This window comes from Chenopodium album, chromosome 11 (genome assembly GCF_948465745.1).
Source record: "Chenopodium album chromosome 11, dcCheAlbu1.1, whole genome shotgun sequence".
Lineage (NCBI taxonomy): Eukaryota > Viridiplantae > Streptophyta > Magnoliopsida > Caryophyllales > Amaranthaceae > Chenopodium > Chenopodium album.
The window spans coordinates 20,972,732-21,044,820 of record NC_137844.1 but is presented as its reverse complement, the minus strand read 5'-3'; the positions used below and the strand labels follow the sequence as shown (position 1 = coordinate 21,044,820).

Here is a 72,089-nt window from a genome sequence, read left to right as displayed (position 1 = left end):
TTTTTTATTATTTTCAGACTTTATTATTTTCTTTTTATTTTCTTTTTTTTTATTATTTTCATACTTTCTTATTTTCTTTTTATTTTTTTTATTATTATTTTCCTACTTTCTTATTTTCTTTTTTATTATTTTCCTACTTCCTTATTTTCTTTTTTATTATTTTCTTATTTTCTTTTTTCTCTTTTTTCTTCTTTTTTGTTTTCTTTTCGCCTTCCTTTTTTCAAGTTTTGGTTATTTTTTCGAGGGGGGTAAGTCGGGAACCCTTTCCATCCCTCGAAAATTTTTTGCTTTTAATAATAAAAATAATAATAATGTACAACAATGGAAACAAAAAACATAATATTGATGACATATATACAAATGTGTCATATGTACAACAATGCGAAAAAAATATATATATATCTGTTTCCTAAAATAAATAACAAATATGTGTACAAAAGGAATCAGGGTGCTCGGCGACTACTAGACGGTTGCTGCACATCCTGCAAAATCCAAAACGAAGATTAATACATGAAATGTAATAACTTCGTTTAAAAGAAAAGAAATAAAACTTACCGCGATCATCCGATGATCACGGCATGATAAAGTCACGAGGGCTCTCCGATAAGCAGCTCGAAAAGCACGTAAAGTCCTCACCATGCCGTTCGCGGTTTCCCACGGAACCTGTTCCAAGAATACAAGGACAGTTAGTAAACAAATGTATATGAAACAAAAAGAAATAGAAACGTTTAAGTACATATACACAAAAGACATACCGACTCAACCGTCTCAGGTACAAACGGTATCCTCTCATCATCCTCCGCTGCTGGAAGGGTCTCACGAATTACTGATCCGACAGCATCGGTATACGTGATCTCCGGTGTAGGAGGCATCCAACCACCTAGCTCGACCCGCTAAAATATACATGACAAAAAACAATAAAAGGGTCAAAGTTCCGAAATATAAATAGAAACAAGGAAAAGATAGAGTTAGAGTGCTAACCGGAACAAAAGCCGAAAAAGGAGTCAGCCTGGATGCTATAAGAGCCAGAAAAAAAACCTCCGGCAGCACCAGCTGCTCCGCTGGATAACCAAGGATTGCCCGAGCTCGATCCTTTGTAGATAGTAAGTCCGGACGTAACATCTGGATCGGAGGATCCACAGGAACCAAAGGCTCCTCGGACGAAAGCTGCCAGAGAACACGCTCGCCTAAAAACCAAGCGTCTGTCCTCTGGAGCATCGAGAGTCCCGGATAGAGGGCCCGGAAACGGCAACGAACCATGCCAGACCGGATAGCCTCAGGGACTCCGACGATCAAACTCCAAGGACGGAGATCGATCTATAAAACACAACCACATAATAAAATCAAAGAATGCACATGTAGTTGGAATACTCACCGACGCACGAGTCGCCGAAAGGATCCTCTGGCGAAAGTCGCCAGCAGAAGTGGCTCGTCTCTTCTTAATCGCGACCAATCGATGGCCAATAGGAAAACGAGCAACCCCAAGCACCCTGGGGGCTAAGAAAGGCAGGTAAGAGTATCCCCAAGCCTGAAACTGAGAAAAGATAAGCCTAAAGGAAAAAAAGCGAAAGTAATAACCGAAAGAAGCTTAAAACTCGTACCTCAAGGATACGACCATGCCACGTAAGGGAGATCCGAGGCACCTCAGTAGCTGCCGTGGAATCCATCACCCGGGTCGCCTTGCCCATAGCTGTAAGCATACGGGCATACGACACCTCCGCCCAACTCTAGTAACCTACTTGCCCCAAATCGCTGAGGAAAATAAGTAACCCAATAGCGAAACGCTCTCCTCGATCACTCAAGATGGTGACGGAAAGAACATGAGCAATGTATATCCGAGCCAGCTGCTTAGGTGTACACTGCCGATTAAGCTCGTCAGCCGACAACTCGTCGGCAAGAACCGAGTACGGGCAAGACTGAGCGTACACGTGAAGGGCCAACGCAAGACGGTCCCCCACAAGGTCGCGCAGTCTCTCGTCTGACCCCTTAACGAACTCTATAACTACAGGCTCGCCTCCGAAAGGAAAACCTGTAATCATAGAGAAATCAAAAGGGGTAACCGTCATCTCTCCCCATGGAAAATGAAAAGTGTTGGTGGAATCCCACCAAAACTCTAGCAATCCACAGAGGAAAGCTGATGATGCAGGCTAACTCGATAAATCTCGAAGAGCCGCCAGCTGGGAGTCAATCTCGGAAAGTGCTACAATCTCCTTTGCCACCTCGGGCAAACTCCCAAAACGGGCTCCAGGTCACCAGAGCCGTATAAACGCATGTTAGGCTCATTCTAAATAAAAGAATAAAGAAAAAAAAACGGTTATGGTTCAAAAAGGAGAAAAAAAGGAAAAGAGAAAGAAACAAAGGCACAAAAAACTCACGATGCCTCGCCACCCTCTAATCGAAACATGATGGTCTGGGTCCCACTTTAAGACCCTAGGGTCCCAGTTGGGAGGAGCCTCCCAAACCACATCCTCCTGGCGACGTCGATTGGCTGTGACGCGTCCCTCTCGAACCTCCTCTCGAGGACGGGTCACCCTCTTCCGAGGGCGAACCGCCTCGTCCGGACCACCTAGGATCTCCTCAGCATCGATAAATGGAGGCGAGTCCATGCTATGATGGATAAAGTTTCTTTAATTAGTTTACTTTATTTCCTAAACTAAACAAATATACGTATTCTAGACCCATTTCGGCAGCATAACGGCTGCCGATAGGGCAAAACACGAAAATCAAATGCCACCCATACTTGGGGGCTACGATACCTGCAGTTAAACTCAGTAAATGGGGGCTTCTAACACTCACAAAGGCCATCCTATACCAATTTCAACTAAGTATTCAAGGGATTGTATTCCAAAATCTCAAAGAATCAACTACTTCTAGACGAATAACAGTAATATAAACACAATTATCATCTACCAAACAATCTTGAATTCGAATATGGCAAAAATAGGCTAAGTATACACTTCACGCTAATTTTTCGGATTCAAAATTTTCAAAATATTAATTATGGAAGCAAAACTAGTTCCAAAACTACAATTGCTGCAAAATTGACAAGTATAACCAAAATGAGCAAACAAAATAACAGAAAATCAAACCAAATTCGAGTAGAATTGCAAAAAAACGCACTCACACGAAAAAATACTCATACAAGGTTCAATACTTTACCATTTTTCATGAAATTTGTTGCAAAACACTCCTCAAACATAGTATAACAACATGGAACAAACAATTTCAAGAATAATGAATCGAATCGAAAACCCCCAAATTTGAAATTTAGGGTTCAACGGTTCAAAAATCGTCCCAATTAAGCATAAATCAAACGAAAAATAACAGAAAACTTACATTGGATTATGGCAAATATGAATTAAGGACGAAATTTGCTTCCTTTAGCTTCGAAAATCGCAAGAAACCGAGCTCTTTAGAGAGAGAAAGAGGCGCAAATAGATGAAGGAAGGAGAGAGAAAGCGAAATGAAAAATCGCGTTTTGCGATTTTCTTTTTGCTGAACTGAGTGTCGCGCGCAACTGAATCAGTTGCGCTTGACAGACCAGCGCAACTCAAAAAGACGCGCGCGCCTGGCTAGCGCGACCCACTAAGTTGCTCGATACTGGTCACTAAAATGACCGGAATCTTGATTTTGATCCGTTTCATCATTTTTTAACGATTTTTGCTCGTTATTAGACGTAATGGCGCGCAAATTATCAAAATCTTTTTAAATTGCTTTGCATATTGTAGTCCGTTTTCTTCTATGTTAATTTTTTGCATCATTCTTGCATGCACACCGTGCTTTGTGCCTTCCCCAAGCATACGTTTTGAACGTTTTTCGTAAGAGTGCCTTAAGACGTTCTGTGGTGGTGCTTTATGTAAAAGCACCCATAGATAGGTTTGTCACTTTACTGTACTGACGTAACAAATTTCCAGGTTTTCTTCTTTTTTCACGTCCGAAGCAAAAAGGAAGGCGTTTTCATGCAGCGTAAAAATGCAAATGGCGTATCGCACGGCGTAAAATTGTACGGCGTAGGTGTTATGTAAAATTTCACTTCAGCCCAAGCTTTGCGAGATCTACCTCTCGAAACTAAAAGGTAGAGAATTACTGTATGCGTTAGCTCACGAGTCGACAGGCGCGCCGAACCATCAGGAACAGGCACTTCTTGAATGGGAGCAAATACGGTAGTTAGTGCGCTTACTAACTTACCGGACAGTTAGAGTGTCGAATCACCCCCTGTATAAAGAAGCGACGAGACGATGTTTCGCCTATGTAGTCACGTGCCCCCCAGTCCTGAGACACATGTACTCATCTTGTGGACAAAACTGCTGAGAGAGTTGCTGACTTTCTTCCCTCTCACTGGATTTGGATATATGACTCCAGTCCTGAGACATGTATTTCTATCTTGTGGACATCCGGCTCGAATACCGAAAACCCCTTTTCATCTTTTTTACTTTGTTAAAGTCAGGCTAAAGTTTCAATGACATATCGACGGACTTTAGACCAACGACGACACGATTGAGAGGAAATCTTCCCCTTTTATCCTTTTAAAACCGATCTCTTCTCATAACTTGACATCACCCAGAACACCTTTACTTGTAAAAACGTTCTACAATTGCAAAGGATCAATCTAGATTCTTTAGCGCATTAAGACTAGGGAAAACCTTTTTCTAGCCTTAATAGCTACTTGTTTCAAACACTTAGCGAACCAAGGATTGTTTCGACATCCTTAAACATTACTAAAAGATTCTCTATCCTTAGAGAACTTCACAGAATGAGTCTCGGATTTATTTCCTTCACTACTTTGATCATCGTCTATTCTAGACTCGATCAAAGTGGGGGCTAACTGTAGACATCTACTTTTGGCCTCCTGTCCCGACAGGAAGTGCAATGACGATAAATAAAACCATCTTCGTGTTGGATCAAAGTGAAGAATACTTATGGAGAACTGGTTAAGCCACAAAACACAAAAGACTAGCCAAAATTAAAGATAAAAGCAAAAACAAAGGTCCAATTAACTAAACCCGATCATAATTAATCTTAAGCCCGTGCTTAAAACCCAATAATGACGGATTTAGGAGCGCCTAGGTTAAATTTTAGTGCTGCCGCAGAAAAAAGCCGCACGCATCTCAAACAGTCGCGCTGGGCTGCCGCGTGCAGTTAATTCAGTTGCGCGACACCCAGCGCAACCTCCAGAGATGCGCTGCGAAAGATTCAGAATTATACGGAAAATATAAAATCGAATCTTACCATAAAGCCGCGCGCAAGACAATTAGTTGCGCTGCCCATAGCAGCGCAACCTAATCACTTGCGCTGGGATGCCGCGCGCAACTAATCCTATTGCGCGCGACACCTGCTTCGGCAGAATGCTCGTAACCCTAAACCTAATCATTCCCTATAAATAAGAGCTTAAACTGAGGCTTAAACAGACAGAAAATAACCTAAAAAAAACTCTGACGAAATACTTGTGAACTTGTGCAACCTAGCCCCTCTTGTCCTAAACACTCACCCCTTTTGATATTTTGTTACTACGGTGGAGGTTCCCCAACAAGAAGGAGTCCATAAGAGAAGTGGTAAATTCCCGAGCACTTAGTTAAATCACATTTATTTTCTTGTTTAAAATAACCTTAATTAATTAATTAGTGTTGTTCGATCACCTTTAAAATAATTAATTAATCAATTCCACATAGTATCTTGCGTTAAATAAAGATTAGAATTGAATTAAATAACTGTTGGTTGATCACTTAAGCCAAGGCGAATATTGTTTATTTTCTTGTCCTTTTCACGAATTTGATTAAATAAAGAATAACGACATTACGATGTAATTCTTACGTGAATTGGTACGTGTAAATAAAATCAACTAACATAGTTTTAGGTATCGCGTTGCATATATTGTTTGTTGATGAAATTGTAAAAAAGGAAGAGCTAGTAGAGGCCGCACTAGGGCTAGGATAACGATTCCCCTCTTAAGGGAACGTTATTTTAGTACCCTCGCTCCCGAACTTATTTCTGGTTTATAGACCAATTTGGGCATGGGTAAAATTTTGATTCGTGCTAATTATTCCATGAACTCCACATGGAAGAAAGGCATGAACGAGGTTTATGAGTTTTTCCTAAAACTCATTGGCGACTCCCTACTTGTTTCTTACAAAAAAGCGTAATGTTAGAATCAATTCTAATTCAAGGTCCCCCAAACAGTCAGGAATTTAAATCCTATTGCACCCTAACAAGTGTAAAGTCCTAGGCTTTTAAAGGGCCATGGGCATTTAAGGAGAGGACCCCTTACGATGGGAACCACCTCCTTACACCACCAAAATGGGAGATTCTCTCTGCGATGAATTTACCCTGATAGGCGTCGCCGGACACTATACTCATGTTGTAGCAGACGGATTTATAAATTTAATATCATCCGGACATTGGCCTCATGTTGTCTTTTAAAGACGGTCTTTTAGCCACTTAGTTTTTAAACGTAGCTTATATTTTACATAAGAGTAGGCCGTTTGCACATTGCACAGGCAGCACTTGAGACATAATACACATGTATATAAAGCAATAAATAACCAAATTGAAAATAAAAAGCAACTTTTCATTGATAGGCTTTTTATTTACAAAAATTTACAAATTTTAGAAGTAGTACTTTTTGAGGTTGTCTACATTCCAAATTCTAGGCAGCCGCCTGCCGTCTGGAGTTTCAAGGCGGTAGGTGCCGCCTCTTACTTCTTCACAGATCCGACAGGGGCCTTCCCAATTAGAAATCAGCTTGCCTTGCTCATTGGCCCTACCAGTTGCCTCAATTTTCCGTAACACAAAGTCCTCCACTTTCAGAGGCGGTTTATGTACTTTCTTGTTGTAGGCTCTTATCATTCTCAGACGGTAAATCTCATGACGCAAGGCGGCATTTCCCCTGCGTTTCTTGAGTGAGTCCAATGACCTCTTCATTGTATAGCATGACTTGGAGAGTCGGCTCATAATGCTCGATGGGCAAGACGGCTTCAGCACTGTATACCATGAGAAACGGGGTTTCACCAGTTATCCCTTTTTCAGTTGTTCTGATGGCCCACAAGACAAGAATTAATTCTTCCACCCATAAGCCACCAGCCCTTTCTATTTTCTTTTTTATGCCATCTGAGATGAGTTTGTTGAAGGCTTTAACTTGGCCGTTTTCTAGGGGTCGGCCGACTGATGCAAAATTATTTGAGATCCCTTAATCTACCAACCAATTCTTGAGTTGAGGCGTTTCAAACGGAGGGCCATTGTAAAAAAACCATAGACACAGGTACCCCAAACCGGGTGATGATATTCTTCCAAATGAAAGAGATGACATCCTTTGTCTTGATGTTTTTGACCGCCTCTGCCTCCACCCACTTGGTGAAGTAATCAACAGCCACGAGGATACATCTTTTCCCACCTGGTGCAGGTGTTATATGACGTAGGGAAAATGTAGGTCGTTATCTAATCTTCCCTAGAGCTAAACAAATTTATAAACACTTAAAAAACCTAAATACGAGTATAGAGGTAAGTCAAGGGTCGAACCCAAAGAAACGGTAATGTTCAAGCACTCTCAATTATGCGCTTAAGCTAGGTAGAAATCGAAGATAAGAGGTAACACTAACAACTAACAAAACGAACAATTAAACAAATAAAACACTAGGAATGGGGATCAACAAGTAATCATGACAATTGCAACAACTTGAGAAGATCATGCCAATCAAACGTTGTGAAGACTAATGATAAGAGCTATCAATTGGAATTTAAGAGCTATCTCCTAATTGTTAAGCTAGGGTTCACTATGAATAACAAACTAAGAGAATCACAATCTAAACCAATCGATAATTGCAATTCCTAAATCAATTGGTCGTGTCATTAGCAATTACAATGCAATCTAGCATAATTCTCAAGGCCTAATCGAATTACACACATGCAAACCTTCATTAATCACTTTAATCTCAACAATCAATCAACACAATTACCAAATTAATCACAATCAATCAATCATACAAGTTTCACCCAATTCCTAGCCAAACAACTACTCAAGAATCATTATCTCTCAACAAACAACTAAGAAATCAAGAATCCACAAAATATCAAGAACAATTCCATTATCAAGGATCAAACATTAAAATTAAACCAAACAAACATGAAATTAAACAAAGCAATAAGATGAGATAGGGTGAGAATTGCCCATTGATTGATTAAGAAGATCTTCAATACAATTGTCACTATTGAATCTTCAATCTCTCAAACCACCATTGAAATCCCTCACTTTCTCTCTCTAAAACTACTCCTAATCCCTAAAACTAGAGAGAGAAGCTCTCAACCTAAGCTAAGATATGAGAGAGAAAGTCTAAGCTAGTCTAAAGTTTCTCCTCTAAAATAAAAAGGTCAAGGCTATTTTATAATAAAACGAGCGAAGGGAAGCAGAGCAGGTCGTGTGCACGCACCACCTCCTTGTGCGCACGCACAGCAAGGCACTGAATTTTTGATGTTTCCGTGCGCACGCACCAGCCACCCCGTGCGCACGCACAGCAGGGTCTACGCGCACGCACAGAAGGGTCTGCGCGCACGCACCCCTGCTGTGATGCACGAGGCTTAGCTCCCCTTGCTTGCTCGATCGATCTTCGCGCTCCCGAGCATCCCTATCATCGGTGCACTCGAGGCGATGCCCGTGAGGAGGGCAGCCTTTTATTCTTTAAAAACTTGTACACTCCGAACCAAAACATTGCTTCCATGGTGCTTGTGCTTGTGGAGCTAGCTTGGTTTGCTTGAGTTGCATGCTTGGATTCCCGAACTTAGCTCCATTGACTTCCTTGAATGCGCTCGAGCTTCCTCCTCGATAATTAAATCCCAGGAAACTCGGCACACCTACAAAATAAGTAAAAGAAACGAAGAAACGAGAGAAATACCTGAGAAATGAATAAAATAATAAGAAAACCATCAAAAGCACACATTTCTCTAAACTTATACACAAACACGCAAAACAAGCATTATTATGTAAAAAGACGACATAAAAGACTAAAAACGATCATAAAACTACGAAGAAAACCTGCCTTAAGAGTGTCATAGATGGCACGTATCAAATTCCCCCAAGCTAAACTTTTGCTCATCCTCGAGCAAAACAAAAACAAGGGAAAGAAAATGACGAGCTTATTCAAACAAACAAAAGAAGAGAGAAGACAAGAATATACACTAACTCACTTTCGTAGGAATCACGGTCAATTTTAGCAACAATCGATAAGACATTTCAATCCCTAGATCGCCCTAGAGGACGAGTGATGCTCTCGTAAGGGTTTCCTATGAGATTGACCCATAACTCTCACAAACCAAACAAACAAGGCAAAGCACGAAAAAGAAGCAAAAAGAAAAGAAAAGATCACAAATGTTCATGAATGGACTTTTGCAAATGTACAAGCATAAATGAATACAAATCTTTCTAAACAAGTTGGAGTGCACGTTCTAAGATATATAAGGTTGATTGAAACATAGGATATGCTAAGTATAGAGAACTATCAAGACTCTATTCACCTACATCTCAAAACACTTTTAGCACATTCTCCCAATTGGCTTCAAATCTTCTTTTAGCAAGCATCTCTATAGTTACTCGAAGGAACCGCAAAAACAAATAGATTTGAGGTTTCTCGACATCTTCACTTTGCATCCCCTCTCCTTAGGCTTTAACTCATAATGCCCTCCCCCGAAATGTGACTCAACCTCTAGGGCAAAAGGGCTTTCCCAAAGGTTGTAACGTAAGGGCAAAAAGGTGAAGGTAGGCTTAAAATTTAGAATTTGGTGGTATTCCTAATTAGTGAAGCAAAAGGGTGATCAAACCTTCTCCTCATAACCAAGTAATCACCAAACAAAAACAAACTAACACCCCCAAGCTTATTCAAAGCTATAACCACAATCATATATACAAAAAGCGTAAGAACGCTTCCCCCCAAGCTTGAACAAAGCATTGTCCTCAATGCTTAAAATAGGAAGAAACATTTACATCAAAATGTTTTCGAACTTTTTCATTTTTTACTCTTTTTTCAATTTTTACCAAAGCTTTTTGAATCTGCTTTGCTATTTCTCATTTCTCTTTCTTTTTTTTTTTTTTTTTTCATTTTTCACTTTATTCATTGTCCTCGCCTCTTTTAACTATGGACGACTTTTTCATTTATTCACTTGCCATTATTTACAAGATATACAATACACAAGCTTGCTTACAAATAAGAACTAATATCCAAACTCATATACCACAATCTCCAAGAACATGATCATTTGCTTCACAAAAACCAAAATTGGAACAAAAAGAAACAAAAGGCTCAAAGTTCTAAAGATGTGGCTTGAAAAGAAGGGAAAAAGCTCAAATGGTTAGCAAGTAGGCAAATGTGAACCCAGGAACTAAAAATAAAGAAGATTAACCTAGAAAAGAAAAATTACCACCCAAAAAGATGCCTTTGTCCTCCCTAGATGGTTCGGTCTCGTGTTTGAGAATTATGAGTCAAGATTCAAGATTAGGTCCGCAATAGTCAAGGATCCATGCCGCTCATGCAAGATATGGAGAAGGCTATAAAATCATGAAACCTCACAAGGTTGTGGCAAAAACTCACTAAAAGCTTCAAATTCACCAAAAGGGAGAAATTGCAAATTTTTAAAAACAAATAGAATCCGGCTTCAAGGTCCCAATAGTTCTAAACGACTACCTTAGCATACTCTATCCTAGAATTAACCAAATATACTCTCAAACCCTGCACACCATTACCATTTAAGAAGAAAAGCATTCAACTATACAAGTCCGAAAGTATTATGTCCAAAGCAAGAACAAAATAAAACACAATGCAAATTTGCCTTGATAAAAACAAAAATCTTTTTGGAGTTTTTCAAAATAAAGAACATGGAAATGCATATACAATTGTGCATGGCATATATGAATCAACATCCCACCAAACATGATAGAATACCCTCCCCTAAGCTTGAATGAGACAACATGCTCAAACATAAATCATAGATAACATGGGAGGGGAAAACAAAGAGATCAATCCAACAATACCAACACATGTCCAACAAAGCATCAACCATTAGCGAAAGAGCAAGGAAAGATATTACCGGATGTTAGGTGGGTGTAACTACCCGCAAATGACCCAATTTAACCTTTCAAAGCTAAGTTCATCTAGAATTGAATCTTGCTTTCCATATGCTAGCAAATGTTGAATCATACTTCTTTGAATGTCGATTCAAACCAATGCACCAAAGTATATCAAGTCATGTACCTAGCAAAAGGCACACAAACATTTCCATGAGAGAAAATCTATTCTAAAAAGAAAAGAAAATGAAAGCAATAAAGTACGGGTTACTTCCCGAGAAAGGCTTGCTTAAGGTCCAAGCTTGACCGCTCTAGAAAATAATAATTCAACACACGCAAGAGCTTATCAAATGCACCACTACATATTTCATAAGAAGGAATGTAGGCAAATGACGGGAAGAGGATGTGCAACAAGCTTAGTGCACACCCATAAGGAGAGAGATGCCAAGAAAAGGAAGAAAAATCAAAAGCAAATTCAACAAAATCAGAAGAAGAAGAAGAAGAAGAAAAAGAAAAAGAAGAATAAGGCAAACTCTCCTCAAAATGTTTTTGGGTGGCATAATCACCCTTTTCCTCAGAAGAAGACGAATGAGGGACATGTAAATCATCATAGACAAGAGGATCCCTAATAGGCTTATTGACAAAAAAAGGGAGGGATATAGGAGTGTAAGGGATATGGTTAAATCTTCTTGAAAAAGGGGTATGAGAAAAGGGAAAAGGGGTAGCTACTCCCTCACCATAAGGTCTCACATCACCAATGAGGGCATAAAAATAAATCATAGAATCCTCAAAAGAAGAAGACTCATGATCTCCATCTCCCTCAAACATCCAACTTTCAAAAGGAACTACATAATCCCCTCCATCACAACTATGAACAACAACTCCCTCAATATCCTCAAAGCCTAAAGTCTCAAAACCATGCATGAATGGATGCAAATTCATTTCAAACTCATCTCTCTCCCATGAAGCATCCTCAATGAACTCATTCAAAAGGCTATGGGTTTTCTTTTGATTCTCAAAGAACTTATGGGATATAACCTCAAACGAGTCCAAGTACTCATGGATAGAAGAATCACAATCATGCATAAGAGACTCATCAAGATGGGAAGGAGGGTTGGGGTTTTCGAAGTTGACAATCTCTTCATTGTCAACTCCTTCATCATCACTCAAATGCTCACCAAAGGGATCCTCACCCTCTCTTGGTTGCTCAAAATCATCATCATCATCCTCAACACACACATTGGATAGGGATTTTTCACAAACAAGCATCAAGGATGACAATTGGCTTTCTAACTCATCACCTCTCCTTCTTTCCTCCTCAATACGCTCCTCATTCTTTTTCATTATCTCTAATTGACCTCTCATAGATGTAAGAATCATCTCCTTACTAGGCCCAAGATCATTATCAAGCTCAATGTGCCTAATTTGATACTCAAGTATATCAACAAGAGATTCAAAAGGTGTAGAAGGTTGAGGTTCAACAAAAGAAGAAGATGTACAATCAAGATTGGAAGAATCAACATGAAAATCATGAGCATATACATCACATTGGGGAGTGGGGGCACAATTAAGCATATGAGATTCATTATCAAGGGAACAAAGCACATCACAAGAAGGCATGGTAAATAATGAAGAATATTGAAACACACCATTAGCATCAACTTGAGTATGTACCTCATCATCATGAGCAAAAGAGGGAATAGAGTTGAAATCATTTGTTCTAGGTTCACTAATGGGATCATGTGACAAATCATGGGAATTCATGCTAATATTAGAAGAATCAACACATTGCACATCAATATTAGAAACATGATTACCCCTATTATAGACATCCCAAGCAAACTAAACATAGAACTCCCAAGCATCATCAATTGACAATGCTCTAAATTCACCATTGTGCATGCATTCAACTTCATTCCTAGTTTGCTCATTCAAACAAAAATAACAAATCTCACAAGCTTCCCAGACATCAAAACAATTGTAATCCAAAAATCCCTCAAGTCTATTGAAATATTCACAAAAAGGCTTATTGTCATATTGAGGAAATGATAGTCATGCCATTTTTTTTTAACAAAACAAACAAAAATCAAATAAAAGAAAAAAAATTATATACAAAGACCCAGACTCAAGCAATCAAAAACACTCAAACATAGACACCGCTCCCCGGCAACGGCGCCATTTTGACGTAGGGAAAATGTAGATCGTTATCTAATCTTTCCTAGAGCCAAACAAATTTATAAACACTTAACAAACCTAAATACGAGTATAGAGGTAAGTCAAGGGTCGAACCCAAAGGAACGGTAATGTTCAAGCACTCTCAATTATGCGCTTAATCTAGGTCAAAATCGAAGGTAAGAGGTAACACTAACAACTAACAAAACGAACAATTAAACAAATAAAACACTAGGAATGGGGATCAACAAGTAATCATGACAATTGCAACAACTTGAGAAGATCATGCCAATCAAACGTTGTGAAGACTAATGATAAGAGCTATCAATTGGAATTTAAGAGCTATCTCCTAATTGTTAAGCTAGGGTTCACTATGAATAACAAACTAAGAGAATCACAATCTAAACCAATCGATAATTGCAATTCCTAAATCAATTGGCCGTGTCATTAGCAATTACAATGCAATCTAGCATAATTCTCAAGGCCTAATCGAATTACACACATGCAAACCTTCATTAATCACTTTAATCTCAACAATCAATCAACACAATTACCAAATTAATCACAATCAATCAATCATACAAGTTTCACCCAATTCCTAGCCAAACAACTACTCAAGAATCATTATCTCTCAACAAACAACTAAGAAATCAAGAATCCACAAAATATCAAGAACAATTCCACTATCAAGAATCAAACATTAAAATTAAACCAAACAAACATGAAATTAAACAAAGCAATAAGATGAGATAGGGTGAGAATTGCCCATTGATTGATTAAGAAGATCTTCAATACAATTGTCACTATTGAATCTTCAATCTCTCAAACCACCATTGAAATCCCTCACTTTCTCTCTCTAAAACTACTCCTAATCCCTAAAACTAGAGAGAGAAGCTCTCAACCTAAGCTAAGATATGAGAGAGAAAGTCTAAGCTAGTCTAAAGTTTCTCCTCTAAAATAAAAAGGTCAAGGCTATTTTATAATAAAACGAGCGAAGGGAAGCAGAGCAGGCCGTGTGCACGCACCACCTCCCTGTGCGCACGCAAAGCAAGGCACTGAATTTTTGATGTTTACGTGCACACGCACCAGCCACCCCGTGCGCACGCGTAGCAGGGTCTGCGCGCACGCACCCCTGCTGTGATGCACGAGGCTTAGCTCCCCTTGCTTGCTCGATCGATCTTCGCGCTCCCGAGCATCCCTATCATCGGTGCACTCGAGGCTATGCCCGTGTGGAGGGAAGCCGTTTATTCTTCAAAAACTTGTACACTCCGAACCAAAACATTGCTTCCATGGTGCTTGTGCTTACGGAGCTAGCTTGGTTTGCTTGAGTTGCATGCTTGGATTCCCGAACTTAGCTTCATTAACTTCCTTGAATGTGCTCGAGCTTCCTCCTCGATAATTAAATCCCGGGAAACTCGGCACACCTACAAAAAAAGTCAAAGAAACGGAGAAGCGAGAGAAATACCCGAGAAATGAATAAAATAATAAGAAAACCATCAAAAGCACAAATTTCTCTAAACTTATACACAAACACGCAAACAATTATTATTATGTAAAAAGACGACATAAAAGAATAAAAACGATTATAAAACTACGAAGAAAACCTGCCTTAAGAGTGCCATAAATCGCACGCATCAATATAGACCCAGAATGTCCATGCCCCATTTTGCAAACGAAACCGGGCTGTAGATTGCCGTCAGGTCAGTGGCCGAAAGATGGATTAGCTTGTCAAAGCTTTGGCGCTTGTCATATTTTTTAACCATCTCCATGGTGTCTGACTCAAGAGTGGGCCAGAAATACCTTTACCTCCTGGCCCTGACTGTGAGTGATCTACCGCCCATATGGAAGGTGTAGTATCCGCATGCAATTCTTCGAGAACTTTTTGCCCCTTCTTTACGGTAACACACTTCAATAAAGGCGCAGTATCCGCATGCAGTTCTCCATTTTGCATCTCGAAGTTTGCAACACATTTTTTCATGACAGCCGCTTCCTAGGGTAAATTAGGCAGCGTGCCGTCTTACAAGTATGCCCGGATGCCATCCATCTAGGTAGAGCTTCGGTTAAGTACTCCAATGGGCTCTTCTTCAACAATACTTTATTTTTCCATTACTTCCCAGAAGACCGACCGAGGCGTATCACAGGAGGCGGATAATGCCAATTTGGATAAGGCATCCGCTTGATTGTTTTCAGACTTGGGTACTTGACTTAGATGAAATTCTTCAAGTGTCTCAGCTTCAATTTTGACCGCCTGAAGGTATTTGATCATAGACGGATGGGTGGCCTCAAATTCACCATGGTACTGGCTAACGACCAACTATGAATCAGAGTAGGTGTTAATTTTTGTTGGCCCTGCCGCCTTACACATGTGGATGCCAACTAGTAGGGCTTCGTACTCTGCCTCATTTTTTGAGGCTTGGAACTTGAACCGTAGTGCATATTCATACTTGTCCCCTTCAACAGACTGACATATAATCCCTGCACCACAGCCGTTCATGGTAGAGCTCCCGTCTACATACACTTTCACTAGTAGAAAAATAAAGAAAGGCACCGAGCCATGCCCAGTGGTTTTTAAAAATCGGTGGGGAAAAATGGGCGGGTTAATGCTTTTTTTAATTACCACCGGTTTCAAACTAAACCGGTGGCATATGTTGTAATGGCCACCGGTTCAAGCAAAACCGGTGGCAATAATAAAAAAAATAAAAAATAAAAAAACCCGCCCTTTTCTTTTCCCCTTTCCTTTTCTCCTTCTCTTTCCCCTTTCCTTTTTCATTTTCACTCGACAAATAGCAGCACGCAAAACCCTTCTCACTCTCACTGCAACTCCGTCCTCCACCACTAGCGTCCCCTGCAACGCCGGCCACCACAGCTGCTGCCTCCTCCACCACTATTGTCACCTGCAACTCCCTCCACCACTAACGCCATCTCTCTTCACTCTCACTGCATTCCTCACTATGAAACCCCCTTCCATCACTAACGCGACGCCTCCTCTGACTGGTACCCCCTGCACCAGGGACGCCACCATAGTCGCGGCACCGCCGCTTTACCGTCGAGGTTAGCCACAGCCCGTTTTCCTTCTCTTTCCCCTATTTTTTTTTACTTATACCGAATGTTCTAACGGCAGCCAAGGAGATTGGAGTTCCTCAATATCTTCTATTGTGCCTAGCCCTAAGTGTGCCTAGCTGATGTTCCCAAATCAGAAGAATGCTGGACTGATGAGGATTATTGTAGAAAGAATAAGGTAAGTTTTTAATTTTTATTTTATTTTTTTTATTACTCAAATTAATTTTATTATTAAACTGTGAATTGTTTGATAAAGATATAGATTACTGATATAATAATTTAAATCTGAAGTTAACTCCATTTTAATTCAGGAATTAAATTGGGGAATGTTAGTAATCATTACTTTGGAAATTTAGATTGAAATATAATTACAAGTAGCATTTTTGGTTACTCTTATTAGTCTTGTATAAAGATATACTCCATATACAATATCCCTAGTATGTAATGATAAATTGACTCTATTATTTCTTAATTAGTTTAGTTATGTCTTCTTCTCTAGTTCCAACTCCCATTTTTTTGGATTTAACATTTTGTTGTTGGGTTTGCTATTTTTATTGGGAATATGATGTTAAGTTTGTTACTTCTTATTGAATTGATTGAAATGAAATGGTATTTGTTGATTAAATTGATTATTAAAATGAACTGATTTATATTGATTTAGTTGATAAAATCGAAGGTGTACTTATTTTGTTGTTGGGTTTGTGATTTTTATTGGGAATATGATGTTGAGTTTGTTACTTCTTATTGAATTGATTGAAATGAAATGATATTTGTTGATTAAAATTAATTAATAAAATGAACTGATTTATATTGATTTAATTGGTAAAACCGTATTTTTGTAAGTATAATAATGATTAAAGTTGATAGTGTCTGAATGATTTATTTCACAGTTGAGAAGTGAAAACAGCAAGAACCTTAGCTAATTAAGGGGGTGTTCAAAGTTGTTCCCTCATATCGAGCGCCATAGCTGCCCCACCGGAGAACTCCGCGCCTGCCTGTGCTAGTCCTTTGCCCTAATCCTTGCAATTTGTTGCCATTTCTCTGGTTTGTTCTTCTTCTCCCACTTATTTATATATGTTTCTCTTTTCTGTCTTTACTAGTTTAATGTTCATTGAATTTTGTGGCAATTTCTTGGTTTGAATTAAATAATTTTATATATTTATTTAAAAAAAGTTTTTTTCATGACATTACAACTTGTGTATTATTGGTTAATTACAAATAAATACAACAATATATAGAATGCTTGCATCATCATGTGCCTGGATACCCATTCAAGGCTTTCTCATTAGGTGAAAGTCTTGAATAGTCCCCGGTTGGGACTGTTCTTGAATGTTTACCCTCAGTTAGGTGGTGAATGTATGTCTTCTTTTCGATTTTAAGGAACATCTTGGCTTACCATTTCCTGACCATGTTCTCTGGGTACATATGTGGGTAAGTAATTATCTACATCGTGTACTTGGAGAACTAGGGGGAAATGCTGCCGGATTTTCCTTAAAATTGGAAAGTTGACATACATTCGCTAGTGAGAGTAGACATTCAAGGATGGGTTAGGTTGGAGTGATAAGGACACTTTGGAAACATGCATTTTTTCACTATATGAATGGTAAATTCACGATGTGTACTTGAAATTGATTTACATAAAATATGTAGCAATTATACATTATTCATAATATGTTGTTATATATATGTTTAGAGACAATATACTAAATGGAGAAGGATCGGGGTTGGATGTATGGTAGACGTGATACATTGAAATTTTGGAATGGGGTTCAAGAGTTTTGCGAGAGAGCTTTATCTTATCAACGCAAAATGGGTGACGAAGGCCTTTATTGTCCTTGTGTTGATTGTAATAATGTGAAGGTGGTCAACAGTGTTGAAATCATTAGAGATCATGTATTTTGTCGTGGGTTTAGGCTTAAATACCATGTGTGGATTTGGCACGGTGAAGATGGAGAGTAACAGTGGGGATCTTGATGGGAATGATGTGCATGATAGAAGCAACGAAATTCATGTGGACGAGGAATACGAAAATGAGGAATATATTCTTGATAATGGTGAGGATGGAGCTGAGGATGATCAGGTGGATAAGGTCGAGGATGAAGACGTGGATGAGATGTTGCATAGTGTTGAAAGTGACATGTTTGAGTTATTATTGGAGGCTTCCAAAAAGCCTTTATCCTAGGTGCAAAAAATACTCCAAACTATCAGCCTTGCTAACACTTTTTAACATTAAGTCAAAGCATGGTGGATGGACATTAGTTTTACTTCTTTGTTGACCGCATTAAGTGAGATCTTTCCTGATGGGAATGAAATTCCTAAGTCTTACTATTATGCTAAGAAGCTCATGTGTCCATTTGGTTTGGAGTATAAGAAGATACATACATGTCCTAATGATTGTATTCTTTATTGAAATGAGTATGAAGAATTGAAGGAGTGTCCACGATGCAAGCGGTCGCGCTATAAGCGCATGAGTTGCAATCCTAATGCAGAGGGACCTCCTGCTAAGGTGTTGTGGTATCTTCCTATTATTCCAAGGTTTAAGTGTCTATTCTTAACACCAAAAGACGCTAAATACTTGAGGTGGCATGCAGAGGGAAGAAAGAAAAATAGAATGCTAAAGCATCCAGCTAACTCCCCGCATTGAAGTTTGGGAAATTTGGTAACGAAGTAAAAAATTTAAGGCTTGGGTTGTGCACAGATGGGATGAATCCATTTGGCACTCTTAGTACCCAACACAGCACATGGTCAGTACTATTAGTGATCTACAATTCACAAACTCGGATGTACTCGTCGTTGCCAGGAGCGTTCGATTGGGTAGATGGAGCGTGAACCCCCAGAGGGTTATGTCGATATGTAGAACACATATGGGTTTCAGAAAAGAGAGAAAAACTCAATCAGGAAGTAGAATCGAGCCAATAATGCTAGAAATGGTCAAAACAAGAAGGCAGAGTTCTGGCTCGGTATTGGAAGAATTTGGCGCCAGACTACAGGGACTGTCGCCGCAAAAGTACCCCTGTCGCCAAGCGACAGAAGCACTTTACAGGCGACAAGCCCTGTTTTCTAGACGCTAGTTCCTACATGCCTCAGCAGGTATGTACGTTCTTAGAATTTTCCAGATTTCGCAGTATTATTTCAATTCTAGTTGTGAAAGATATTTCTCAAATTTCCTACGTGTAAAAATCCTATGTTTTTGACTCATTTCGGATGGTCTATCCAATGAGGACCTTTTTTATGCATATGACAATAATGTTAATCAAAATTACGCATATGAAATACTTAGAACTTTTCGAGTCTCATCCGCTCATTCTAAACAATTGCCAAAATAAATTTCAGGAATTAAAATAGAAATCCTCCCCAGTGGAGTCGCCAAAAACTGTAGGGAATATTTCAAGCATTACCCCAAACTTGAACCCCACTATGATCATACACTTAAGCATGGTGGCGTCCAAAGGGAAGGAAGCTAGAGCAAAAGAGTCGCCAACAAGTTTTAGGAACTTGTAAACCATTCACAAGGTGAAGATTACACCCCTTAACGATCCAGGAGATCGTCAACTCCAAAAGGTCTTGAACCAAATAGGGTTAGGGGATGAAGGTACAAATCCAACCTAAAAGAGATTGAACCTACTCTAAATAGGCCTCTACTTCGTTCTTCTCGTATTCATGTGCGCTTTCTGACTAACATGCAATCAACAGATTAACCCTAAACCTGTTTATCTATGTTGGTTGAACTTAATGCACAAATAAAACTATTATTGGTGATCACTTGAATTATAATCAAATTATCCCTAAACAAGATTATTAATTATCTTATTAAGCGTGATTACAAGTACAAATTCCCTTTAAACATGCATAAAAGGCGTGATCAAGCAATAACAATAAATAAGCATCAAGCAACATGAATAAAAATAATAATCATAACAATTATAATCATGTTAAAGCATAATATTAATAGCAAGATCCTAGGCATGATACTAACAAGATTAATAACAAACCCTAGCATGTCACTAAACAATAAAAATCAAAGCTTTAGCCCTAACATGGTACTAACATGATATTAGAAAAGAGTAAAAGGCACCTTAAACATGATACTAGAAAGCAATAAAGACATCCTAATATGATACTAGGAATTAAACGAATTTAAGCATGCTTTCTACAAGAATAGAGCAATAAGATTACATAGTTTGATGCCTCGTATCTCTTTCTAATAACAAAATACACGCGTTAGTAACTTCAAGGAAAATATAAAATAAAACAATTAAATTAAATAATTGAAATAGAGATTAGGGACCAAACCCTCAGAAATTATAACCTTTCACGTCTAGGGCGAAGGCAACTTCGAACTTGACTAGGTGTCTCTAGTGCTAATGAATGAGGAATTTTGTGTTGGTAAAAGGCTAGGCTAGAAAGAGAGAGAGAGAGAATATCAAGAATTTCTTGATGAGAGTTGATTGTAGATGATGATTGTTGATTGTAGATTGTAGATGAATAAAAACGGAGGTTCGGGACCCTATTTATAAGAAAACAGTCCAGAAATAGGTAGAATTTGATAAGGAATAAAACTTCAATCTATCGCTGCAAAACCGACCTTGTCGCCAGGCGACAGGGTCTGTCGCGTGGCGACAAGGCTTGTCACGTGGCGACAGGCCTGTCGTTTGGCGACAGCCTGGATTCCTACGCGCTTTCAACACGAAGTCCACATATGAATCAAAATCGATTTGTAAAGTCCGTATGAAAACTGAAATCGTATCTTTCATAAAATAATATTTTATTCCAAATAAAACTTTATCAAAATATAATTATTAATTCTAATTCTATTAGGATTAAAGAGAACCCTCTAGAGAATTCTAGAAGACTATAATTAATTCTAATAACTTTAGGAATAATAATTAACATTGGGCCCTCCCCTAGATCATTGGGCCACATGTAAAGATCAAACCGGGCCCAGTTTAGTATTTTGGCCATAACTTCCTCATTATTCATCGGAATTGGGCTTATAATATATCGTTGGAAAGCTCTTTGCAACTCCCATCCAACTACACTATTATTGGACCCTTGTCGTGGACCAAATTAAACTAGATTGGCTGTTTTCATAAAATAGAGTTGTTTTTCAAAAACAGAAAGAAAGAATTTTAATAAAACTAACCGCAACACTTTCACCTTTCACACTTTCACCTTATTCGATAATCATTCGACGCAAAAGGTATTCATCACTGGGTTTGGTTTTGGGGAGACATATTTGGGTGTCTACAAGAATCAATCTTTTGGAAGCTTCCGTATTGGAAAAAACATGACGTTAGGCATTGTCTTGATGTGATGCATATAGAGAAGAATGTGTGTGATGCACTTGTGGGAACGCTGACGAATATTCAAGGAAAAACAAAGGATGGAAAGGTGTAGGGTTAGATTTGCAAGAGATGGGGGTTTTTCCAGAATTGTGGCCTCGGGATAAGGTTAGAAAAGGAAAGAAACTAGAAAAGGAAAATGTAAATGTTTCAAAAACAAGAAAGGCGAAGAGCAAGGGAAAGGGAAAGGCCACGCATGCGTCAAAGAAGAAAGATGGGGGGTAAAGTCAAGGATGAAAAGACTTATTTACCACCGGCTTGCTACACATTGTCAAGGGTACAAAAACGGATGTTTTGTGCATGTCTGTACGGCATTAAGGTTCCATCAGGGTACGCATCTAACATGAAAATATTTGTATCATTAAATGGAAAATTGAAGCTGACAAGTATGAAATCCCGTGATTGTCACATTATGATGCAAGTATTCCTACCGGTTGTGATACGTGGTATTTTACCTAAGCACGTGAGGGAAGCTATTACAAGCCTTTGTTCGTTTTTCAATACAATATGCAACAAAGTGCTTGATCCTTGTTCACTTGATGCGTTGCAAATGGATGTGGTTATGACTTTGTACAAATTTGAGATGTATTTCCTGCCCTCATTTTTTGACATAATGGTGCATCTAATTCTTCATTTGGTGCGTGAGATTAAGTTGTGCGGTCTAGTGTTCATGAGGTGGTTCTATCCTTTTGAAAGACACATGGGCAGCTTGTAAGATAAACTAAGAAATTCGACTCACCCAAAAGGAAGTATGATTCAAGGGACCGTGAGTGAGGAGATTGGTAATTTTGTGGCCGATTATATAATCGTTGCTAAACCTATTGGTCTTCCTACTTCTCGACATGAAGGGAGACTTGATGGTCATGGCATAATTGGGACGAAACGAATGTCACTTACCGAGATCAGTTCTTACAAGCTCACCTATATGTGTTGCACCATGTTGTAGATGTTCACCCATATTTAGACGAGCACGTGGCTAGTTTGCGTGATGAGTTTCCATCGAAAGGTGAAAGGGCACTGATGCAGTTACATAATAAGAGGTTTGTTAGTTGGTTTCGTGAACGAGTGATGGGTCGATTGGATGATAGTGTCACCGATATAGTAAGGTGGCTTGCTTATGGTCCTAGGGATGATGTTCGCTCATTTGAGGGATATGATATCAATGGGTACACTTTTTGGACAGAGGTCAAGATTTGAAATCTTCCTCGACCCAAAACAGTGGTGTAACACTTGTGGCATCGTCGAGGGAGTTTGCAAGTGCTAAGGATAAATCACCTGTCGATGCAAAATTGTCATACTACGGTCGAATTCAAGAAATATGGGAGCTTGATTATTGTAACTTCACGGTTGCTCTTTTCAAGTGTAAATGGGTTGATAATATCAGGCTTAACGTCAAATATGATAAATTTACTCTTGTAGATCTTGGCCACTTGAATAATAGTGCGGAACCATTCATCCTAGCATCTCAAGCTAAGCAAGTGTTCTTTGTAATTGACCCAGTCGATTCAAAATGGTCTATTGTGCTAGCCGGCAAAAGAAGAATCCTAGGCATTGGAGATGTTGAGGATGAGGACGAATATGATGCTTTTGACGATTCAGCATCTTTCACTGTTCCTAGACCTGTTGTAGAAAATGACATAGACGACCAAGCAAATTATATGCGATCAGACCACAACGAAGGAATATTAGAGTGAGGTACTATTATTGTGAATTTTAGATTGTAAGCATTAAAAGTATCATATCATCACAAGTTAGGTGATTTTATGATTAATTTTGGTGAAAATGAATGAAAGTATTCACTTAGTTGCCAATTAATCACAATTTCTATTTAATGAATGAAGTAAATCTCAAAACATGTTAAATATGATAGCATATAATATTTTAAGTGTTAACAGTATTAGAAAATCATAAGTTAGGTAATTTATGGAGTCCATTTGGTGAAAATGGAATAAAAATGACCTATATTAACTTACTTGCCCATTTTCTATGTTTAGTTGTATTATAATTCATAAATTTATATTTGATTTATAATTTACCTAACTAATTTATTTCTAATACAACTAATAACGTGTTATGTTTGTAATGGCAGCTGTTTATATCTCATGGAGGACGATTATAACCTTCATTGTGTAGAGGATTCGGAGGTGGATGAGGATGAGGACAAGGACGAGCTTTATGATGTCAACAAGGAGAATGATTTGGGTGAGCCAGAAGATCAGGCTTAAGATGAGTTTGAGCATAGGCTTGAAGAATTTGAAATTTCTACTGAACGTGCGCCTCCTATTGAAAATTCAATTTGTGAGATTGTTGGTGAGAATCCTACTCCTCAAACTCAAAGCCAAGGACAAGATCAAATGAACATAAGTGGTGGTGGAGAGGGGTAAAGGCACCAACTAAGAGAAAGGGTAGGGGTCCGATGACAAGTTTTAAGAAACCTACCGGTCCCGTGGTCCTGGACTATGACAACAGAGGCCAACCTGCGGGTAAATGGCGTCAGCAATATGGAAACCAAGTTGGCATGTGTGCGCGCAAAATCCCCATTAAACTTAAATGGGTTCAAGTACCTCAAGGCTTGATTCAAACATTTTGGGATGATACAAGGGTAAGTGTTTTGTTGGCACATTTATCTGATTACAAATACCTTCCTCTTAGGGTTTGTGTAATCTGTAACTGAAAACTAATAATCGCTTTTATTTGTGCTTGCAGAAGCTGTTTAATATTCCTAATGATGACACTAAGAGAAGGGTGTTTGAATCTTTAGTAGCAGAAAGATTCAGAGGCTTCAAGACCGTATTAGTTAATAGATGGATCCATAAGAAGAAGAAAGCTTGCAAGGGAAAAAATAATGAAGGTGGAAATGACGAAGCTGTTGAGGAAGACCAACTCCCGTGGCCAAAATGGCCAAGCGTGATGGAGGATCAGTGGAAAGTTTTTGATTTTCAAAAAAGTTAGCAAGAAGCCATTGTAAGTTTGGGTAAATGTATTGATAATTGTATAATATATTGACTCTTTTTGAAGTAATGATACTAACATTTCTATTTATGTAGGAACTTCGAGAGAAAAATACAAAAAATGCATTGCAGAAGGAGTACACCCATCGTATGGGGTCCAAGGCATTTGGTGAATAAAGGGGAACTTGGGTCAAGGAGGGAGTATACCCCAAATAGCTTCTAGAGTCATCCAAAGAAGCCTCTGACTCCACGATCACTACGTTGGTGAGTCGTGCTAGCGATTTCATTTGTTCTCTCCATGCGTTTGATAAGGAAACTAGAAAATGGGTTATCAAGGGTCTGGAAACTAAAAAAATGGCAGATAAACTTGTAAGCTAACTATGAACTTGTGAACTTTATGAAGCTTTTGCATAATTATCACTAAAAAAAAACATTAGATGTATTCATGTTACCTTTTTCTTTTTGCTACACCTTCAACACACTGCAGAACTTGTTGGAAGGCAAACTGGTCCCAACTGTAGACAAAGACCCTTTCACCTTGACTTTGGGAAAGCCCTACCATCCAGGACGGGTAGTAGGTTCAGGAGGGACATTGCTAGGATGGCCATAGGTGATGGGTTCGGAATACACAAAATCGGGAAGATCTCGGCAAGTGTTAACTCACCGGATGACTTAAATGCCAAGGTGGCAACAATTAAGGAACAAGTACGCAACGAGATAGTAGGTGAATTCAATGCTTGGGCGAAGCAGATGAACTTACCGAGCTTGCCGTTCCCCTCGACTACACCTGTCGACTGACTACCCACAAGGATAAGGGGAACATGAGATACATGGAGAAGATGTGATACATGAGGTAGTTTCAAATCTATTAGTTTTGAAATATTGAGTTACATGAGATCTAAGGTGGAATTATTAATGAACAATTGCAGGTTGCTACTCCTACACATGCGAACTCGAGGGAGCTTGAAAATCAAACACCGCATCAATTTCCAGATTTACAGGTGATTTGTTTGGTTCTAGCGTAATGAATTTTGTTATATTATCAATTGTGTAGGAAAAGACCTCTTTTGATAAGTTATGTTTTTACAAGTGTAGGAAGACACCCGGTGTGCACTTCTAGGCCCGAGGCTATCAAATAGTGGAGAATTGCATTGGTTGGCGTATGATAGTGCCCAAGCGATGACCGGTGATACGGTTAGGCCACAACATTACTCGGTTGGGATCAATTCGGTGACTGCGGGGTTCGAAGACATCCCACTACCGGGGCCCATAGAGAAGAAAGGGATAACTAAGCTTTGGCAAGCTCAAGGTAGCTTTGTGGATTGGCCACGTGCGTGGGTAAGGTTGATCAAAGAGGTAATATATATATTTTTTGTGTTAAATAACCAATCTACACTCTCTAACTTGTTCTCACAAAAAAAAAACGCAAAACATCACTCACTCACGACTCCCCGGCCCCCATCTCCGCTGCCAAGGCTACTGCGGCCTCGGCAGCAGCTGCCGAGGCTGCTGCAGCCCCTGGGCAGTTGCTGCCTGGGCTGCTTCGGCCTGGGCAGTTGCTGCCTGGGCTGCTTCGGCCTGGGCAGCTACTGCCTGGGATGCTTCGGCCTGGGCAGCTACTGCCTGGCCTACTTCGGCCTGGGCAGCTGCTGTAGGGGCCTCGGCAACTACTTCCTGGACTGCTGCGGCCTGGGCTGCAGGGGCCTTGGCAGCTGCTGCCTGGGCTGCTGCGGCCTTGGCAGAAATCACCCTGTTTTTTTTTAAAAAAAATAAATTTATATCACTCACTCGTTATTATTTTATCAGATTTCGAATCAAAGACAAGCTTCAAAGAGAAGGTGAGTGGAGAAGCCTAAAAGCATCGATCAACCTACAAAGAAGATGAGTGAACAACGGTCCAAGAGTGTAGAAGCGTCAAATAAGAACTCTTCGAGAGGTTTAGCAATGCAACCTACTCCACTTGTTAAAGACATTGTACTTCAATCGCTCTCTAAAGATTTAACGTTTCTACACAATCCTGTTAGCCATTTGGTCGATCCCATTGAAGTTGCACTTCCTAAGGCAATTTTCCACTATGATGAGGATGCAGTACTATGGATTAACAAAGAAGATGTGAAGGAATTTCTACGTGGTTCAATGCTTAACATTTCCCTCATTCAAACATTCTTGAGGTACTTCAATGCCACTTAAATTATGTTATTCAGACTAGTGGTGATTATCCTTCATATTTCCATTAACTTTTTTCTATGTTCATGCACGCAGAGCACTACAAGAGCACTTAAGTGACACTGATTCTCCTTGTAAAGTTGGGTGGTTATGCCTCGAGCAGATATCCACGCCTAAAATCTTAGGCAACAACCTTGACGTGATGTATTATGTTGAACAGAGTATCAAGGAATCAGTGCGTGCGGGAGACAAGTTCATATTCGCCGCATGTTATGATGGTACGTCTAACCATGTCAAATTAAATCGATTCCCCTTCATATATGTTGACTTATAATTAGTGATTTATTTACGCAATGTGAATTTTTGTAGGTTGCATTGGACCCTCATGGTGATTTTTTTTCCAATAACAAAATCTATCACCTTGATTCAGCTCGATCAACAAATAAGTTGCTCCTGAAGGCTATACTGAAAAAGTAAATATAGCTAGTGTGATTATCAATACCCAACTCATTTAGACGTCAGACGACTAATCAAATTTGAATTTAATTTTTTACAGTGTTATGAAGAAGCTAATTTGTCGTGCTCCTAAGGGTTCTACATGGAAATCACCGATGGTAATGCCAGCCATATTGTGATTATCTTAATAAACATTGCGTAAATTTTTGCTAATTTGCTATGCATGTTTGACTCATGTGTTTTGTTCCTATGGTAGTGCACACAACAAGATAATGGAGTTGATTATGGCCTGTATGTGATGAGATTCATGCTTGACATAGTGACTCATTGTACGAACAGTCTACAGCTTGATGAGGTACGTCCTTAAAGTAGAAGTCATATAGGCCATATTTGGGCCATTTTGAGTAAAATGAGTCTTAAAACTTAATAAAATGTATTTTTAATGTGATTTCAAGCCTTAGACACCTAAAACTAGAAAACATTGACATGTTATGATAAAGAAATAGGTCATTTGATAAGAAATGTAGAAAATTGGCAAAGTAGAAGTCATATAGGCCATATTTAGGCCATTTTGTGTAAAATGCGTCTTCAAACTTAGTCAAATGATCTTTTAATGTGATTTCAAGCCTTAAACACCTACAAATAGGTAAAATTGGCATTTTATGAGAAATAAATTGGTCATTTGATAAGAAATGTAGAAAATGGGCAAAGTAGAAGTCATATAAGCCATATTTGGGCCATTTTGAGTAAAATGCGTCTTAAAACTTAGTCAAATGATATTTTAATGTGATTTCAAGCCTTAGACACCTACAACTAGGTAAAATTGACATTTTATGAGAAATAAATAGGTCATTTGATAAGAAATGTAGAAAATGGGCAAAGTAGAAGTCATATAGGCCATATTTGGGCCATTTTGAGAAAAATGCGTCCTAAAACTTAATAAAATTCACTTTTAATGTGATTTCAAGCCTTAGACACCTACAACTAGGTAACATTGACATGTTATGAGAAATAAATAGGTCATTTGATAAGAAATGTATAAAATGGGCAAAGTAGAAGTCATATAGGTCATATTTGGGCCATTTAGAGTAAAATGCATCTTAAAACTTAGTCAAATGATCTTTTAATGTGATTTCAAGCCTTAGACACCTACAACTAGGTAAAATTGACATGTCATGGAAAATAAATAGGTCATTTGATAAGAAATGTAGAAAATGACTTAATTAGAAGTCATATAGGCCATATTTGGGCCATTTTGAGTAAAATGCGTCTTAAAACTTAATAAAATGCATTTTTAATGTGATTTCAAGAGTTAGACACCTAAAACTAGGTAACATTGACATGTTATGAGAAAGAAATAGGTCATTTGATAAGAAATGTAGAAAATGGGCAAAGTAGAAGTCATATAAGCCATATTTAGGACATTTTGTGTAAAATGCGTCTTAAAACTTAGTCAAATGATCTTTTAATGTGATTTCAAGCCTTAGACACCTATAACTAGGTAACATTGGCATGTTATGAGAATAAATAGGTCATTTGATAAGAAATGTAGAAAATGGGCAAAGTAGAAGTCATATAGGCATATTTGGGCCATTTTGAGTAAAATGCATCCTAAAACTTAATAAAATACACTTTTAATGTGATTTCAAGCCTTAGACACCTGAAAAAAGGTAACACTAACATGTTATGAGAAAAGAACAAAGGTCATGCATGCATAATTTATAACCTAAGTAATTAATTCTAACATAATTTTTATGTATTCCAAGTTTTGCAAGGTACAAAAGGAAGATCCGTTGACAAGCAAGGAACTTAATGAAGTTCGAGACATGTTGGCGTATTTCCTCACCTTTAATTTGTAAATCTCACATCTATTTGAAATTATATTTTGTTAACTTTTTAACTACATTATTAAATAATTAATATTGTTTGTATATATGTATATGACACTTTTTATTTATTGTATTGCATTTGGGATTACTAATATCTATAATATAGGTATCATTGTTCTTTCTTATTTCAATTTAGATATTATTATAATTATTATTAATTATAATTAATTTTACTTAATTATAATTATTATTAATAATTATATAATATTGTAGAATTAATATCAATATTCTGAAAATTTACATGGTTTACAGGGTTTTTTATATTATTATTATTAATAATTATATAATATTGCAGCAAAAAAAAAAAAAATTAAATAAAACACTATATGCCACCAATTAACCGATGGCTTTTATTTTAAGTACAAAAAAAAAGGGCGGGGAAGTTTATTGCCACCGGTTAACCGGTGGCTTTTATCCTTATTCCCACCAATTAACCGGTGGCTTTAAGGGTTTTTGCCACCGATTTTGAACTGGTGGCTTATTAATGGATTATTCCCACCCCTCAAATGCCCACCGGTTCAAAACCGGTGGCAAATGGGGGGTTTTGAACCGGTGGGCATCTCTATTTTTCTACTAGTGTTTCCAAACCTGATCAGCATTCTCCGGTGCAACCGGCCTTGTCATTTCGACAATGAAGTCGGCGAACGCCGGCCCCTTCACTGCCTTTCTTGGTTCGAAAGTGATTTTAAGACTTTGCTTTTCAATAGCCCATTTGAGTATTATCGGATGACTCCAAGGTTGTCATTGGCCGCTTGAGAGGTTGGTCTATGTAGACTACAACCGGTTGTGCCGGGAAGTAAGGTTTCAACTTCTTGACAGCCATGTAAAGAGCAAGGCCAAAATTTTCAACCATAGGGTACCGTAATTCAGCAGTTTTTAGTACATCGCTAATGAAATAGACTGGGAGATGAATGTCGTCTCCCTCAGCAATGAGAACAACACTGAGGGCATAATCTGAAACGGCTAAGTACATGTAAAGTGTCTCTCTGTGCAGAGGGCTAACAAGCCTTGGCAAAGAGTGTACATGTTCTTTCAATTTCTTAAATCCCGTCTCAACATCATCCCCCTATTCAAACCTTGTCTTCTTCCTGATCTCTTAGAAGAAATAGAGGCACTTGTCACCAGATCGGCTGAGGAATCTCCCGAATGCCGCCAAACAACCAGTAAGTTTCTGAACTTCCTTTACAGTGCGGGGTGACTTCATGTCAATTACCGCTTGTATCTTTTCTAGGTTGGCCTCTATTCCCCTTTGATCAATTAAAAATCTGAGAAACTTCCAAGACTCAACACCAAATACACACTTCTTGGGATTGAGCATGACCTTGTGCCCCTTGAGTGTGGTGAAGGTTTCTCGGAGGTCAGCAAGATGATCTGTCTATTGCTTGGATTTGACTATCATCTCATCGATAGTATGCCTCTACATTCCTCCTAATTTGATCAATGAAGACAGTATTAATCATTCATTGGAAGTAGTAGGCGCATTCTTCAAGCCAAATGGCATCATAGTATAATAGAATAACCCCTGATCGGTGACGAATGCCGTCTTCTTTTGATCTTTTTTCCATAAAAGAATCTGGTGAAAACCTGAGTAGGCATCCATGAAGCTCATCAAGGCATGCCCGGCTATAGAGTCGACCAGACTGTCAATCCTTGGAAGCGGGTAACTGTCTTTTGGACATGCCTTGTTCAAGTCAGTATAATCAACACACATGCGCCAGGTACCATTAGGCTTCTTTACAAGCACAACGTTTGCAACCCAATTAGGGAAGTTAGATGGCCGAGTGAACACAGCGTTAAACAGATTTTTAACCTTGGCAGTTGCCGCCTGACTTCTCTCCTCGCCGTGATTTCTTTTCTTTTACTGTATAGGCTTCTTTTTTAGATCTCTTCCACTTTAAAGGAAAAAATATCTTTGAATTCCTTTAGTAGAAGGTGCAAGTCATCACCCAACTTTACAAAAGCAACCGTCCCCACCTTAACAGTTCGCTCTTGATGACTATTGTCTAGAGGAATATCAATGTCATCACCATCCGGCTGGGGACGAAGTTCATCTAAAGAGATTGCTATTGTTTCTCCTTCTTCACCGCCACTAGCTAATCAGGTTTTCTTTTCTTGGCAGCTGGTGGGGCTGAGTCAGGATCCTTAACATCGTCAAGGTCTCTTAGCTTCTTCCCCTGTCCGGCTGCTGCAGCCATGGGTTTGACGTCTGAGAGGTAACACTTCCTAGCCGTCTTCTAATCCCCGTTTAGGGAGCCAATAGAGCCATCATCCCTTTTATATTTCAGTAGCATGAGAGCTGGGATGATGACGGCCTTGCTCTCGTTTAGAGTGGGGCGGCCCATAATAAGGTTATAAGCGGTCATCTCTTCAAGCACCAAAAACCAGACGACCATGTGGCGCCCTTTTCCCTTCTCTCCCAGCCGGATGGGTAGATCTACCTGCCTAACTGGGTGCACAACTCCCCCTCCAAAACAAACAAGAGGATGGGAGACGTTGTGCATGCTGTCGGCTTTGTATTTCAGCCTAGACAAGCATTTGTAGCTGATGATGTTAGAGGAGCTACCAGTGTCTATCAAGATCCGGCCAACCTTCTGATGGGCGACCTTGCACTCAATGACGACTGGGTCATCATGCGGCCAGCGGACTAAACCGCGGTCATTTTCAATTATGACGACCTCGGGAAACTTGTTGGTAGACACCTGAGCCTCATCAGCAAAGTTAACATCCATTTTCCTCAAATGGTCCTGGTGCCCCAGATGGTAAGGCCCCCTCCAGCAAAACCACCTGCTATGGTGTAGATCGGATCTTTGTCAGTGTTTGAGCTACTAGTAGGCTGGGCAGTGTTTTTGGACTATTGCATAAGGTTTGTCTTCAGGGTAACCTTGGACTTGAGGATGTAGGACTTCAACCACCCCCTGATCAGCCAGACAGTCCAACAGTCACTTGAAACTATAACATTCATTGGTGTTATGGCCGATGTCCTCATGGAAATGACAGTATTTATTTTTGTTTCGATTTTTGGCGGAACCCTTTATAGCCGCGGGTTCCTCAATGGTCACCCGGTCCTTTATCTCCATGAGGATGGAGTAACATTCTTTATTAAACTCATACTTAGGGACGTATGGTTTAAATTCCTTCTTATTCTTCTAGGACAGCTTAGAGAGTCGTCAACCGCCCAGATCTCTTTTCTCTTTTTGCTCTATTCAGCTTTGGGAGCCGGCTGAGCAGACCGACTCTCCTTTTGTTTGTCATATTTCTTGGAGTCTTACTGATTGTTTGACGAGTAGAGGTCGGTTGCTTGTATAAAGCTTTCCGCCTCCATCAGCGCCTCTTGGAGGGTGAAAACCCTCTTTCTGATGAGGTAAAACTTAAAGGTTGACCCGTCCTTCAGACCTTTAAAAAAGTCTGTGTATGCAACTTTGTCAGATAGTCCTTGAATCTAGATTCTCACCAGATTGAACCGTCTGACGTTGGAGCGAATTCCTTCTCTCTCTCTCTCCCTACCTGATGGTGCTCAAGTTGAGACTTGCTTTCTTGGCAAGGATGTTCATCGAGAAGTTTGAAGCAAACAAGAAGGCAAGCCTCTTGAAGTTGTCAATATATCCGGGAAACATCTGCACCACGTGGCATCATCCAACCCCTGTAGGTACATGTGGTTGGTGTAGGCCATGAGGTGATCTTTAGGGTTGGTGGTACCATCACAGGTACCAACCAAGACATTCTTAACCTTGGCCAGCTGTGCCGCCTCAGTGATCTCCCTGGTGAATGCAGAAGGTTGTTCACTAAGTTTAAGCAGTCGGAGCTGCCTGTATAGGGGTTGGACATTGTATGTCGCCTGACCTCCGAAGAGGGTCGGCTGCATGTAAGGTGGGGCATATTGCCCATATGGCATCTGAGGCACATACGGGGCTGACCCAATCATCTGGGGGCTTGAGTGGACGGTCTTGCCACCTGTATGGTTCTCATGCAAGGATTGAGTACTCCTTGTTGAGGTGTTTTTGGAGTTGTCTGGGAAGCTCGATGTAGAAGCCGACTCAAACAACTGCTGGTTTTTCTTCTGCTCGATGATGTGCCGAGCATTAGAGAATGATTTTTTGCTTCCATCCGGTTGAACTTGCCGGATGACCTTTCTTCTGCCCGTTTGGGGCAATGGAACTTTAGACTAGTCAATTGCAGGTGTGGCCTTCTCCTTTGGATGTGGATCAGGCTTCCTGTCCTTGACTGGCTTTCTCCTCTCAGCCTAAGGATTCTTCTTGGCCGACTGACCCTTGCTAGAGCCAGCCGTCCTTTTATTGATGAAGTCCTTGATCTCCCCCTTGAAACTAGTCATGAACTTCATGAGCTCATCCCTAGTGACGGGAGAAGTCCTTCTTGGCGACTGAGTTTCCTCAACCGATGGTCCAGTAGATTTACTTCGACCAGCTTCATTGGTGTTCCGTTCTAGGTTGTCCCTGGGATGGATGCGTCTGGTTCTGAGTGACCCATCAGAGGCCACTATGTTTCGACTTCAATATCGTTATCAGTATCATGGTTTGAATAGACCTCCTCGTCGACTGGAAGCCTGTTGGGTTCAGGTGGCGGTACAGACTCTTGAACCATCTTAGAGGTACTCTCCTCACAGACGGCGTCAAATGTTTTGGGGTTTTTCTGGTCCCTCGGGAGAGTTTTGTCTGTACCTGCAAAATAATGGAGCCTCAGGGTAGTAGGAGCTCTGCCTCCGACAATCAAGTTAGAACGTGTACAGAGAAAGGTAAAAAGTGTAGAAAGGTAAAAGCGAGATCTTCTCGGATTCCAAGATCAGGTGTTTTCTCTGATGTGAGAGAATGTAGATAGAATGTAATAAATGAACATGCCCTAGAAATGGGGGAAATCTCCCTATTTATAGGGTCGTTGAAAAAGGTGTCATATCTTAGGTCACTCTAACCTAGATTTGGTGGGCTGCGCCGTTTTTCGGCTTTCTTGGGAATTAGGCCCTAAAGGCCGCAATTTCCTATTGTCATCTAAGGGTGACATGTGTCAGCTGGTGAGTGGTCTATGTTGGACCTGTCTAGGGATAACACGTGTCTCTCTCAGATTGGGTCATGTGTCTAGGGTATTTTTACCTAAAACAAATTTAATAAAAATAAAAAAATAAAAAAATTAAACCACCAGCCTCGCCACTCTTAACGCCTTGCCCCACCCTCTCCATCCCTGCCCCTCCATATCACTGTGGTAGGCTTACAGCCGCCTCCCTTCCCCGACAACGCAACTACGGCGTCCTTCCGACCAGAAATCGACGAGTGATTGATTTTAATCATCACCAGGCTTCTTTCTTCTTTTCTGCTGCACTTCATCATCACCACACATCATCATCAACAATCCTCAACATCTTTCATCAATGGTTTAAGCTTAATCATGGTCGTTGGATTGATTCGATCATCCTCTCCTTAATTTTTGTTTTAATTTTTTTTTTATTGTTTCGTTTTTAGTATTATCCCTGATTAGGGGTGTACAAAAACTGGCCCGGACCTGAAAACCGGCCTGAACCGGACCTGTTGGGACCGGACCTGATCCGGACCTGTAGATTCAGGTCCAATCCCGGTCCTTGAAATTCAATGATTCCGGGTTTCAGGTCCGGTCCGGGTAAAACCCGGAAATTTCAGGTCCGGACCTGAAACCGGTAAAACTACTTTTTTTTATTTAATAAGTCTAAATAGGTCCATAAACAGGTCCAAACAGGTCCATAACAGGTCCAAACAGGTCTAAACAGGTCCAAACAGGTCCAAACAGGTCCATAACAGGTCAGAACTTTCATATTATTTAAAAAAAAATAAAAAAAATAATAATCAGGTCTATTCAGGTCCAAACCCGGACCGGACCTGATTTTTCAGGTCTGGACCGGAACCGGACCTGTTTATTCAGGTCCGGTCTCCGGTCCTTAAAACTCAAGGATTCAGGTCCCGGTCCATTCAGGTCCGGGTCAGGTCCGGTCCGGTTTTGGACCGGTGTACAGCCCTATTGACCCTGATTATATTAAAAATCTTATCTTTATAATGTGATTAATGTGTTTTAAGATCTGTTTTTATGGTTTGTAATTGAATGATCTGGGTTATTGTTGAATTCTTGTATTTTAATATGCCCATTCGTTTTTAAGGGTTTGTTGAATTTCTGGGGTTTTTGTTCGGTGGGTGGGTGTTGAATCGCGGCAGAAGAAGTCATGGATGGTGGGTGTGGGGTTTTTGGCCTTTAGGTGCTGTTGGAGGTTGCGTGGGTGTTAAGGGGTTGCTGGTAGAGGAGTAGAAGGTGTTTATGGCTGGTGGGGTTGTGTGAGAGTTGTGGTTGGTGGTGGCTGGGTGAGTGGTTGCCAGTGACGAGTGAGGAGTTGAGGTGGTGATGGTTTGGGTGGCAGTTCATGGAAGAAACTCAAGGAAAGTGGGAGAAGATGAATTTAAAAAAATAAAAAAGTTTGACCGATTTAACAGGTTATAGGTTAAAGGGATCGTTTATGGAAGATCCATGTTAAAGGTGGGATTGTTTCTGAAATTTCAAAAGGTGGGATTGTTGATAGAAAACTCACTAAAGGTAAGATTATTAGTTTCCATTTTTCCAAGATAATTTCCATTTTCTCTTTTTTATTTTTATTCATAAATCTGAAAATCTAATCAAATTTGTGAATAATATTAAATTTTAAAATGTGTCAATTCAGGCCAACCCTAAATCAGTCAAAAGTGAGACTTGGAATAGGGCCTTAGGTCTTAATTGGCCTCAACTTGGAAGAAAATGGTTTGGAAACTATGAAAAATAGATAGAGAAGATAGTACAATCTCTGTCCCTAAATGATATGCCTATTTCTCAAATTTCACGGTAATTAAGGAGAGTGAATAGAGTATAAAAATAGTGTATGGTAAAGATAAAAGGCAAATAATATTGTATAGAAAAGATAAGGGTTTTTCTACATAGTGCCCTTGTGTAACTAACTCTTCCAAGTTGTGCCCATAGTTTTTCATATTAAACGTGGTACCCGTCAGTTATAATTTTTTAACACACAATGTCCTTGTTGTTAACCTGACGTTCTATACTTTCGCTAGTTAATTTTTTGCTCGTTTTGTGTGATACTCCGTATTTTTATTATATTTATATATATATAAATTAATTAAAATGATTTATTTTATTTTAAAAAGAAATTTTTTTATTTAAATAAATTATAAGTGTGTATAATTAAATGGATCATGAATTGAGGAAATAAAAGTATTTTTAATTGGGTTAATCCTATTTAAATGAGTGGACCTACTTATTAGGAATTTAGGGGCCCAATAAGTTGGCCCAAGTGAAAATTTGAAAGGGAGTAGGAATTAGTATCGGCAAAGTTGTAAATATGAGTTTTATTTTTAAAAAGAGAGCATAAATACTTTAAAACCTCAAGATTTTTCCACACGAGTTCATAATTGTCAGATTTCACAAAAATTCAAAGGTTTTCTCTTTATTTCTCTCTCTTCTGTTTCCCTTATTTGTCTTTTCCTTTTCTTCTTTTTTTTCCCCAAAATCCCACGCCACTCTCTCTCTCCTTCTCCTTCCTCTTGCGCGGCCAGCACACCGGCGACAGCAGTAGCGCCGACAACTGGCTGGCGCACACTCTCTAATCCTCCTCTCGTCTATTCGGTTTGTGTGTATTAAAAAAAAAAAAATAAATAAAAACTTCTTTTAATCCTAAAATTAATTCTATTGATTTATTGTCTTAAAGGCATGATTTTTATAATGTTTTGGTATTGATTTTGGGATTTTGATGTTGCTAATTTATTAACATAAATTTCAGATTTTTATTTATTTAAAAAACCCAAATTATAAACCCTAGAAATTGGGAATTTTGTATAATTTATTAGGGATTGAGGCTAGGTTGTTGTTATTGATTAATTCATGGTCTAATTATATTTTTGAGGAGTTTAAAGCCTTAGATTTAATGCTGGAATTTATTTACACACACTACTTTTTAATTATTGAGTTAGGGTTTGATTATCCATAAAAGGGAAAAAATTTATAATAATTTATATATGATTTCCTAGTCTAAAAGTGATGTTTTATACAAAATAAGTATGCTGGAATTTTATTTAAGTCATGAAAATCAAGTCTTTTTGAAAAGATTTAAAGTACCCATTTAAAGAAAAAGTTTTATGGCTTAATTGTCATTAAAAGGGGTTGATTAGTATGATTAAAATAGTATAATAGTTGCTGGAAATTTGTGTGAATAGTGGATTAATTATAGTTATGTATTTCAATTGTAGGAAGTTTCGAGCTAAGTGATTTCTAGCAAGTGTGGCCGAGTTAAGGCATTATTCAAGGTACGTATGAGCACAAGAACATTTGTGTATGCGTAGTTCATGCTAGGATTGTGAATTGTGATTGAAGTGATGAATTAGTAGCATGTTTGATTGGTTGGTTATATGCTTGAAATTGATGTTGGTTGAACATGAATTATTATGCAAGCATGTGAATATGATATTTGAAGCATGATACAAGTTGAATATATGTAAATCATGGAAGTATGTTTTATTTTTGAGTATTAATGAAGCACGAAATTAATAAGCAAGGCTTACATATGTTTAAAAGAGCTATAATTAGAATTATTGAACATGATTCATGAATTTTATTCTCACCCATTTATTATTGGTATTGAGTTAAGGAAGTTAGTTTATTTAATTGCTCACTCAAGTAAATTGAGATTGAGTCAAGGAAGTTTATTAGTGCATTCTATGCACCAAACTAGTAATCGTGCAATTTGGTGCACAAAATTAGGCAATTAATTAAAATAAATAGTATCTGCTCACTAATTAATTCAAGAATTAATTGGAAGAATGTGTTGATTAATGTTATGTTTATTCTTGATTGATTGGTTGGAGTCTTCACGTGTTAAATTGATAAATCACGTAAAGTGTAAGAGCATACGCATAAAAACTCTTGAAACAAATATATATACCTTGAGTATGAACATATAGGGGGAGTTATGGGGTTTTATATTTAACTATTGCTTCTACAGGGGTACAGGACGCTGTACTTTCTTTTATTATTATTTATACGATGGAATTCCGTCACCAAGGTGTGACATAGTAGGTGCCAATTGGGGTAGCTCTCTAATTGGAAGCTCTATTTTATGGGCTATATTTTTAAGGAAGGAAACTGGTTCAATGTGTAATCCAAAGCTATTATTTAATAACTAATATTGCTAGATATGAGTCAAAGGTAAGTTGACTGTGATAGTATGGCAAGCATGTTTTATAACTATTTTATTAATAGGATATTCATGTTAGTGTGGTGCATATGTACTCAGCTTTTGCTTATTCGTACTTTTGTGTTTGTGTTTGGCTTTCCTTTGGTTGGCCCTACTATGACCCATTTATATGATGAGTAGAGGGTTGAAATAAAGGGAAAGTGACAGATACTTGAAGGATAAGAGCACGATGGGAAGGAGTGCTAGGAGTTACTTGTTATGCTTTCCTAGTTTTATATTCTAGTTATTTATTATGGACTAACCTTGATGTGTTTATTTAAAGTTGGATTTTACAAAAGGCCATGTTTGAATTAGTTCCAAATTGTGATTTAATTATTTCTATTTTGTTTTGAGGTTGTGAATTCAAGTTTTAATTTGAAAGTTGGTTTTTATTTTAAACTTCCACTATGTGACTTTGAAAAATAGCCTTAGCTGTTATCACGGTGGCGGTAATATTTTGGATATTTCCTTAAAATAGTTTTAATTAGAGTAAAAAAAGTATTTTAAAATAAGGGAATTTCCGGGGTATTACATTTTGCATGTCGAAGAAAGTTTTATTAAGGTTTTATGGGTCGACTTAGGTCTCAAGGGTCTAAATTGAGCTCAAAATTGGCAAAAAAAAAAACAGCATAAGTGCCTCAATTTACGTGTTATAAAATGTATTGGTTTGCGTGTCATTAAAAAACGAGGTATTTATTTTATTTTGCAATTTTGAGCTCAATTTTGCTCCTTAAGAACTAAACTAACCCCTAGGTAACCTTAACGAAACCTTTTACGGCACGCAATACGAGAAAAAAATAAATAGTTGATTACTAACATAGCTACTTATCGTCAGGATAATGGTAAAGACATGATGTGTTAAAAAATTGTAACTGATAAGTACCATGTGTAATATGGAAAAACTGTGGGCATACTTGGAAAAGTCAGTTAGACAAGGACATTATGTAGAAAAAGATGAAAAGTAAGTAATGATATTTTGGGTATATGTATATATATTTTGTATTTATTTACTAGTTCTTTGCCCGAGCAACGCTCAAATATTCACAAGAAAAAAAATTATTTAATTTATATAAATTAATATAAGTTTGAGAAGTATTTATTTATGTTATCAAATTATTATAGATAACTTAGAGTACTTATCTCTAATTTTAGTTTCCTGACATCTTATCAATTTAAAATTGAATAAATCCTTTTTTAAAATAGAGAACAAACAATACATTTTATAAATAAACGATTAAAGATTCAAGGGAATGTACAAAAATAATATTTTTTTTAAAGTTGTTATTATTGCTCTATATTTTGCTCAATGGTTTTGGGTTGCATATTTTTTCTATTTTTTTTATTATCAGCTGTGTTAATAATTTTTAAGAAAAAAATAAAAGTTTTTGGTGGAAAATTTTTTATTGTAAACGCGACACGTGTACTTTGGTGATAAAAATGGGGATCACTTTAGTATAATAGAACTAGATTAGTCTCGTGCGATGCACGATTTGATGAAATAAAATTTTCTAAATTTATTAATTTTTTCATACGAAAATAAAAACAAAAAAATTCCCAAGGGAAAATATTAATTGACAACATGACATGTTTAATTTTAAAATAGAATGATGTTAGCGGTTGCTACTTTAATATTAGTTATAGATTTGTCTTGTGCTTGCACGATTTGATCAAATAAAATTTTCTAAGTTTACTATTTTTTTCAGACGAAAATTAAAAACAAAAATATTCCCAAAACAAATAAAACATCAAATATTAAAAATAATAATAAAGCTCATATAAAAATTGAAAGATGAAAGAGTATCCAAGGAAGACAAATTAAATTATTAGTGTTAATTAAAGAGAATAACATATTTTCATAATTTCATACTAATAATAATGTAATTGATTAGAATTTTAATAAAATAAAAATCACAAAACAATGACATCATTTATAGTTTTAGAGGGAAAATATTTAATGACAACATGACATATTGACATATGTCTAATTTTAAAATAAGGAAAATTTGCGAAGAATAACACGATCTTTCAGCGGTCTTCCAAAGATGAAACAACCTTTAGATTATCTCAAAATAGCACGACCTTTAACACATATCTTCCAAAAATAGAATGAAAAACCGGTAACTTGTTTTACAGGCTAAATTTGACACATGTCTTATTGTAATTTGTTAAGATTTTTTTATATTTTAACATTTTATTAATATTAATGATCTAAATTTTTTTTAAAAAAAATCTAAAATTTTGAAAAAAAAAAAAAAATCAAACACCACCATCACCACCACGAATTCCCTAAAAAGCACCCCAATTCAGCCTGTCACACCGGAAACAACCCCTCTCCCCAACACCACCATCGAAATCGCCTTCCCTCTCACCCTCATACTTGAAACTAACCCACGAATCCCCACCCATCACCTTTGAATCCGCCACGAAACCACCGCCCTACCTCCCTATATTGCCGTGAAACCGTCGATCCACCCTTGAAACCCTAACCTATGGGAAAAGAAATAGCTTGCTTGAAGGATATGGGGGTGCTAGCATCTGAAAATGTGGTAGGGAGGGGGGGGGGGGGGGCGAAATTAGGGACGAGGTAGGACGTAGGGTCGAAATCGGGGTCAGGGATGGGAAGGGGAGGACGGAAAAAGGGACGAGAAAGAAAGGACGCTGAAAAGGGGGTCAGGGGAAGCGTATGATGCCGGCGAGGAGGGGTGGGACGACGCTGACGGAGATAAGGGGGCTGACAGTGGAGGAGGAAGGGTGGTTGGGTCAATGGATCTGGGTGGGGGTTTTTCTTCTTTTAATTAAGGTTTTTTTTATTTATGTTTTATGGGTTTTTTTTTAGTTTTAAGGTTTTTTTAAAAAAAGAAAATTGAAAAAAAAATTGACCAATGACATTTTGACATGTGTCACTGATAACCTATTAAACAAGTTACCAATCGGTCACGTTTTATTTACGGAAGATATGTGTCAAAGGTCGTGTTATTTTGAAATAATCCAAAGGTCGTTTCATTTTTGGAAAACTGCTGAAAGGTAGTGTTATTCTTGGCAAATTTTCCTTAAAATAAAGACATATGTCGTATTTTAAAATAAACTGATGTCAGCGATTGTTACTTTACTATTAGTTATAGATTGATTGCTAACAAAGATAAAAATTAAAGAATGAATATATGAATTTCTAAAAATAGGCACATCATTTTGGGACATTAGATTAGAAAAACACGGACATCATTTAGGTACGGAGGTAGAACTTTTTATTAGCAAGCTGGCAGCAACATCAAAATTTGTTTAATTATTTTAATATAAATTGTCCAACATTTTAATCATTTTTTGTTGATCCTAAGTTTTGATGATGACTCGAACGAACCTAAGCAAATCCATAACGATTTTACTTGTTGTCCTTGTTGAGTTTGATGACAAGAACTAAGTTTATGCTACGAAATTCTGGAGTAAGAATAGAGCATAAAACAAGACCTAAAGTCAGCCACTGAAGATAAGAAGAAGTAATGAAGATTATCAGAAGTCGAGTTCCTTGAGTAAGGAACTGAAGCTCCAGAGTCGAAGCTTCACAAAGTGTTCAAGAAGTTTAATTTATTTATTCTGTATTTAAGGCTTCTTATGTTTATGCTAAGTACTTTGATGATTAATAGGAATTAAGTGGATTTTATATGATAAAGTTTTATTTTCCATATCTTAAATTGGTTATTTTATTTTTGAAAATAATTTCATAAAATATCTTTCCAATAAAATATCCTTTGCCTAAAAGATTTTCTAATTTGTTAAAGCTTATATTTTGGAAAATCTTGTTTTGGAAAATATCCTTGATCGTGTGTTTTACCAAGTCAAAATCTGTTGACAAAAGTTAAGAGGCAGTAAAAAGGTTTTTGAAAAATAGGAAGTGGTTAGGTTTTGCTTGCTGCCCAAGATCCCACTACTTGCACTTCCTTGTTTTGAGGAAGTTGTGACTTAGTGGAGATTAAGGAACGACAATTCTAACTTCCTCTCTTGCCTATAAATAAACTTGGTTTTCAGTTGAGAAAAATACACTTGAGCATTACAGTCTTTTAGTTTTCGAAAAAGATTTATAATCCAGTTAAATCCTTGAGTGTCTTTGTACTTAGTATTAGAGTTTAATCTTGAGTTGTATTGGGTTAGAGTTTGGATAAACTCTAAAGTGTTTTTACTTTGAGTGACGTAAAGAGAAAGAGAGAAAGAGTTAGAGAGTTCAACTGGTTGAAGGATCAGTTGAAAGGGGACTTAAGTTCGTTAAGGAACTTGGGTAAGTGTCTTAGTTTGTAATAGGTTGTTTGCCCTATTATAATTAAGAGTTGAGTTTAAAATCCCGTTTGGTCGAGGTTTTTCTTCTTGATTAAGGCTAAGAAGTTTTCCTCGTGAAAATCTCTCTTTGCACTTTAAGTTTCAAGTTTATCTTACAAATTTCGCTAAGATTACTCCAATTCCTCTACAATACAATTCATCCCCTCTTGTATTGTTCATTCGAGTCAACATTTTTTCTTTCATTTCAGATTTATATAAATTGTGGATTTTATGAAAGTAAGCTTTTATAAACAAACTTTCATGGGCTTACTTTTAACAAATAACAATCAGCACAGGGCCTTCACATACTTTGAATCGAGAATCAACTACGTCATTGTATTGTGTTAGTAGAACATTCTTCCACAGATTTTACCAACGAAATTACTCAACCTTAGTCGGCAGTACAATGAAATGTTACAAAAAAAAATAAAAAAAAAATGATCATTTACATTTCATTGTTTTGTTTCAGATGATTTATTTACAGGTACAGAAACATGTGAATTAGTTTTATCTACTCTCAATTTGAGTAGATTCAGCCTTGTCGATTTCGCATACTACACCACCATTTAAAACAGTGGCAGCATCAATAGAGACGTCTACTACGTCTTCGATACTCTTTTCATCTTGAATTCTTGTTAAACATTTCAGAACTTCTTCCATAGAAGGCCTTGTTTCACTGGTTGTTTGTAGACATTGGAAAATGAGATCAGCCACAGCAATTACTTCCTCGGTCACCTTACAATTCTTCTTGACCCCGAGCTTAGGATCAATAAATTCGCTCCAAGCGCTCTTTAGGATCTTGTTGATAGCCAAACTCGACAAATTAATTTCTTGTCGACTTCTGTTTCTGTCGACTGCAGGCTTTGCTGATATAAGTTCAGCCAAAACAACTCCAAAACTGTAAACATCGCTTTTATTTGTTAACTGGTAGCATTGCTGATACTCTGGATCAAGGTAACCTGGGCTTCCTTGTGGCATTGTTGATACATGGGACGCATCTAAGGGGAACAGACGTGACAGGCCAAAGTCCGCTACCTTGACAGAGTAATTATTGTCAAGCAGGATGTTCTTTGTTTTGACATCGCGGTGTATAATATCAGAGGAATGAAGGTATACTAAAGCACTTGCGGTTTCTATTGCAATTCTTAGCCTAATAGGCCATGGAAGTGATCTCACTTTTTCTTGCTGTCCGTGCAGATGGTCTGCAACTGTGCCATTTGGGACATATTCGTACACAAGCATGAGCTCAGGGCTCTTACGAATGGTACATCCATAGAGTTTGACAAGATGTTTGTGATCCAAGCGAGTAAGGATCTCAAGCTCGTTCATGAATTGGGCTACATGTTTGTTCTGCTTCTGATAGAACAACTTGATTGCCACTTCTCGCCCATTTTGCAATACTCCTACTCAACCATAAATGTTAAAACATATATATCAGCTAGTAATCTGCTTCAAAATTTAGGTCTGAAAACTTATCAAACCTTTAACTGTCAAATTTGTGACATATAAAATGATTAAGGTACGCAATTATACAAATATTATGTAAGATTATTGCTCCCTTTTGAGAGAAGATTAATCAGTTGTACTTGAGAGAAGATAGTGAAAATGATAAGTGCTAAATAAATTCATAGTTCCATACCACGGTATACAGTGCCAAACCCGCCTTTGCCAAGTTCTTTAGAAGGTTCAAAGTTATTTGTGGCTTGAAGAAGCTCGTTATATGTAAACAACTGAGCTCCAAAGTATGAACTTTGTTCTTCATCAGGTGCTATTGATAACTGAGAGGTTTTCCGGGAGGGATAGAATGACGATGAATGGTAATGTTGTTTACCTCGTACAAACACAAACAATGTAATCACGACAAGGAGAAAGCCAGAAGCTACTCCTATTCCTGCAAGAAATACATATATATGTTTATGAAAATTTGTTGTAAGGGTCAAATAATGACTTTCCCTTGTATATGAAATTGTTACCTATTCCAACCTTAGCTTCTAGGCTCAAGCCTTTACCTGCAGTGTACAAGCATCCCAAGTTCAGAAAACAAGACAACTTACAAAACATTCATGATTTTATAATTGACTAGCACGGCCCAACTATTTGATATGAGAAAGAATACATATGATTCCATGATGGAAAAGAATCAAGATTCTTCTGAAACTAACCCAATTAGTAGCTAGGATAAAAGAAAATTAAAGAAGACAACAATAAGTCGTGATTTACTTCTATATGAAGAACGAAAATCAACTGAAATAGTAATTCCTTCCTTTTAGTACAAGTACACCAGCTGTTTTTTAATTTTAGATATATGGTAATTACGAACAAGGAAAAAAAATGGAAATTTAGTATGCTTGAAGGGGAGATATAAATCATACTTGGTGTTTGATCAGTCGATTGAGGACAGACCGTGGGATACAATCCACTACTGCAAAAGCAAGTTGACCGACTTAAAGTCATATTGTATACACAAGCTCCACCTGAAAGAGTACAATCCTGGCATTGACCTTGATCAATAACCCATCTGACCTCAAAACCGGTCTTTAAAACATCGCCAACTCCTGATGAATGATGAGAAATCAAATCGTTTAATGCATCTTTATCGGCAGGTACATATAACTTCACACCACATATTTTTCCAAGCTGATGCTCCCAACTATCTGTGATCACAAAGAAAGAAAGGCGATTTGGGTAACTTTGCTCACAAGAAAAGGTAAAGGGTGCTCCCTCAAGAGGTTTTAACTTTGGACAATCATAATACAAAGAAACATTTCTAACACTGGTAGTGTAGTTGAAAAGGGCAAAATCCAAGGTAGTGTTGTGCAACTCTCTTAATCCAGGGCATTCACTACGCGAAAATTCTTCATGAACTATCCTCAAGGTGCTAGTGTTATAATTGATGTCAATCACATTGTACACCCGAGACATGATGTTAATTTTCAAAGTACTACCATCACAAGAAAGTTTGAAATTTGGATGGCCACAATATTCAGGGCGTCCATTTCCCCAAAAAGGGTAAGCAATTTTAAGGTGTGATGTTTCACAAGTACTGCTTGAGTTAGACATGCACATTTCATATTTCGAGTCATGATAATCTCCTGAGTAGACATTATTGTACAAGGTTATGAAGATTACGAGGAACAATGATAGAGGAGAACGAAGAAGATATGGATGCATTTGGAAATTGATTTTTATGTGGTAGCTAGTAGCCGGCACGCAAGGATGTGGTAGCTGGTAGGAGAGTAAAAAGTCAAATTATGGTATAAGAGAGTTGATGATGATGATGAATAGGATGTGCTAGCTAATCGTTATTCCAAAATGAAACCAATATATAATATTTCTATTTATAATAAATATGATAAAACTCATTACAGTAAGCATATTGCAGCCAAGTCTAGAGTGGTTTCAAGTTTGAGAAATAAATAATGGCATATTATGACATAACCTGAGATGCAAATTATGTTAAAATCAGTAATTGGTCAATGGTCATCTATTAAAATTTTTAAATACAAAAAATAAAATAGAAATGTTGAGCTAAATTACTAAAACATTGCTTGTATGACCAAAGAGCTAAATGTTGATTATTGTTGAAACCCCTGCTTGGATTATGACAAAGATCATTTTTTTTTTTTTTTTTTTTTTTTGGTGTTCTACCCGGTTTACCTTTTAGACTAATCCGGATTCAAAGATCAGTTCTTGGTGATTAGGTTCCAGTCCTCTCTCAATTGTCATAGTTCAGAAAGAACTATGTAGAATGACCTGAAAGGGAGATGGAACTCATACTCGGTAATTAACCATTATTCGATTGAGGACAGTACAGATCGTGGGATATGATCCATTTTTGCATCAAAGCAAGTTGATTGACCGGAAGTCATATCATATACACAACATACATACACCAGACCAGTAACAATCGTGGTACTGACCATGTTCAATCACCCATTTGACTTTAAACGTCTTTGAAACATTGCCAACTTTCGATGAAGGATAAGAAACCAAGTCTGTATACAAGTTTCTAAAGACAGTCACATATAGCTTAATGCAACATACCTCTTCTCTCCAAGATCATGCTCCCAACATATCTAATAAGGCAATTTGAATAACTTCTTTTACAATGAAAGCTAAAAGCATGAAGATGTTTTAACTCTGGTCAGTCGTGATTAACCCTTCCTTAAAGGTGATTTCTACATTACTATTGCTGAAGTGAAGAAATGACAGACGAGAAAGCTATTCATGTTCCTGTTTCTGAGTGAATTAGATGTTTAAACATTTATAGCAGGTAAAAAGAAGCATTCAGATCCTTGAGTAAAGTTATTTTTAGTCATGTAGTTAAACTTCTGATTGAAACTCATCTTACAACTTTGTAGTCATAATTGTCTAAAGCGTCAAACAAACTCTAGTTGAAGTTACAATTAGCTAGTATATATAATTCTATACAATCGTATCTTTTGATTGGTAATTTCACTTTCTTCTTTCTCCTGCTTTGAATAAGTACCATAAATTTATTACTCCAGCGTAAATTTGTAACAAAGAATTGAAGATCAAACACTAGCATTAACTTTATACCGCGTAACCAAACTATCCTCCCTTGGTGGTGAAATAGGCGACATATCACCCTTCAACATAATAACATCATCATCAGGAATGTCTACAACTTCCGCCCTGTCCAATTCACTTTCTTTTTGATTTTGTATGTTTAGTAATACTTTCAGCACTTCATTCATTGACGGCCTCATTTCTTTCGTGCCCTGCAAGCACTGAAATGCCAGTTCTGCTACAGCAGTTATTTCCTTCATAGCTCGTGTATCAGACTGAAACCCAAGAGAAGGATCAACAAATTCATGCAAGGAATTTTGGATCTTAGCAACTGCCATATTAGACAAGTTAATCTCATTCCTCCTCCTAGTGATGTCTACAGCAGGTAAAGAAGATATAAGCTCAGCTAACATGACTCCGAAACTGTAAACATCACTTTTCTCGGTCAGCTGGTAACACTCATGATATTCAGGGTCTACATAGCCAGGGGTCCCCTGAGGAGCTGTCGATACATGAGTAACATCCAAGGGGAAAAGCCGGGAGAGCCCGAAATCCGCTACCTTGACAGAGAAATTAGCATCAAGGAGGACGTTTTGAGTCTTGACATCACGGTGCACAATGTCAGAATCATGCAGGTATACCAATGCACTTGCTGTTTCTGTGGCGATGCTTAGCCTTATTTCCCATGACAACAACCCCTTTACGCTTTGTTTCCCATGTAGATGATCTGCGACAGTACCATTTGGAACATACTCGTACACAAGAAGAAGCTCCCTACTCTGACGAGAAGTGCAACCAAAGAGATTGACCAGGTTTTTGTGGCGAAGATTTGCAAGAATTTCAACCTCATTTAGGAACTGCTCAGCTCTTTTGCTATTGTTTTCGTACAGGCGTTTGATAGCCACTTCACGTCCATCCCGAAGCTTGCCTATCAGATTAGAAGGATGTTTGTTAGACACTGAAGCAATAAAATGAGGTCATGTTCTCTTCACCTGATTTTTATCAAACAGAAATTTTCTAATTGATCAGAACAGATCGAAATCAATTAGAAGAAATAAAACAGATTTTTGCTTATTGAAATCAACTTTTTACTGATTAATCTGATAGAAAATATCAGCATAAACTTAATATACCATACCATAGTACACCGTGCCAAATCCGCCCTCTCCAAGTTCCTTTAAGGGATTAAAGTACTCGGTCGCTTCTTCAAGTTCCCTGTAATTGAAAACATGGACTCCGAATACTGTACTTCCGTTTAGTATATGTAAACTTGATGCAGCTGATGAACGACTATATGACTTATTGAGAGTCAGCAAATTAGCAGAGGAATTCTTCTTCTGATGGCGGCAATATAAAAATAAGCACACAGTGCTGCTCAGAAGTACAAATCCTAAAATTCCTGCAACTGTGAAACCGATTTTTTCTTTAAATCATAATCCAACAATCTGGTGTTGCAAAACTAAAATTGGTAGGGAATAGGTTACCTAAGCCGATTGTAGACTTGTTAGACACTATCGAACTTGACTCCTTTGGACGTGACTCTTGTAGACCCGAGTCCATCGGACCTGCACCTAAGGGCAATGGAAATATAGTGAGTTTATATACGAGGATAGAGTAATTAATAATGTAATTATATAATATAGAATAACTTTTCTCTTTGTCATATCTTAATCACAAACTGAATTTTGAAGCCAAGAAACTAGTCAGTAAGTAACTAGAAATGTAGACTAAGAATTCTAGAGAGTCCAACAAACATGTATAATATTTGCACCTGCAGAACAGTCAGTTGCATAAATGATTATAGACATTATTAGCACTGTTAGATTTCGGGAAAACTCCTCAGATTGGAGTGTGTACCATTGATCATAATATATAGAGTTACAATCCTAGTCCTAATCTCGTTAGGAATCTAGTAAGATAAGTATACAAAATATATCAAAAATATATACAAAATATCCTAGCTCTGTGACAAATATTATCGTAAACTATAATATCTATCACACCCCCGCAGTCGTAGCGGGAGGAGGACGTACGCTAAGACTGGACCTAAATTCCAGAAATAATTCTCGCGGTAGGCCTTTAGTGAAAATGTCCGCAAACTAATATCTAGTAGGAACATGGAGAACCCGAACTTGCCCCAAAGCAACCTTTTCTCGAACAAAATGAATATCCATCTCCACATGTTTGGTGCGTTGGTGTTGTACCGGGTTGCCAGAAAGGTAGATAGCACTGACATTATCACAATAAACAATAGTAGCCTGCCGTAGAAGACGATGTAACTCAAGTAAAAGATTACGGAGCCAACACGCCTCAGAGACAACATTTGCGACGCCTCGATATTCTGCTTCTGCACTCGATTTAGACAAAGTATGTTGACGCTTAGATGACCAAGACACCAAGTTGTCCCCAAGGAAACAACAATAGCCCGATGTGGAACGGCGGGTATCGGGACAACCTCCCCAGTCAGCGTCAGTGTAAGTAATCAATCGATGAGAAGTAGACGGATATAAATGTAAGCCGTGATCAATGGTACCCTGAACATAACGCAAAATGCGTTTCAATGCCTCATAATGAGGTTTCCCGGGGATCATGCATAAATAGACACACCTGTTGTACCGCATAAGAAATATCTGGCCTGGTGAAAGTGAGATACTGAAGAGCACCTGCTAAACTGCGATACAAAGTAGGATCCCGAAAAGGTGGTCCTGCATCTGCACTAAGTTTGGACTTAGTATCAACTGGAGTGGCTGCAGGTTTACAAGAGGCCATACCTGCACGCTCTAAGATCTCCTGTGCGTACTTTTCATGTGAGAGTAGCAAATAAGAAGGTTTGCGAGTCACCGCAATCCCTAAAAAATAACTCAAGGGACCCAAGCCAGTCATAGGGAACTCAGTTTGCAACTGAGAAATAATTCTTGTACGCAACCTGTCAGATGAGGTAGTTAAAATAATATCATCAACATATAAGAGCAAATATGTCATATCATCACCCTGCCGGAAAGTAAAAAGAGAGTTGTCACTCTTGGTAATGACAAAACCCAATTTGATGAGAAAATTCGCAAAGCGTTAGTACCAAGCTCTAGGAGCTTGTTTCAAACCATAGAGAGCCTTGCGGAGCCGACAAACATGATTGGGAGCCCTCCGATCAACAAAACCCGGAGGTTGATGCATATAAATAGTTTCCTGCAAATCACCATGTAAAAAGGCATTTTTGACATCTAATTGATGTATCGACCACTTTTTAGCCAAAGCTAAACTAAGAACAGTGCGAATAGTGGCCGGTTTAACTACCGGACTGAAAGTCTCATCGCAATCCACACCTATTTCATGCGACCTGCCATCACATACAAGACGAGCTTTGTGCCTCTCAAGGTCACCATTAGACTTGTACTTGTGCTTAAATAACCACATACAATTAACAATGTTCACCCCCGTAGGCCTAGGTACCAACTCCCAAGTCCCTGTTTTAATAAGAGCATCAAATTCATCCTTCATCGCTGCATTCCAGTTAGGGTCATTAAGAGCATTTTTATATGTCTCAGGAAGCGGTGATTTATGAGAAGGGATGGTCATATTAGCTTGGTGATATTTGGGATTTGGTTTAACAATTCCGTGTTGACTACGAGTAACTCGAGGTGAAGGTGGGGGTGGGCGAGTTGGTTTTATGGGCACAATACCTCGCAAAGGAGGGGGTGTATATGGCGTATTTGGTGTGGTAGGAGGTGTGGGCCGGTTGGGTGTGACGGGCCCAGCTGTGTGGGCCGGTTGGGGTGTGGGCCGGTTGGGGGAAGACGACCCAGAAGCTGTTATGTGAGGGGGGGACATAGGCGGGCTGTGAGGGGGGGTAGTAATGATGGGCAGGGGACTCCGCAATGGGCCTGCGGTAGAATGAGGTGGGCCGCAAGACCCCTGCGGAGTGGGCTGCTTGTTGTGAATAGTTGTATTATGCTGCCATAATGGATTTAGTAAGGGACTAGGATCCGATGGCTGTAGGAAATCATAGTGGGATGTTTGTGCATTATTTAAATTCCAGAATGGAAAAGATGACTCATCAAATGTGACATGCCGGGAAATAATAATTTTGTGTGTAGAGAGGTCTAGACACTTATATCCTCGATGATTTGTGGGGTAACCCAAAAAGACACAAGGAGTGGATCTAGGAGCCAACTTATGTGATGCCGTAGCGGAAAGATTAGGAAAACATAGGCAACCAAAGACTCTTAAATGATCGTAAGACGGTGCCTTGCGAAACAAGGCAAAAGCGGGAGTTTCATTTGCTAGAGTTTTGGTAGGCATGATGTTGAGAAGGTAAGTAGCCGTTTCTAAGGAGTGTACCCAATAGGAAGGAGGAAGTGAAGCATGAATTAGAAGAGTACGAGAAATATTATTTAAGGTACGAATCATGCGTTCGGCTTTCCCATTTTGAGATGATGTGTGTGGACAAGAGAAACGAAAAACTAAGCCATTTGTGACACAAAAATGTTTAAATGGGTCGTTGTCAAATTCCCTTCCATGGTCACTTTGAAATGATTTTATTGGTCGTTCAAATTGAGTTCGGATGTAAGCTCTAAAATTAAAAAAATACTGAAAAACTTGGGATTTGAATTTTAATGGAATAGTCCACACAAAGTGAGTAAAATCATCCAATAGAACCAAATAATATTTATGACCATTACTACTACGAATAGGAGATGTCCACAAATCGGCATGAATAATCTCAAAGGCAGTAGAAGAAATGCTATTAGAAGTATGAAAAGGCAAACGTACATGTTTTCCTAATTGACACGAAACACAAAAAATAGAGTCAGGCTCTTTATTACAAGGAATCAAGTTTTTAGACTTAAGAACACTTAAAGCTGGATTTCCCGGGTGTCCAAGACGATCATGCCAAGTTTGTGAGGTAGCAGCTGTGAGAGAGGTGGCAAGACAAGTGGAAGGAGTGGTGGTGGTGGTGACAGGATAAAGGTCCCCCGAACTATTGCATCTCGTTATTACTTTTCCCGTACGAAGATCCTTCACAGAAAAACCAAAAGGATCAAATTCAATTGACACAGAATTATCGGAAGTGAATTTTCGAACAGAGATAAGATTTTTCACAATTTGAGGTGCTAATAAGACATCACGTAGAACTAAGGGGGGTTTGGGATAGGACAAGGTAGTATGACCATAACCTGTGACTGGAATGCGATGACCATTACCAACTAAAATATGATTATTTGTGCTCAAATTAAATAAGGGCATGAGAGTACCTTGATTGTTCGTCATATGAGACGTTGCACCAGAATCCACGTACCAAGAATTGTCTTGTGGAAGAGACATGGTTGCAAAAGAGTTACCCAGTTCGGTGGGAGTCATTAACGGCCCATAAGAGGGAGGAGTAGCTTGATAAACCGGGTATTGAGATGTGTAGGCCTGCTGAGAGCAAAATTGAGCTCCTTGGTTGGGCCTTGGTGGCTGCCCAATAGGCCTTGGCTGCTGAGGAAAAGGAAAGGGTGCCATAGCCCATTGTTGGGGCTGCTGTTGTGAGGCCCATTGATGGGCTTGCTGGGCTCCCCAAGTAGGGGGTTGAGATGCGTTGGTTTGTTGATGTTGTTGCTGACCATTGTCTCGACCCCTCCCCCTACCTCGGCCCTTGCTCGCACCACCCTTTCCACGACCGCGTCCAGTTCCACGGCCACTGCTAGTGTTGCCGCCACGTTGCTGCTGTTGTGACGGTTGTTGAGGGGGTGATGCGGTGGTCGACGAATTTGCAGTGTTTTGGGCCACGAAACCCGACTGGTTTCCTTGGTCGTTAGACCGTCTTGTCTCCTCAAGGAGGAGGTGGGACTTAGCAGATTCGAACGAGGGTAAAGGGTCTGTTTGCTGGATAATTGTTGCGACCGTATCGTAATCTGTGTTAACGAGCCCCGAGACGAGACGAATAACAAGTTTCTGCTCCGACACCGGTTGGTCCACCGGGGCCAATTGATCCTTCAAATTCTTAAGCTGCTGACAGTAGGATGAAACATCCGTAAAATTGGACAAGTGAAGGGAATTGAACTGGTTTTCAAGGTAAACAGCTCTCGTGTTCTTGTTATCTTGGAATAGAGCTTTCAACTTATTCCAAATTTTTTGAGCAGAGTCTCCACGGCATAAGACGGTTTCCAAGAGATCAATTGAAATAGTGCCATATATCCATTGTTTAACAATGGAGTCAAGACGCAGCCATAATGATTCAGAAATATCAGTCGGTCTTGGCGTTTTCGGATCGATATGATCAAGGACGTTAAAAGCATGACAATGAACCTCGAATAACTCGACCCAATTCGAGTATTGAACCTTTTCCCGATCAAGAATCAAAGGTATAGCGTTCTTGATGTTGTTGACGGAAAGTGCCGGATGGTATTCCGTTGATGGTGGAGGAGGTGGTGGTGGGGTGGATTCATCGTCTTTAGCCATGACGCAAGAAAGTCAGCGATAAATGTAGTATGAATGATGTGCAGTTGATGATGGTATGAAATTGCTAACTAGAAGACAAATTAGCAAAGAGCTGCACAATGTGTTACGAATAAACAAAGAGGGAAAAGAAAGTGGTTATCAATTAACCAGTTAAAGAAAATTTGCGGACGCGAAGGTCCCAAATTAAAACAAAAAACCAAAGAAAGTTGGAAAAAAAAATTAATTTGAGATCGAAAACCTAAGCCGTGATATCATGTTAGATTTCGGGAAAACTCCTCAGATTGGAGTGTGTACCATTGATCATAATATATAGAGTTACAATCCTAGTCCTAATCTCGTTAGGAATCTAGTAAGATAAGTATACAAAATATATCAAAAATATATACAAAATATCCTCTATCAAGCACAATAGTCTATTGCTGTGTATATCTATGCAACATAGGTCAGCAAAAAATATATGCATCTCTACTCCTTGGCTAAACACTGGCATCCAACGAACGAAAAACACCTCAACTATTGACATACAAAGACATCATCATAAGATGAACCAATGAAATTCACCGTACTACATCCAATCCTTCTCTTCATTCTAACACGAAATCTAAAGCAAAGTATATATGAAGAAGATACCATCACGGCAGGTTTTGGGATGGGTTTATCCTTGCAAAAACACACAGATTTATCATCAACCAAACCACATCGACCACCACTAGTTTCACACACACTGCAATCATTTAGAGTCCAATTCAATGTAATTCCTTGACTCAAAATTTGCCTGTAGTTCATCTTCCAATAACTACTTGCACCATAACCATTACCCGAGTCCACATCCATATCCGAATCCACTGGTACTGCAACCATGGACTCACATAATCCTAACGAATAGTTTTGCTGAATCAAATCCTCGAAATGAAAATCACCAAAATACTTGTAAGTGGCATTTTTATTGTGTCTGCCAGCTTTACAGCTTATAGGATAGTACACATAGTATGTTGTAGGAAGATTTGAGCAGTTGTAGAACAGGAAAAAATCAGCAGAATTTGTTGTGAAACTAAATGGTGTATTTTCAAGGGTTAAATATTTGAGGGAGTTGGGCAAGTAACAGAATCATCATAGACAACATCATTTACCAAATGAAAAGTGTGGTTGAGATAATTAACATGGGTTATAACATAATCACTATCTGGAACTCTAAGGATCGGAGTTGTATTGTTTATGCAGGATATGTTAAAGCTTGGATGCCCACAATATGATGGTTGTTTGATTGGAATCCAAAATGGATAACTTATACTCGAAAGGTTGCCACAACTTTGAGGGGCACATAGTGTATAATTTTGATCTGAGCACCGGGTTTTGATGATTAATGAGGCGAAAATGGTAATGAAAATGTAGGATGACATTGTGTTCAAGAGGTTTTAGGTTGCATTTGGAGTGATAAGAAGATAAAATACAGAGGATTGAAAGAAATGAGAGGAAAAAAAAATTTGAGGAACACAAATAGTGTAAGTTTACAAGAAGTGGTAAATTAATAGAATGTGTTGACACTTGACATACAAGAAGTAGTCCATGGTCTTATACTCCACTAATCACCAACCCTTAAAAGGGGATGTTGACATACAGGCTGCTGTAAGTCCTCTAAAGTACCTTAACTGTTAGGTATAGTATTCTAATTCCATGGTTATGATAGAAAGTTATGGTTAGAGTCCCATGATTGATTTTATATTCTATCAGACCTATTATTTTATTCATTGAATTGAAGAATTTAACTTTTTATAGAATTAGGAAACAATAATGGTGTGTTTCTGAACGATTTTCATTAAAAATGCTAAAACTGAAACTATTTCTTTATTGCGGTGATATGAAAATTAAAATAATCTCTTACATACCATGCACTCATTGCTCTATAGATGCATCGTTTTGACTTTTTACCTTATTAAAATACTAGTTTTGACCATATATATATCTTTGACAAAAGATTAGTACAATAACATATATAAATTTGATAATTTGATTATATACATTGAGATCAACCAATAACAAGTAAAATGATAACAATTGTCTTTGTATTGTAAAAAAACACTGGTTCAAGTTAGAATATAAAGCGTGTAAAAAGTCAAAGTAATGCATATATTAAAAAAACGGATTAAGTATACCAAAGCAACATCAAAACGGCCACCATGATATTAATATACTGAAACTATTAATCATTACTACCAACAATTAGTCTCAAGAGTCGGTCCATTGCTCCCCCTATAACAAAAGTTAAGTATGGCATGATGTCAAGCATCAACACTAGTCCAAATCTAGTGCAGAATCAAACCAATAGTAGTTAAGCTCAGTGCTTACACCATCATTTTACTTAAATTTTTAGCGAAATTGTAAAATTATACATAATTAAACTGTCAAAAAATACACAACCAAATTGTCAAAAACAAGAGATTACTTGAGAATATATCCATGCTTTTCAATTTGGTGTTGAAGAAGGTTTATTTATATGAAGTGCTATGCAAGCATGTATAAGTGGTGGGGCAAGTGTTGCATATACAAAGAAAGGAGCTGCTTATCTTTTATAATTATTGTGGATATTCAAAGACTTCCTGTCGTTGAACCGAAAGTGTGAGTGGCGCAACGCTTTACGACTTGGCTGTTCAACATAGAACGTACGGCAAGTAATTTATCTAATTGAAGGTTTCTATGGTTGCTACTACGTACTTATGTAATAAGTTACTTCACGACTTCACTTATCCGTTATAGATTGTGAGTCGTGCAAATTTAAACAAAGGGTATTTTAGACGTCGGATTTACTAATATAAAATCATTCAAGGGTATTTAAGTGATACACAAAACATATTAGATAAATTTTAGAAAAAAAAAATGATGTAAATAACTTGAAATCACAAATTCTTATACTTCGTGTGTAATACAAATTCTTAAATGAACCTGGTTCACATTAATTTATTATAGACCACCAACATTAGAGACAATATGATTGTTTTATTAATAAAAAAAAAGGTTATCATATTAAAATAAAGGTTATTATGTTAAAATAAAAGTTAGTGGGACATTATAAAAGCTATTAGAGGTTTTTTTTTAATGAAATTTTTAATATAATAGTCTATATGAATAATAATAATCACTATGTTAAAATTAGGTCATTATTCAACATAATGTCGTACTTTAAATTCATAATAACATTAAAAGTCACACAAGTTTTAAAAAAGGTTACTATGTTAAAAAATAAGGTTACTATATTAAAATTAGGGGTCACTATGTTGAATATAATGTCAATTACGCGTGTATACATTTTAGGTCTACAATAATATTATTGTGGACCACCTTCACGCAAGATTTTTTGCGTACGTGGTAGGCCAATATTGACTACTAAGTGTAACAACTTACCGGACCTGTTACAGTAAGTCACCTGCAATTTGTCAATAGTCTATTAGTCCAAAAAAATAAACTTGTAAAAAAATTCTAAGCCAGCAACTATCCCATCACCGGCAACCAACCCCCTTCCTAGTCCTATCTCGGAAACTGCCCCTCTTCCTAACCCCACCTCGAAAACCGCAATGTCCCTAGCTAACCCCTACCTCAAATTCAATTAAAACTTTCGTAAAAGTTTATTTAGCAAATATTTAGTGACACTTTATCATCATCTATAATTATCAATGATTTTTGTAAATAATACAGAGTAATATTATAAATTTCAAATTGCGAAAAACAACCTTATAATTAATATTGTAAGAAACTATTTATAAAGCATTGAATGTTGTAAGTTGCTACCTGTGTCACACTAATGATAACATGGAAGGGAAATTAAGGGTTATGAGGAGGTTATTGGGAAACTCGGCAAGAATAGGGTGGAAATGACATAGGTCATTAAACGTCTCTTATTCAATGTAAGAACCGCAGAGGGTAGTTTATTAAAACATTTATTGTTAATAATTAGTTTCTTATAATAATTTTTTAAATGTAGTTTTCAAGACATCTAAATGTTTAATGTAGATTTTCACCAAAAAAAATCCCAATGGAGTGTATAAACTAATAGTAATATCAAAAATAAAGTACTCCCTCCGTCCTTAAATTACATTCCTATTTCTAAATTTATACGAAAATCAAGGAACTTGGAGTAAACTTAAAACCATGATTAGAAAGTACAATGGGAATTACAAGACATTTATTGCTGTCTTTGAATAAAACAAAACAGAATGATATTAAATGCCTACACATATCATCAATCCTTTGAAGAGAAAAAGGACCGATCACATTTGTTTATGAAAAATAAAAGGATCCATCAAACTCATTTATTGTGGTGTACATGGATTGTAATTATTCACATGGACCAGTCAAATTATGGTTTCTATACAACCATTAATTGTCAAACGGAAAAGTAATTAAAGTACTGCCACATCACACTGATTTAGGGATAATTTGGGAACATTTTGGGGAATAAATTTAGAGAATAATGATAATTTGGTAAAAATTCACTTACTAAAAAAGGAAAGTAAAAATCTAATTTTGAAACCCCCAAAAAAGGAAAGTAGAAATGTAATTTAGGGACAGATGGAGTACTTTGTATATATAGGATTCGGTTTGTATTGAGATAAGAATGTATATTGTGATATGATATTATGTTAATAATATCATATGAGATATTATGAGAATAATATTATATGACATATTATTGTAAAAAGATATATGTAATATATTATGATAAATTTAGGAGAATTAAGATATTTAGGGATATTAGGGTTTGTTATTCCTATGTCTCTATATTATAATGTGGCCCAAGAAAATGAATGAGAAAATACAATAGAGAAATACAATAAAATATAGTACAGAGAAATATTTTTCCCCAATATTTCACCTGGTATCAAAAGCCTAAGGAGATTTTAACATGGCATCAAGAGGCTAGAGAAATCCTGGGATGAAAAAGTTCGTGTGGGAGAATAAGAGAACCTTAAACACGGGAGTTCATGTGAGAGGAGAAAAAGGAAAAAAAAAAACTGAATCACGAGAGTTCGTGTGAGAGGAGAGGATGAAAAACAAGAGAGTTCGTATAGTATGAGATAAGCCTTAAACACGGGAGATCATGAGAGAGGAGAAGAAAAAAAATAACGGGTTCCAAAAAAAATGGCGTTCTCGTTGTATTATCAATACATTTGATGGGTTCGGAAAGAATGACCTTCTCATCAAGGGAGAGAATATAATAATTTCAAGCACGTGATTTGGTGTAAGAGGAGTGATCAATTATGCGCATTATTCATAATTTCATTTAATACAAAATTATTGTGAGATTTTACAATTTATTTTTTAATTTTTTTAATAAGAAATCGAATTTTTTGTGACTATGTTGATCATGGTGAAGTTTGATGATTTTAATGAAGTGGAAGAACGAGACATCATTAGTATTTAAGTTAAAAAAAAAATTGTGATTTTTGGCAGATCGCTTGATGATTACAAATTGCAGCTTGATGACAACAAGATGCTGATTTTATTTTATTGTTCAAGTCGGACGTTCGAGATCTACACCTTCTGACTTTAAGAATGGTATTGAGAAAGGATTGTATATTGTGATATGATACTAAGAATAATATCATATGAGATATTATTGGGAACTCCGTAATAGATTTAGGATAATTAAGATATTTAGGAATATTAGAGTTTATCATTCTTCTGTCTATATATATTGTAATGTGGCTAAAGAAAATGAATGGAAAAATACAATAGAAAAATACAATAGAAAAATACAATGAGAAAATATAGTACGGAGAAATATTTTTCCCCAATATTTAACGGTTTGTCATCTTTAATGATTTAGGATATTTGTTCCTTCAAATTCATATGGAAACTTCTATATAACGTCTTGAATCATGCTTGATCAATTAGTTAATCATGTTGTAATCAAGGTCAGAAAGATGATGATGCATTCATTAGCTAACATAATTAGAGTGGTCAACAACAACAACAAAAAATAGGCAACTTGAAGGTGTTAAATTAAATATTATAATTTTTTTGTTAACATTGGATTAATTAATATCATAAGAGTGAAATGTACGTCGGTGCACTTCTCCTGAATTTACCATTCCATCTTCACTCTTGCTGAAAAATCAATATCATATAAAAAAATCCATCTAATTTGTCTAAAATTATATTGAATTATACAAAGCATAATTTATTAGAATAATAAAAAAAATTAAATAAAAAAAAAATTTAAATCGCATCTCTTGTCATGTGGTCGATCACCAACTTTCATGAATTGACTAGTATAATGGTAGGTGTATGAAAACTATGAACTACTGAACTAATACATACATTCATATAATAATGAGAACTAACTTGTATTATTTTTATAATATATAGTAACAACCATTAATTTATAAATACGGAGTGTTTATCGTTAAAAAAAAATAAAATAAAAAAAATATTATAATATAAAATAAATAAATATGTAGTAGTTCATCGTACAAAAAATTAAATAAATAAATTTGGAGTAATCTGATATATATATATAAATAAAGTAGGCATTTTTGGAGAGCATTCGGTGCGCCACATAAGATTAGGTCTTATTTTGTCCAATGAAAAATTAGATTAATAATTTATTTTAGAATTAATAAATTTACTCGCCACTTAAGCAAAAGAGACGAATAAAAATTAAGAATTTTGACACATAGGTAAAAACATCGAATAAAGAATAATTAAATTTTAAATTATTTTTAAAACCAATAATTATCTTCTCACAAAAAAAAAAGTAATATCTTTTTTACATTTATGGATGCAAATTTTTGATCGCAAATATCTTTAATCTCTCTCTAGCAAATATTATAAAACTTTGATTTTAATATTGTACTCATCGAGACGAATAAAACTAAATCTTAGATGACTATTTTCCCATAATTTTTAATAGTTAAACAATTATACAGTACATGAGACTAACATTTTAAACAGAACGAGTATATTAAATAAACACATAAGCAAAAGACTTATTTTGGTCAATAAAAAAAACAAGATTTGTCATTACATTTTTGAATTAAAAATTTAACTTGTCACATAAGCAAAACTAGTGAATAATGTTTGAGATTTTAAATCCAAGCATCACGTAAAATAAATAAAACAACAAAAGATAACAATAGTGTTAAAATTAAAAAATTATCTTATGATATTAAGAATTTAATTTATAAATCTAATGAATGATCTTCATAAATATACAAAATTTTAAATTAAATTAAAATGATTTACTCGAACCGTGCATCGCACGGGCTAACATCTTGTTCTTATTATAATAATGAAAATCCTATCTCCGCAAAAATTTAGAAGAAGCAGTGCATCTTGTGTGCGGCTGGCCACACCATGGTCACTTGTAAAAGAACAAAATAACCCCTATAAAATTGACCCGATAATTCCTATAATACTGATCAAGTAACCCCTAAATAACCCCTATAATATTGACGAAGTACCCCTGTAAAATTAAACGATTAATATAATCCCTATAACACTAACGAAGTAACCCTCATAATGCATGGCCACACTGTGTGGCCAGCCACATATAAAACTATTATGTAGAAGCAATATGACTATTCTATACCCATTCCATTAAATTTATTTATATTATGTTATGTCTTACAATATTTTGTTTAAATGTAGTGAGTTGTTTTATGGTAGCTAAGATTGATTAGTGATAACTAGGGGTGAGCAAAAATTTATGATACCCTGATTTGGAATCGGAACCTATTTAGAATCGTAGATTTCGGAACCGGAATCTAGATAGGTTCCGATTTCGGGGAATAAAATTGGGAACCTGTTGTAACAGGTTCCAGTTCCGGGTAGTAAAATTTTGGACTCGGAACCTGTAGGGTACCCTTTTAGTATAGGTTCCCTATAGGGTACATGAAACCAGAATCTATCATTTAAGCCCAAGTATAAAAGCCCTATATTAAAATTATATAAGCCGTCACCTACCTCTCTCCCTCCTCTTATTCATTTTAAATCTTACTCTTAAAGGTTTAATTAATGGTATTAATATAAGTATTTGTAATTTTGTATTAAATATTCTACACAATCATGTAACTATTAAGCTTACTTTGAAAGACAGGATACCCTACAGGTTCCAGTTCCGGGTCTTGAGATTTTTACAGGGTACCCTGTTACGCTCACCGCGGTGATAACTGACTTTTGTGAGCCACATGGGCGGGTGATGAGAATCGATCCCAGATCTCTTAGAATTGGGATAGAGCTCTAACCGCTTGACCTATCCCTTACACTCTAAGTTTAATATTATATATGTACTTATAATATTGGTAAACTACTACTGTGAAACAGGTTCTTAAATAAATGATCATGCAAGGTAAACAACCAAGATGATTAAGTTAAAGATCAAATCTCGTGGCTACAACAAATTGTTGGATCCTCTATAATCTTACAAATATGCAAAATTTAGTGATATGTGCGGATGACTTGCCACATTGCAAGATTTTCTCTAGGATGGTAGATTTTATTAATGATACATATATTTGACTCAATTTCTTATACTTCCTCTAATCCAGAAATTTTGTACCAATTTACATGATCCTCTTCAACCACACATTGTGATTTATACATAAAGAGAAATTGTTATACGGGGTCTTGTTAGATTTGTGTCCGCATTTACTGTCTTAATATACTATTAGTTATAGGGACATTTTCAATTGTTGATTCTATGCTTTACCCCTAATAACAAAGGTAAATTTTGGATTATATGGAAAGCCTCTACCAATGAAGATGGGTATCTCAATTCTTATTTAAAATTGTCATGATGTAATTTAAGCTATTAATCATAAAATATACTTCCGTTTTTTCCTGAATGGTACTTATTAATTATTATTAATTTCTAAAATTTTCTATGATCAGTTTGGTTATTTTGTCAACTATTAGAGCTCTTAACAACTAGCTAGAACAATGAATAAATAAACTACTTGGCATATAACACAAAAAGCAATAACATGGATGATGCTTACCTGTTGGAGCATATGCCTCAATTTTATGAGTTCTATTGCAACTTGGACCATTGGCACCTTCCTTACAGAAACAAACAGGCTGCTTTAATGTTTGATTGTATCCGCATCTTCCCTTGTCCTTTGTACATTCGTTACATAATCTATCATCAATTAACCATTTTACTTCAAATCCTTTTTGCAATAGCTGATCAATATTCGATGCACCATTCGCAATCTTTACAGCTTCAGTCTTGAGAACCGGAATAAATATCTCAAAACTACAGTTACTCCTGAGTTCTTTCTCTGATTGTGAGCCGTCGACTGCTAGATAGCCAATGTCGCTTTCAGATGATAGCGCCACATATAATTTCTCCATTGAGCAATGAAAGCCATAGGGCGGATCTGGATTTGACTTAGGAGGCATGCAACCATAGAAGAGGGTGGCATTCTGAGAATTCGGAGTGAGGTCGAAGAGTTTCGAGTTTAAGGTAGTGTTGGTCAACAGGTTTTTGTTATCAGGACAAGGGCCTGATTGAAGCTGTGGTTTTGCCAGGGTGAACACCTTATCAACATAGTTGATGTTGAGGATTTTGTAAGTCTGTTCATCAATATTGATTGTTAAATTATTGTTGTCACAGTCTAGCCTGAAGGTTGGATCACCGCAGTAATCTGGCAGCTTCCCATCCCAGAAAGGATATTTCAGTTGGAATCCACATGATGAATTGCTAGGAGGGCAACTGTCGTATCGTTCATCGGCTGATGATGATATCAGGAAGATGGCGACGAAGAAGAAGATGACAGAAAGTACAAAGTTGGTCTGATACATTTAACAATGATTCTGCAGAGTATTGTGTTTTAGCTAATGAAGTTGAAGGGGAAAAGTTGTTTAGATCAAAATATATGACCAATTCTAGTACTTAATAATGGTAATTATGATGTTATGATGATTATTGTATTGTTTTATGTTTTCCTACTTGTACTGCCTGCAATATATTAAACAATAATCTAGTCGTGTAGCAGTAATTTAAAATTACACTGCTAACTTAGCTTGATATGATATTTGGAATAATAGTCAATAAGTCTATGTTTGATAAATTAATAATTGATCAATACATGAAATTAAATATATAAAATGAAGAAGAAAATAACAAATAGGAGGAAAATAAATAATGTTGAAGGAGTAGACTTTGGTGATATCACAATCAGGATGAATGCTATGCATGTACAATAGCTGTATGAGATCAGATTCCTATGAATATGACAGCATTTATGTCTCTTCTTTAAGAATTGTACAACCTTTTGTTTTCATGAAAAAAATAATATTGTAAAATAAATAAAGATAAAATTCGTCCTGGAGCATTCGAACAAGTCGGCCTTGTTCTAACTTCTTATGGACTTTTGTTTTAAAATTTCATTTCAATTCAGTTAAGCTCCATTTAATTATATTAAATTTTGTTTTATTAAATTCATATGATTAATTTCATTTTACTTCCATTACATTCAATTTTTGTTCTGTTCGTTGCTAAATTAGAATGTGAAATATCTAATTACACCGTTCTTTCAAGTTAGCAAAACAAAAATGGTGGATGTAATAAAAAGGATTTTTATCCGTACATTGGGATTTTTAAAATATCTATTGATTAGTTAGATGTTTCCTAACGAGTAATTTTAAGGTAATAAAGTGGGTAGTGATTATGATTCTAATTTCCAAGGTAGTTCCACCTTAGAGTCCAGGTGCTTGGGACGGGGGGGCAAGTGTAACACTGGACAACCCCTAATTAGAGTGCAACCGATTCTTATTATAATATGTTCATCTATCTCTGCCTAATAATTTTTCTAATAGATTCACACAAATTTTTTCGATTCAAAATTTTGTCCTCACTCATACACATCACCATGACATAGGCGGTAATCATGCATCCATCATAAAAGTAAGTCCAGCCAACCACATTAACTAGAAGTATATATCTTTAAAAAATTTGCTAAAAATAATACAACCTTTAGCCCATTCTTTTTTTATACAACTTTTTGATTATTTTGTAATAATACAATTTTTAGGAGGTGTTCATTTTAAACAAGACAAAATCGAATTTTCGATTGGTTTTGAGGTTAGGGAAGGGGAGGGGATATTCTCCCCTTCCCCATCCCCACCACCAAAGATTCATCCCCTTCCCTTTCCTAACCTCGATCAAAATCCACCAAAAACGCGATTTTGTCTTGATTAAAATTAACACTCCCTAAAGGTTGTATTATTACAAAATAAACCAAAGGTTGTATTATTTAAACACAAACTTTACAAAAAATCCGATTTACAGTATTTATTGAATGGCGAGTTGCTGGAGACTTCTTCTCCTTCCTCTTTTAAGGTCCATGGCATCTAACGGAACTGAGACTTGACGGTATCGACATCTTTCTCCACTTCAACACTACCTTTGCTCTAAATCTGAAAGATTAATCCAACTCTTCAATTATCTTTTCCTCTAATTTCAATGCTACGATGATAATCAAAACTTCATAATTCCTCCCGCTTTCTCTCTCCTCCCTAATTTTACAATATACATCAATTTTATACCCTCAATCTTTTTTCTCTTTCATTCTATATTAATTGTGAGAAGAGATACTACTGTAGACACCTACTTTTGGCCTCTTGTTCCGACAGAAAGTGCGATGATGTTACAAAAATCCGTTCTTCATGCTAGATCAAAGTTGAAGTGTTTATGGACTACGCAATGCATTATGAAGTAAGTTAAAATTCATATTTGAGACCAAGTTATCTTAGAGCCTTGTCCGATTACTAATTAGGCCTAAAACATGCTCATACATGTTTAAAGTTGATTAATAACGGACCCAAATGCGGCAAATGCAATAATTCGATCCAATGGAACTTACATTGTTGAAAACCGAGCCAAACAGATAAACCAACGATTATATTTCCATGCATGGTCTATACAGATGGATATCCCTTTCAAAGGTCTTTCCAACGGTATATTATAAGCCCAATTCCGAGCTAAAACGAAGAAGTTATGATCAAAACACTAAACCGGGCCCTAAACCGACACCCTTACACTGCAACAGCCATATCTTTTGATCCATAACAGATTTTAACCTAATTCTAACGACATTGGAAATTAGACATTCAGAGCTTTCTAATGATATCTCATACGCCTTAATCCGACTTTGGAATCAAAAGTTATGGAAGTTTTAAAAGCGCGTTTTCGTATAAGGCAAATCGCATCCAGCGCAACTCAGTGAGTTGCGCGCGCAAGTCAATGAGATGCGCGCGCCACCCAACGCGACTCAGAGAGTTGCGCGCACTACCTGATGGCGCGGCTCTAAAACCCTAAACCTAGATTCCTACGCCTATAAATAGGGGTCTTCGTTCAACCTGAAAAGGACAGAGAAAAAATCAGAATTGGAACCCTAGCATTCTCAAAACCCTAATCTCTCAAGTTCTCTTACTATCATACTACTTTTCTCCTCTCTTCCCAAATACTTTCCAATCCTAATTGAATCCATTGAAATCCTTGGAAGTACGAAGAAGAAAGAAAGTCCATAAACGCATTAAACGGAGATTGAACATAAAAGAAGAACGGTTAGTTTCCTGAGCACTTAGATAAATCACTTTTCTTTTATTTTTTAAATAACTTTAATTGAATAAATAGTGTTGTTTGATCACTTTAAACAAACTTTTAATTAATTTAATTCACATAGTATTCTTGTGTTAATCAAGACTAGAATTTGAATAATTAATTGATTGTTTTATCACCTAAGTCAAGGCAAACATTGTTTATTTCTTGTTCTTTTCACGAATTTGAATAACAAAAGAATAACGACTTTTGCAATGTAATTCCTACGTGACTAATGCCTGTAAATAAAATCAACTAACTTAGTTTTACGAGCCACGCTGCATATATTGTTTGGTAATGAAATTGTGAAAAAGGAAGAGCTAGTAGAGGCCGTACTAGGGCTAGGATAGTGATTCCCCCCTAAAGGGAACGTTATTTTAGTACCCTCGCTCCCGAACTCATTTCTGGTACACGTAGACCAATTTGGGCATGGGTAAACTTACGATTCGTGCTAAATAACCCTTGAACTCTACTTGGGAGAAAGGCATGAACAAGGTTTATGAGTTTTCCTAAAACTCATTGGCGACTCCTACTTGTTTCTTATAAAAAGCGTGATGATAGGATCAATTCTAATTTAAGGTCCCCCAAACAGTCAGGAATTCAAATCCTAATAGACCCCAACAAGTATAAAGTCCTAGCTTTTAAAGCGCCTTGGGCATTTAAGGAGAAGGATTTCGGGCATTTAAGGAGAAGGATCCCCTACGATGGAAACACCCTCCTTACAACTACAATAATTAGATATTATTGTTCACTTAACTAGGTTGATTTGGTGAGATTTGGGGAAGATGGAGATTGATAATTTCACCAAATCATCAACGGCAAATTTATAACTCTGATCTTGAGTAAATTGTTGAATATTACTACTATACTACTATGCTTTTGTTTTTTTAGGAATGATGGAATGCTTCTCTTTTTTACAAAGCAGTTGATTTTTTTTTTCCATACTGTATTGATTTATTGTTACAATTCTTCTATTTAAACAAACTGTGATTGTGTGTTCTTATTGATCTATGTTTGGTGAATGTGATCAAATGATTAGAGCTAGTTTTGTACTGCAATTACTGTGTTGCTAATGTAAATGCAATGACAGGGATGCAACCCGCCACTAATGGATATGGCGGGGAGATCGGCGGACATTAGTGCATTTTTGTAAAATATGGGTCACTTTTGTGAAAAAAAAGGGTCACTTTTGTGGAAAAAAAGGGTCACTTTTGTGAAAATAAAGGGTCACTTTTGTTTTACAAAAAAAGGATTACTTTTGTAAAAAAAAAAAAGGGTCACTTTTCGCAAAATGTTCAATGTACAATAAAATTATTGTAAATCGAGGGCATGCAAAAGTTTTTGTTATTTAAAAGGAACCGACCAAAGGTTGTATTATTTTTGACAATTTTTCCTATATCTTACTATTTATGTTTATTATAAACAAGCTTATATACAATATTTTATCTAATATGTTGTATGTGTTACTTTTGTATATGTATATTTTGGTTTATATTGTAGATTGTAGGGGAGCCATGATTTTAAAAATGATGTGTTGACACTATATTCATGGGGAGTTAAGGAATATAAATAAATCTATACATATGAAGTACATATTTTTGAGAGAAAGAAAAACTAGTATCACATTGAAGATAACTTTTGTGTGTGGTCATCCATATGATAAGGCTAGTCATGTAATCAAATTTGTTAATAAGGGCAAGCTTGATTAATCAAATGAGTAACTTTATTTATTCACCTCGGTGATAACCTATTTTTTTTTTTTGGAAAAATTATCAAAAATAATACAAACTTTGAACGGTCCGCTAGAAACAAGTCAATCTTTTAATTATTTCTAAATAATACAAACTTTGAGGGATATCCGCTTTAAACAAGTTATTTTACCTACTACTTTTTTAGCCGATTAATTTTTTTATTTATCTTATAAATTTGTTTAATAGTTTTAAAAAAATAATACAATGTCACATGTTCCATATAACCTGTTCATGAGGTAACTAATCGATTTTAACTTGTTTAAAGCGGATACCCCTCAAAGTTTGTATTATTCAAAAATACTTAAAAGTTTGACTTGTTTTTGGCGGATTGCTCAAAGTTTGTATTATTTTTGACAATTTTTCCGTTTTTTTTCTTTTTTTTTTCATAAAAATAACGTTGATCAGTTCTGGTATGACTTAGGGCCTGTTCACTTCAGCTTAATTTCAGTTCAGTTTAGCTCCAATCAGTTCAATTCAGTTTATTTTAGTTCAGTTCAGTTCAGTCCAGCTTCTAATTTCCCTCTCTCATAAATTATTCATTTTAGCTCAGCTCAGTCTAGTTCAGCTCCAATCAGTTCAGTTCAATTCAGCTCAATTCAATTCAGTTAATGAAAAAAAAGTTACTTTATTTATCCGAGTTAAGACCATAATTGGGTACTCAATTCTACAAATTTTCACCTTTTAAATACTGAATTTTTTTTTTCACCGTTTGGGTACTGAGACCCATTTTCCAGCAAAAAAAAATAATATCCACCAAACAATTGAGTACCGAAGGTAAAGAATTGAGTACCTTGGGTTAACTCATGTGGGGCCCACCTAAAAAAAAAAAGACGCGGGTTTCTTTCTTCTTTCCCCTTTTCTAATTCCTTTATTCCCCCTTTATTCTTTCCTTTTCTGGAAATTCTGTCAAAGAGGTTGCTGAAGAACACGATCTCGATTGTGGCCAAATTTGGGGAAAAAGATAAGAATCGCAACCATTTTTTGAGGTATGTTTGATTACGCAGCCTTCTTGTTGTTATTTTGTTAAAAATTTTGAATTTTTTGGGCGATTAATTATCGTTTTGTTGCGAGTTAGAGTTTTTGGTTTTGTAGGTTAATAACAAAATTGAAATGGTGATTTGTTGTTGTTTTGTCGAATAATTTGTGCTTGTGATGTTGTTTGTTGATGCTATATGTGAGTGATGTTGTTGGATTGTGTGTAAATGTTGTATATTTTGCGCTAGGGTTTGATCAATGTTGATGTTTTGCGTCGAAAAATAGGGGAGGTTTTGCTCGAAATGTTTTTGTGTGAATGATGCTACTATGTGTGTTTTTATTGTCAATTTGAAGTGCCTAACTTCAAATTATGGTCAGTGTGTTCTATTTAGGAAAAAATGGCTGAGGGAGGAGCTGAAAAATGAAACTGTGTATGTTGAAGAACATGTAGCCCCCTGTTCTAGTCTTCAAAGTGCTCATCCATTGCTATCTATGGATGACATTATGTGTGTGCATGTTTTCCCCAAATTGGATAGTGTAGGCGTCGCTCGAAGTGCGCCTACTTTAAAGCATGTTGTGAATATGCTTGGCACTCATAGGAAGTGGGAATTGACATAATACGATTAGGGACAAATAAAGTAGGGAGCCGCCAACAATTTTTTAAGGAACTTGTAAACCGTTCACGGATCATTTAAGGCAACCATGATAAAGGGACAACGATAGGCAACAACGATTGACCCGTGAAGGTTACACCCCATTCATAATCCATGAGATTACTAACTCCATATGGTTCGGAACCACGAAAGGAGGATCGGGGATGATGGTACGAAGTGAGTCATGGAGTCACATTCGCCCGTGTTGGCCTCTACTCGATTCTTGTAGTGAAAGTGATTCCTGCGATCTCAAAGGCATGCAAACAAAGATTCAATTCGCTCCAAACTATTATTAAGCTAAATTGGTTGAATATTAATGCAGCATATAATTCTAAAATATTAGTGATCACTTGATTTAATAACAAGATTAAAAAGGAACCTAAACCGATTTTCCAAATTATCTTATTAGACGTGATTTTCAATTACATATTCCCTTTAACATGCAATATGGTGATCATAAATAATAATAGAACAAACATTAATATGGGAAGAAATTTAACAATAATAGCGTTAGTCAAATCGAATATAAAATAACCTAATCATGATACTAGCAATATTAAAATAAAATAAGAGTAGCTAAATTAATTAATTACTCACATTCCACGTATTCCTTTAAATTGCTACATCATGAATAAACTGTTAGTAACTTCAATAAATAATAAATCAAATGGAAATTAAATTAAATAAATGTAGATTTGAATTGGTCCAAACCCTAAGTTATTTGTACCTTTCACGCCTTGGTTTAAGGACGGAACCTCGGGTTAAGTATGGACTCCTTGGAGTGCTTAAGGGAAGAATGGTGTAATTAGGAATATAGGTTTAAGGCTTAGAATATGGGAGAGAGAGAATAGAATGATTTTTGGTGTAAAAGAGAGGAAGAGAGAATGATTTTTTGTGCCCCGAACTGCAGAAAGGAGGGAGGTATTTATAGGAAAAATGAGTAGAGTGAACCCTAAAAAGATAAAAACCCTAAAAAAATTACACCGCGACACAGAAGAGAACACCGTGAAACGGTGCCAGGCACCGTAAAACGGGGAAAAATCCCGTTACGCGGGGAAAATTTGAGCGACGCGGGACATATTTGACCTACGGGAAGTGAAAACGCGTGAAGGGTTTACGCGAAAAAGACACGAGAAAATTTCGTGACATGGCACACGTACCGTGACACGGCAGTGTCAACCGTGGCACGGTACAGTACACCCTGTCACGGTATAGGAAAACGCGAAAATTACACGGAAAAAGCACCGTGACACGGTGAGAAATACCGTGTCACGGCAGCAGGTACTGTGTCACGGCAAATAGGTACCGTGCCACGGTGAAAATTCACGTGAAAAAACATTGAAAATAGCACTGTGACACGTTGTAATGTACCATGTCACGGCACCAGGCACCGTGCCACGTCATCAAGCGCCGTGACACGGTGCTTTTACACTGTGCGCGGTAATTCCAGTTTTTACCCATTTTTAAAATCATCATAACTTTTGATCCGTAATTCAGAATAAGGCATATAATATATAATTGGAAATATTATCAAGTTCACTTTCCAACCCAATTAGAACCAAGTCAAAATTATTTGTAGATTTTAAGATATGGCCGTTTTAGTGGAAGGGTGTCGATTTTGGGCCGAGTTTAGTGTTTTGCTCATATCTTTTTCATTATAGCTCGGAATTGGGCTTATTATATATGGTTGGAAATATTATTTCAAGACCTATCCAACCAAATAATAATTGGATCAAAATTATATGACCAAAAAATCAGTTTCTCTCGGTTTTGCGATGTGGACACGAAAAGAGGAAAACAAGTTATGATTTAGGGAAATGAGCTAGGAAATGAATTGGTTTATGAAATGTATTGAATAAAACATGGATTTAAGCACTCCAAAGATTAAATACTCAACTCGACCAATAATAGCGGTGAAAGTTGTTCATCATCGGGTTTGGTTTTGGGGAGACATTTTTAGGTGTCTACAGACAGCAAAAGTTATGTTGCTGTCTCTCAAACATGTAGCCATTGGAGGAAGGTGTGGAAGAACAATGATGAAGTGTTTTATAATGTGTTAACATGTTGGTTAAGATAGGTTGATTAGGTCCTAGGATGTAGGTAGGATTGGATAATCCCTTGAAGTTGTTTTTTGAAGGCTAAGGGATTTATTTTGTGAAAATGTTAGGGAGCCTATGTAGATTTTTTTTGTCAAGACATAGGCTCCAGGAATTGATGTATTTAGATCCTAACATGTATTTAGGTAGGTCAATATTGATTGTATTTAGGTGACTAGTCATGTTATGTCACATTCTTTTGGATGACATTGTGCTTTAGGGTTGTTGTTATGTATTTAGGTCACTTTGTCATCTCTATTGACATTCTCATTTTGTAAGCATTTGACAAGTAATGAAATGAAAATATTTTGAATTTACATATGTTGTTACTAGTTTAAAGCTTTGTGATTTGTACTTTCTGTTAATTTTATGCATGATGGTTGTAGATGGAAGACATTCCTATGTCTGTAATTGTTCAC

General features: G+C 37.0%; 2 protein-coding genes across 2 annotated transcripts; both read right to left on the bottom strand.

Annotated features, from left to right (window-relative positions):
• Positions 1 to 43,136: 43,136 nt before the first annotated feature.
• Positions 43,137 to 45,800, bottom strand: LOC145566441 (LEAF RUST 10 DISEASE-RESISTANCE LOCUS RECEPTOR-LIKE PROTEIN KINASE-like 1.3). The gene is made up of 4 exons (XM_081625861.1): positions 45,002 to 45,800; positions 44,603 to 44,638; positions 44,272 to 44,520; positions 43,137 to 44,035 (listed from the first exon to the last, which is right to left on the bottom strand). Exons 1-4 carry the CDS (start codon positions 45,798 to 45,800, stop codon positions 43,137 to 43,139), a joined length of 1,983 nt encoding a protein of 660 aa, XP_081481987.1.
• Positions 45,801 to 47,104: 1,304 nt separating this feature from the next.
• LOC145566439 (LEAF RUST 10 DISEASE-RESISTANCE LOCUS RECEPTOR-LIKE PROTEIN KINASE-like 1.2) lies at positions 47,105 to 63,395 on the bottom strand. Its single transcript, XM_081625860.1, has 5 exons — positions 62,591 to 63,395; positions 55,511 to 55,526; positions 48,725 to 48,750; positions 48,298 to 48,558; positions 47,105 to 48,087 (listed from the first exon to the last, which is right to left on the bottom strand). The coding sequence occupies exons 1-5, from the start codon at positions 63,393 to 63,395 to the stop codon at positions 47,165 to 47,167; spliced, it is 2,031 nt and encodes a 676-aa protein (XP_081481986.1). The 3' UTR covers positions 47,105 to 47,164.
• Between the last annotated feature and the right edge of the window lie 8,694 nt (positions 63,396 to 72,089).

Bases quoted from the DNA above. Each gene is read 5' to 3' on its own strand.
- LOC145566441 (XM_081625861.1), bottom strand. From the start codon at position 45,800: ATGCATCCATATCTTCTTCGTTCTCCTCTATCATTGTTCCTCGTAATC. The intron at 44,521-44,602 runs GTAACAATTTCA...TATTTCTTGCAG, and splicing joins AGAAGCTAAGGTTGGAATAG to GAATAGGAGTAGCTTCTGGC. The intron at 44,036-44,271 runs GTGGTATGGAAC...TTTATGGTTGAG, and splicing joins CGGGTTTGGCACTGTATACC to TAGGAGTATTGCAAAATGGG.
- LOC145566439 (XM_081625860.1), bottom strand. From the start codon at position 63,395: ATGTATCAGACCAACTTTGTACTTTCTGTCATCTTCTTCTTCGTCGCC. The intron at 48,559-48,724 runs GTCCGATGGACT...TCACAGTTGCAG, and splicing joins TCCATTGCCCTTAGGTGCAG to GAATTTTAGGATTTGTACTT. The intron at 48,088-48,297 runs GTATGGTATATT...CTAATCTGATAG, and splicing joins ATTTGGCACGGTGTACTATG to GCAAGCTTCGGGATGGACGT.